Source organism: Capricornis sumatraensis, chromosome 4 (assembly GCF_032405125.1).
Source record: "Capricornis sumatraensis isolate serow.1 chromosome 4, serow.2, whole genome shotgun sequence".
In the NCBI taxonomy this organism is placed as follows: domain Eukaryota; kingdom Metazoa; phylum Chordata; class Mammalia; order Artiodactyla; family Bovidae; genus Capricornis; species Capricornis sumatraensis.
The window spans coordinates 145,741,303-145,810,065 of NC_091072.1; the positions used below are offsets into that span (position 1 = coordinate 145,741,303).

At 42.3% G+C, this 68,763-nt stretch overlaps 1 protein-coding gene across 1 annotated transcript; it reads left to right on the top strand.

Moving 5' to 3' along the window:
* The first annotated feature begins 615 nt into the window (after nucleotides 1-615).
* On the top strand, nucleotides 616-55,650 carry LOC138077652 (antigen WC1.1-like). The gene is made up of 20 exons (XM_068969759.1): nucleotides 616-688; nucleotides 4,484-4,804; nucleotides 14,128-14,436; nucleotides 14,530-14,847; nucleotides 19,148-19,240; nucleotides 19,317-19,631; nucleotides 20,737-21,051; nucleotides 26,617-26,931; nucleotides 31,233-31,541; nucleotides 31,635-31,943; nucleotides 39,266-39,358; nucleotides 39,435-39,749; nucleotides 40,869-41,183; nucleotides 49,674-49,715; nucleotides 49,804-50,118; nucleotides 50,368-50,400; nucleotides 50,947-51,084; nucleotides 51,472-51,561; nucleotides 52,429-52,566; nucleotides 55,505-55,650. Exons 1-20 carry the CDS (start codon nucleotides 616-618, stop codon nucleotides 55,648-55,650), a joined length of 4,302 nt encoding a protein of 1,433 aa, XP_068825860.1.
* The last annotated feature ends 13,113 nt before the right edge of the window (nucleotides 55,651-68,763 follow it).

The following is a 68,763-nucleotide window of genomic DNA, read 5'->3' on the forward strand; positions in this document are numbered from 1 at the left end:
TGAGTGACTTTACTTACTTACTTATGCACGTATTGATTTTCAATTTAAGATAATTCACTGAACTGAAAATTTATGCTTTCGACACTTTTTTGTAGGTATGCTATACATCAAATTAAAAAGCTAAAAACTTAAAAAAAAAAAAAAGACTTATTTTAGTTCTCTGCTTCCACCCTGAGCTCAGTGCCAGGGAAGATCAATACTTGATTCTACAAAAGTTATTCTCCATGGGTCAACAGATCCCACACGCAGTCCCTGTGAGATCTCACAGTCTTCAGATATTGACCAGAGTGATCAGGGGAGAGAAAGGCACTCATGATTTTTGATGAACCGTTTCTACCCAGTGGGACCCAGCTCTTAGGACTACAGAAGCAGGAGGTTAAAGGACCATGTTGCTCATATAAGGAGATGTTGAAGATTCAGAAGCTCATTGGTGTCTGAGCTTCAGAAAGTGGCTGATGCAGCCTCCGATAGTGCCTGAAATGGTGAGAGGTGTCGCTATTGGCTCTCAGGAGGGAGGGTGTAAGGGGTGGTCTATATAGACCCCGGTCGGCACCCTGACGCCTCCTCACAGGCTGATCCTGCAGCTGTTTGTGACCTTGAGGACGTGGGGTCAGGATGGCTCTGGGCAGACACCTCTCCCTGCGGGGACTCTGTGTCCTCCTCCTCGGCACCGTAGTGGGTGGTCAAGGTAAGAACCGCCCCTCTGTCCTGGGTCCACAGCAGGCAGGTGTGTGGAGTTCTGGAGCTGAGCCTCAGTGTTTCTGACCAAAAAAGAACCATGCTGATTTGAATACTGGTCCCTCTCCTATAGGGGGGTCCATTGGTCATAGCAGCAGATTTTACAGAGCACTGAGGTTTGGTCTGGACTGAGCTGGGTCAGCCTGAGTCCCCTCCACTGTCTCCCTTGTTTTCAGGGAGCTTCTAGGGTCCCAGTGGCTCCCAGTGTGTGGAAGGTCCAGTGTCTGACCCCAGCGGGGACTCTGAGCTGCTCCCACACGCTCCACGTGCCTGGTGTGTGAGCACTGCCCCTGGGTCCCGTGTTTCCTGTGTCTTCGCTCCTGTACGCTCTGTGATTGTGTGTGTGTGTGTGTGTATGTGTGCAGGTGAGGAGTGTGTGAGGGTGTGTGTGTGTGTGAGGGTATGAAGAGTGTGTGTGTGTGTGTGTGTGTGTGTGAGGGTGTGTATGTGTGAGGGTGTATGTGGGTGTGAAGAGTGTATGTGATTGTGGAGTGTGTGAGGAGTGTGCAAGTGATGTATTAAGTTGTGTGAGGAGTATGTGTGGGTGAGTGAGAAGTGTGTGAGGGTGTGTGAGGGTGTGTAAGACTGTGTGTGTGTGGGGGGAGTGTGTGAGCCTGTGTGTGTGTTGGGGGAGTGTGTGAGCCTCTGTGTGTGTGTGTGTGTGTGTGTGTGTGTGTGTGTGTGTGTGTGAGGGGAGGTGGAGCCTGTCTGTGTGAGAGGAACTGAGCTGCTGAGCAGGGACTGAGTCCGTTGGTCTGTGAAGTACACAGGGTGTCCACAGGGCTGGATGTCACGGCAGCTGCATGTAACTGGATCAGAGATAATCGTATACCGACCTGCCTCTCTCTGGCTCCTCTCCCCCATCTCTCAGGCTCCCCTCTGTTTGTTGCCATGTCTGCCTAGCACTGAGCTCTGTGAGAGGCTCTGCCTGCTGGCCTCACCTGTTCCCACCGGGTGTCTATTAGGGAGCAGAGAAGCCCGCATCCAGGAGAGGGGACCTCTTGTCTGTTCAGTTCAGTTCAGTTCAGTCGCTCACTGGTGTCTGACTCTGTGATCCCATGGACCACAGGACGCCAGGCCTCCCTGTCCATCGCCAACTCCTGGAGTCTACCTAAACTCATGTCCATTGAGTCGGTGATGCCATCCAACCATCTCATCCTCTGTCGTCCCCTTCTCCTCCCATCTTCTCTCTTTCCCAGCATCAGGGTCTTTTCAGACATGTCAGCTCTTCACATAAGGTGGCCAAAGTATTGGAGTTTCAGCTTCCACATCAGTCCTTCCAATGAACGACTTGTCCCTCTGTTTGTAAAGATCAGTTGATGTGCAGCCCCACGTGTATAAGTTCCCGAGTCCCTGTCCTGGTCCCCGTGACTCATTTCCTGATGTGCTGGGGGCCTGGGATGGTCCTTTCCCCTCCCAGGATCTGCTGTGACTCTGTAGAGAGCCCTTTCTCCGTGCCCTCTCCTGACCCTCCCTGGGAGCTGCTTTCCCCTGAGTGAGAGTGGAGCATGTTACGTATCCTTCTGTCGTTGTCTGCAAGGTTTCTTTGGATATATCCACTGATCTCCTTATGGGAGTCCTCTTGGGTGACAGAATTCTTTTCTACTCTTTAGACTTTTAGAATTCTCTCTTTCTCTTTGCATTTGAACAGTTTACTCTGTGAGTCTTGGAGAAGGTTGTTTTGGCTTGAAATTTGGGGGTGACTTATTAGCTTCTTGAACTTAGATGTCCAGATCTTTCCCCAGGTTTGGAAATTCGCAGCCTGTCTTCCTGTTTTAATTATTTACTTTTGGCTGTGCTAGCTCTCCTTGCTGCACGGGGGCTTTCTCTAGCTGTGGTGAGCAGGGGCTGCTCCTCGCTGCAGTGCACAGGCTTCTCACTGCAGGGGCTTCTCTTGGTGCAGAGCACAGGCTCTGGGTGCGCACGTTTCAGCAGCTGGGGCACGCTGGCGTAGCTGCTCTGTGGCATGTGGAGTCTTCGTGGACCAGGGATTGAACCCATGTCCCCTGCACTGGCAGGTGGATTCTTAACCACTATACCACCAAGGAAGTCCTCAGCCCTTAATTCTTTTCTCCTTCACTTCTTCTGCTGTGACTCCAGTCCATACATTTTTTTTTTTCTCTTTATGGTGTTCACTGGCTTTCTATATTCCTTTCATTCTCTTTTGGCTCCTCTATTTGGATGCTTTCAACTAATCTTTCTTCTAACACATTGATTCTTTTTTCTATTTCTTTCCCTTGGTCAAGTCTGTTGTTGAATCTCTGTGTTGAATTCTTCAGTTTACTCATTGTATTGTGCATGTTAAGTTGCCTCAGTCATGTCTGACTCTTTGTGACCCTATGGACTGTAGCCCACCAGGCTCCTCTGTCCACAGGATTCTCCAGGCAAGAATACTGAAGTGGGTTGCCATGCACTCCTCCAGGGGATCTTCCGGACCCAGGGATTGAACCCGAGTCTCTTACATTTCCTGAACTTGCAGACAGGTTCTTTACCACTAGTGCCACCTGGGAAGCCCATTCATTTATTATTCAGCTTCAAAATATCTGCTTGAAGAATTGAAGAAGTGAAAGTCACTCAGTCATGTTTGACTCTTTGTGACCCCATGGGTACACAGTCCATGGAATTCTCCAGGCCTTACTGGAGTGGGTAGTCTTTCCCTTCTCCAGGGAGTCTTCCCAACCCAAGGATCAAACCCAGGTCCTCAGCATTGCAAACTGATTCTTTACCAGCTGAGCCACAAGGGAAGACCAAAAGAACTGGAGTGGGGAGCCTATTCCTTCTCCAGCAGATATTCCTGCCCCAGGAATTGAACCGGGGTCTCCTGCATTGCAGGTGGATTCTTTACCAACTGAGCCATCAGAGAATCACAAAATATTTGGTTAGTTCTTTGTTTTTTCTTTTTCTTTTTTAATAGTCTTCTGATGCTGGCAAAGATTGAAGGTGGGAAGAGAAGGGGATGACCGAGGATGAGATGCTTGCATGACGAATGGATATGAGTCTGAGTAAACTCCAGGAGTTGGTGATGGATAGGGAGGCTGGGCGTACTGTAGTCCATGGGGTCTCAAAGAATCAGACACGACCTAGTGACTGAACTGAACTGAACTGAACACTGGTAATGTCTCCATCTATGATGTTCCTACTAATGAACTCCTTTTTATATGCAGAAACCAGAGTCATCTTATGACTTAATCGCTAAAGTGACATCTGATCACTTTTGTCAAATTCCGTTTGTTAGATGCATGTTACAGGTACGTTGGAGTGTGGAATTACACAAAGATATGAACACCAGGTGGCAGGAATAACTAGGACATTTTAGAGCCTGTTACCCCAGCTCTCTGTTCCTAGGCTGGATGAGATGCTCCCTATGGACAGGGAAGGAGAGGGAGGATTCCTCCCTGGATCCCGGGCCATGAGCTGTAACTGAGATGGGGAAGTTGGGCCCTAGTAGCCTTGGGCACATCTACAGGGAGGGCAGCATCCAGACTCTCTGAAGGCCTGTCCTCGGTGGTGTCCATGGAGCTGGTTCTACAGATTCCTAAGAAATACCTGGTGCCTCCCTTCCTGCTCCGTGTTCAGTGATGGCACATTGGGGGCTTAAAGTTGGCCACGCTGGGAATGCTTATACTACAGAGGTCAGGAAATACTATATCCCATGCACTGTTTTGCTCCTCAGAGAGCTAATGTTTTAAATATTGTACCACTCTAAGTCTCCTAAAATCTTTCCTGTTTTGTGTCTCTTTTGCAGTACTGGAGCTGAGGCTGAAGGATGGAGCCCACCGCTGTGAGGGGAGAGTGGAAGTGAAGCACCAGGGAGAATGGGGCACAGTGGCTGATGGCAGCTGGAGCTTGAAGGATGCATCTGTAGCGTGCAGACAGCTGGGGTGTGGAGTTGCCATTGGTATTCCTAAACAGGCTTATTTTGGGCCAGGACTTGGCCCCATTTGGCTTTTGTATACTTCATGTAAAGGGGTAGAGTCAACTGTCAGTGACTGTAAGCATTCTAATATTAAAGACTATCGTAATGATAGCTATATCCATGACTGGGATGCTGGAGTAGTCTGCTCAGGTAAGTCCTGTCTGGTCTGTGTGGGGATCTCTAGCAGGAAAACCCTCTGTCTTATCACCAGAATGACTCGAGATTATGGATACAGCCTTTAGAACATGCTTGGGTGAAGGGTCTTTGTGATGTGTTGTAGGAGGCAGAGGTGAGGTCAAAAGTTTCATACAGAGTCAGCTTCTGAATTTGACCTCTGTGACATAGTCTCAGCATGATAATTATTCTGTATTCTTTGACATAATGGTCAGTAGGGTGTGTCTACATTGTTTGAAGGGTGTGTCATAGGAGAGTTGTAGGCAACAAGGTTTATTATCCTCATTGGTCCTAAAAGTCAGAGTCACCACACTCCATCAGGTTGGTATGTGGGTGATGTGCCAATAGAACAGGCTCAACCAAGCAATGGTGACCCCAAAAGGGCATGTGAAGACCCATGGACAAGTGACCATACCCGAAGTCATGGTGCAGTTACACAGGAAAATGTGTGAGAGAAATTCAGTGGTACATTTAAATGTCCCTAGGTCAGTCAAGGAGGCCAGAAGGGGGACCTGTGGCAGGGAAAATCTCATCACACTGGTGTACCTGATGAATCGAGTGGGGAGCTCACACCACATTTGCAGGGATGTTGAGGGAGCAGGAAAATGCATTCTTGAAGTTTACAACACAGCAGCTGAAGCGCATCATGTATAAGAGGCAGTGAAGCTAGGAGTTCCTGGGGTTCTCAAGGCAAGAATACTGAAGTGGTTTGCCTTTCCTTTTCCATGGACCATGTCTTGTCAGAACTCTCCACTAAGACCCGTCTGTCTTGGGTGGCCCTACATGGCATGGCTCCTAGTTTCATTGAGTTAGACAAGGCTGTAGTCCATGAACTGTGAACTTCCAGATATCCAAGCTGGATTTAGAAAAGACAGAGGAACCCAAGGTCAAATTGTCAACATCCGTTTGATCACTGAAAATGCAAAAAACATTTACTTCTATTTTATTGACTATGCCAAAGCCTTTAACTGTGTGGATCACAGCAAACTGGAAAATTCTTCAAGATATGAGAATACCAGACCATCTGGCCTGCATCCTGTGAAATCTGTATGTAGGTCAAGAAGCAACAGTTAGAACTGGACATGGAACAAAAGACTGGTTCCAATTCGGGGAAGGAGTATGTCAAGGCTGTATATTGTCAACCTGCTTATTTAACTTCTATGCACAGTACATCATGAGAAATGTTGGACTAGATGAAGCACAAGTTGGAATCAAGATTGTCGGGAGAAATATCAATAACCTTAGATGCAGACTATATCACACTTATGGCCAAAGGCAAAGAACTAAAGAGCCTCTTGATGATAGTGAAAGAAGAGAGTGGAAAAGTTGGCTTAAAACTCAACATTCAGAAACTAAGATCATAGCATCTGGTCCCATCACTTCCTGGCAAATAGATGGGGAAACAGTGGAAATAGTAACGGACTGTTTATTTATTTATTTTTTTGGCTCCAAAATTACTGCAGATGGTGACTGCAGCCGTGAAATTAAAAGACACTTGTCCTTGGAAGAAAAGTTATCACCAACCTAGACAGCATATTAAAAAGCGAAGACATTTCTTTGCAAACAAAGACCAGTCTAGTCAAAGCTGTGGTTTTTCCAGTAGTCTTGTATGGATGTGAGCGTTGGACTATAAAGGAATCTGAGCACCGAAGAACTGATGATTTTGAACTGGTGTTGGAGAAGACTCTTTGAGAGTCCCTTGGACTGCAAGGAGATCCAACCAGTCCCTTCTAAGGGAAATCAGTCCTGAACATTCATTGGAAGGACTGATGCTGAAGCTGAAACTCCAGTACTTTGGCCACCTGATGTGAAGAACTGACTCATTGGAAAAGCCCCTGATGCTGGGAAAGATTGAAGGTGGGAGGAGAAAGAGATGACAGAGGATGAGGTGGTTGGATGGCATCACCAACTGAATGGACATGAGTTAGAGAAAACCCCAGAAGTTGGTGATAGTCAGGGAGGCCTGGGATGCTGCGGTCCATGGTTGCAAAGAGTTAGACATGACTGAGGAACTGAACTGAACTGAATTGAAGCTAAGAGGACCTGATGTGACTCCTAAGAATTACTCAGTGCTACCTAAGTGTGTTTGGCCTATGCCAAGGTGCATGCAGGAACTAGGCTGTGAGTGGGTGCTCACAGTATCTGACAGAGATGCTTCTAGTTGTTATCACAATTGCAGATTGCATGTCCAGGTTATTAATCACATCAGAACAACTGGACTGGAGGAAGATATTGTCAGTCATCACAGTGAATTCCCTAATACAGAAGGCTGGACTTAGGATAGTATCACCCCATCTAATGGGATGGTGGGACAGGGGAGCCCTGAAGACATCTGCAGTAGGTCCTTAACAGCCACAGCCAATCAGCTCTTGGGTGTTTATTACAGGAAGATCATTGGAAAAGTGATCTCTTCTAATCTCACCTTCAGCAGATCTTTGATGATTCTAGTTGATGCCCTTCAGGAAACAATTCTTTTCCTTTTTAAAAAGTACTTTATTGAGGTGTGTCTGACATACCAAACTGCTTGATAAGCATGCATTTGTGAAACCACTACAGCACTTATGTCATAAATCTATTCATCTCTTCAAAATGTTTTCTTCCATTCTCTTTATCATTCTTATTAAAAATAATTATTTTCAAGGTGAATTTGAATTTTAGTTAGAGACTTTTGTTTTAAACAAACCTGTTATCTGGCATCTCAAGTACCCTTCCTTATTGTCACAATGTCATAATCATGGTTCCAACTGAAGATAAATTTGTGGAAATGATACAGGTGTCTCTACCATATTTTGATAAATCAGCATCTGAGTGGAAATGGAGTGTGTGATGTTGAAAATTTAAATTAGAACTCCCAATGTTACCTTAAGAAAAATGATGTCTTGTTATTAATTCCAGTTAAGATGTACTTAGAAGTAGAGAATTGGAAGTGGTCTGGTATTTAACAAAGGTCTGTCTAGTAAAGGCTATGGTTTTCCAGTGGTCATGTATGGATGTGAGAGTTGGACTGTGAGGAAAGCAGAGTGCTGAAGAATTGATGCTTTTGAACTGTGGTGTTGGAGAAGACTCTTGAGAGTCCCTTGGACTGCAATGCGATCCAACCAGTCCATTCTAAAGGAGATCAGTCCTGGGTGTTCATTGGAAGGACTGATGCTAAAGCTGAAACTCCAATACTTTGGCCCGTCATGTGAAGAGTTGATTCATTGGAAAAGACTCTGATGCTGGGAGGGATTGGGGGCGAAAGGAGAAGGGGACGACAGAGGATGAGATGGCTGGATGGCATCACTGACTCGATGGACGTGAGTGTGGGTGAACTCCGGAAGTTGGTGGTGGACAGGGAGGCCTGGCGTGCTGTGACTCATGGGGTTGCAAAGAGTCAGACACGACTGAGTGACTGAACTGAACTGAACTGAGCTGAACTAATATTTAAACCCTGATTGTGGTTTGTACACCCTCACTACCATTGCTCTAACTTAGACTCTCACATTTTTATGAACGGTTCCAGGTTCCTTCTATTTCTCTTTTTGTCACTAGTTTCCTTGCCCCGGTCTGTCTTTTCTGCATTTTCAGACATATTTTAATGATGTGACGATAAGTCAAAGTGGTGGTGATGTAGCAGAAATAAGATTAGAATAGCATGTGTTTTCATTATCTTAATCAAAACTCTTGGAGTTTCTTCTGCTCAACCTTAGGAGTCAGGTATGGAAGAGAAATTTCAGCCTCAGTAGTGGATTGTTGGAAGTGAAGTACCATGTTTAGGAGAAATCTAGAGTGGAAACTATGACCAGAGGAGAATGTAGCGAAGCTTGCTTGAAATAATAAGGAGATTTCATGGAGTTCAGGTGGAAGATCTGGGAGGGAACACACAAATTTTGAAGGACTGTGGTGCAAGCGTTCCAGGTTGCTTCAGTCCTGTCCTACTCTTTGTGACCCCATGGACCAGGCACGAATACTGGAGTGGGTTGCCATTTCCTTCTCCAGGGGATCTTCCTCACCCAGGGATCAAACCTGGGTCTCCCGCATTGCAGGCAGAGTCTTGATTATCTTCTGAGCCACCAGGGACTACAGTACTGAAGTGCAGAATGGTGAGGGGATGAAGCTGCAAGGGCTGCAGGAGGGGAGGGTTGGAAAGATGTAGTCAACTCGTACATTCACCACAGCCTCTGTGTTACACTTCCTTCCTGCCCCCATTCCTTCCCTCCCTCTCTTCCTTTATCTGGCTGTGGGAGTCATTTCTGAGCTCTGTGGAAGTGCTAGTATTTGTAGCTGGCAGTTTTCTTAGTGGAAAATTGTTATAATATGGATTCTGTTTATTTAACAAATAAGTTTACTCATATTTTTCTCTTTTTTTTGGTATCAGATTTTGGTGAGTTGTGTTTCACAAGTAATGTGTTTTTAAGGACTTGGCCCATTTTACAACGAATTTTCAAATTAGTAACACTGGGTTATATCTCATATCTTTATATGTTGGGAAGATCTACAATGATATTCCTCCTTTTGTTACTGGTGCTGCTAATGTGTTCCCTCTTTTTTCTTAATTGGTTTGCTAGAAGATTATCCCTGTTAATGTTCTTTTTAAGAGAATCACTAATGGACTGTATTGATTTTCTTGGTGTATTTGCTTTCTTCTTAATTGATTTCTATGCTCAGTTTTCATTCCTCTTTTTCAGTTATGATTGTGGTTGCTTTTGTAGATTCTTGAGGTGGAGTCTTGGATCATTTCCTTCTGTTTCTATTTTTATTCTAACGTAATCATCAAGGAAGCATCAAGGTTCTAAGTTTTCCTCTAAGCATCACTTTATTTTTAACCCACCAGTTTCAATACTATATAATTTCTTTTGCATTTTATTATCATAAATGTTTCTTTTTCTCTGAATGAATTCTTTGTCTTATAGTCTGACTTTGTATGATATTAATTTAGATATTACATACAGTTTTCTCTGATTTGTGTTTGCATGGTATGTAATATTTACCTCTTTAGTATGTTTCTGTGTTTATATTTAAACACATATAAGTTTGTAGATAGTATATTGTTTGGTCTTATTTTATCTGGTCTGATTATCTTGTTTTTTTATTTGAAATACTTAAATTATTCACATTTAATGTAATTATTGACATAATTGGGTTTAAGTGTACTTGCCTGCTATTTGTCGGAGAAGGCAATGGCACCCCACTCCAGTACTCTTGCCTGGAAAATCCCATGGATGCAGGAGCCTGGTAGGCTGCAGTCCATGGGTAGCTAAGAGTCAGACACGACTGAGAAAATTCACTTTCACTTTTTGCTTTTATGCATTGGAGAAGGAAATGGCAACACACTCCAGTGTTCTTGCCTTGAGAATTCCAGGGACGGGGAGCCTGGTGGGCTGCCATCTATGGTGTTGCACAGATTCGGACACGACTGAGGTGACTTAGCAGCAGCAGCAGCATCAGCTGCTATATGTTATATCTTTGTTCTTATTTTAATTTTCGAGTATATTTTACCATTTTAATTTAAATACTGTATTGGTTTATTAATCGTATCATATTTTTAGGTGATTATAATGTTAAATTTTTTTAATTTTTAGAGTAATTTTATTTTTTGCTGGCTGGGTCTTCACTGCTGCATGGGCTTTTCTCTAGTTGTGGAGATCAGAGGCTCCCCTCTAGCTGCAGCATGAGGCTCTCATTGCGGTGGCCTCTCCTGCTGTGGAGCACAGGCTCTATGGGGCACAAGCTTCAGTAGGCGTGGCCCCTGGGCTCTGGAGCACAGGCTCACTAGTTGTGGTGCACGGGCTTAGTGGCTCTGTGGTATGTGGGATTTTCCTAGACCACGGATTGAACCCATGTCTCCTGCATTGTCAGGTGGAGCCTTCACCACTGACCCACCGGGAAAGCCCAATGTTGAATTATTAATCTTCAATTACATTTTACCTTGAAATGATATTATGTCACAACATCCAATGTCAGTCACTATACTTTTCTTCCACTTTTCTATTCTTGTCATTGGTGCTATCGTTGTCATACATTCTATTTATCAATTTATTATGAATCTTATAGTTTGTTGCTAATATTTTTGCCTTAAAAATTCTAATAGAGAATCAACATTTAGCACAGTCTCTAAGCTTTGAGAGGATCCATGTTTTCATCTGCTGTCATCTCCCTTTAGCTTGAAGAACTTCCTAAGGCAGTTTTGTGTAGTGTGTGTCTGGTGGCCTCCAATTCTATCATCTCTCATTTACCTGAAATAATTTTATTTTATTTTTTTAATATAAATTTACTTATTTTAATTGGAGGTTAATTACTTTGCAATATTGTATTGGTTTTGCCATACATCAACAAGAATCCACCACAGGTATATCATTTTAATTTTCATTCAGTTTTGGAAAGTATTTTCATAGCTGATTCAATTTTAGGGTAACAAATGCCCAATCCAAATACTTTAAATATGTTCTTACATTGTCATCTGATTTTCATTGCCTCCAACAAAAAGTCAGTAAATAATACTTATCCTTTTGTTCCCTGTATATAATGTGTCAAACTTCCCTGGCTGCTCTTAACATATTTTGTTCGTTTGCTTACCAATGAATTTCTTTAATTACATTGTTAAGTTTTCTGAGAATGGTTTCATTATCTTGTTTGGGGTTTGTTTAGCTTTTTGGATCAGTGGGTTTACAGTTTTCAACAACTTTGGGAAAATGTCATTTATCTTTTTTTAATGTTTTTCTGCACATCCCTTAATCTGAATCTCCAAATACACATATTTTATATATTTTTATATTTTCCTACATGCCACTGTGTTTCCATTCATATTTTTCTGCCTTTTTACTCTTTGGTTCAATTTAGATCGTCTCTACTGCTGTGTTGTACTTTCCAGTTCTTTTATTCTGCAATGCCCAGTCCCCTGTGTAATTAATCCAAATAATTGTTCATTCCAGTACTATATTTTTCAGTTTCAGAATTCTCATTGGTTTATTTTTCCTAGTTTTTCTCCCTGTTTATTTTTCTGCTTCATTAAGCATATTGGTATTAGGGTTTTAAGGAGCTCTTCAGCCAATTCAATTATTTCTGCAATTTCTGAAGCTGCTTTAAATGATTGTTTTTATAATATAAATTTATGTATTTTAATTGGAGGTTAATTACTTTACAGTATTGTATTGTATGAATCTGCCATGGGTATACTCATGTTCCCCATCCTGAACCCCCCTCCCTCCCCATACCATCCCTCTGGGTGGTCCCAGTGCACCAGCCCCGAGGATCCAGTATCATGCATCAAACCTGGACTGGTGATTCGTTTCTTGTATGATATTATACATGTTTCAATGTCATTCTCCCAAATCATCCCACCCTCGCCCTGTCCCACAGAGTCCAAAAGACTGTTCTATACATTGGTGTCTCTTTTGCTCTCTGATTGTTTTTAAAAAATGTGTTATGGGTTACATTTCTCTCTTTTGGAAATTCTAATAATTTTTTGGTTGGATGTTGAGCATCACTAAGCAGTCCTTTACCAGGAAGAACTTCAGAAGTAAATAATCAGAACACAGCCAGAAATCAGGGAATTGTCCTTGATGAATTAAATAAAGTATTTTTCATTGGGTTATCTTCACTCAGTTCATATGTGTTCCTTTGATGGCCAAATGATGAACTCTTATTTTGGTTTTCCTGCTTTAGTTTCAAAACTTCCTTGATCCCACCTTGCATGCCATATGCCCCACCTACACCCTACTTCTTCAGCAGTAGCTACCCTTTCTGATTTTCTTTTCCATCCATCTGTGTATTTTAAAATGGTGTTTGCTTGTCCGAAGTGGGAGGAATGAGAAAGGATAGCAGTTTAGGTGGTGGATGGGAGGAGCAGAGGGTGATGTAGTATGCTAACAACCTATTCAATGAGTGTTTCCCACAAATACTTGCATATTTATCCATACTGAGGCTTTTTCAACTTGGAACTCTCCAAATTATGGCTTGTTTGCTCATTTCCTCCTCCTTCTCCTTCTTCTTCCTTCTTTTTGGCAACATGCCATCTTCTTTTAGAACTGTAAAACATTCATGAAAGAAATTAAAGACAATATGATGAATGGAAAGTCATTGTGTTTCTGGCCTGCAAGAATTAGTATTGTTAAAATGCCTGTAGTTCTCAAAGTGATCTATAGACAATGCAATTCCTATCTAAATATCATTCTTTATAGAAATAGGAAAACAATCTTAAAATATGAGTGTGTGGTTTAATTTTTATATATTCATGAATTCCTGTTTTCTGATCATTATTGAATTTTAGTTCCATTCCATTATGGTCATGTAAGACACTTGGAATTATTTTAATATTTTTGAATTTGTTAAGGCTTATTTGTAACCTAGCCTGGAGACTATGCCATGTGTGCTTGAGAAGAATGCATATTTTTCTGTGGTTAGAATTAGTACAACGATAGTATTAAAATCTGCCGCGGCCAGCACAAGCAAGAGTCGCACCTGCAAAGGGAGAAAACGGAGCGTCCCCGCGTGGAAAAATAAGAGAGAGACAAAAGATGGGGTTGAGAGGATCAGACCCACTATGTCTGATGCCTTCCTTTATTAGGCCACGGTATTTATAGGGTAAAGTACGTGATTTAAGACATGTACAAGGTTATTTTTTAATCTCAAAATACAATCACCAGACCCCTACCATTGTGTACAGAATTCAATAAGATAATCTATCTTTTATGATACGTGTATAGGATAATCAATCTTCTAGGACATGTTGCAGGAACAAGACATCCTGGAGCAAGACGACCTGGAGCCTTAAGGGCTACAAGAATTCTTGAGGGTGGCGGGACAGGGAGCTTAGGACAACGCCTAAGGCTCTGCATACCTGCGGAGCAGCTCCCAGGACTTAACCCTTCACGGGCCGTCCCCCGCAAAAATCCATTATTATCAGCCCTTAGCATTTTCTATGAGTCATGTTTGAGAAGAAAAACCTTTAATAGGAGACAATGTGGAAACTCAGCTATCTGGTAAACTCCCACAGAGATCACACTCTCCCCCAGATTCTTTGGCAAATCCTAGAATTTCAGGAGAGATGGCTGGGACTCTCTCTCTATGCCTCTCTGAGTTTTCTTAACTCATTTCCCTTACCACTGAGGTCACCGAAGGAATTCATGCAATTTTTTGGCCATCCAAAAGTATCAGAAACCTGCTCATGAAAATTCAATTAGGACACTAACTGTCAAAGACTCTCTACATGCTCCACTCCTAAAACGAAAAACTTTCACTCCACTGCCTGTGACGTGTGGTTTCCAGTTGCCAAGTCAGTACCATGAACACTGACTGGTTTTGTTGTTGTTTCCTCTCAGGATTTGTGCGTCTGGCTGGAGGGGATGGACCCTGCTCAGGGCGAGTAGAAGTGTATTCTGGAGAAGCCTGGATCCCAGTGTCTGATGGAAACTTCACACTCCCCACTGCCCAGGTCATCTGTGCAGAGCTGGGGTGCGGCAAGGCTGTGTCTGTCCAGGAACATGAGCTCTGCAGAGAGTCCGATGGCCAGGTCTGGGCTGAAGAGTTTAGGTGTGAGGGGGAGGAGCCTGAGCTCTGGGTCTGCCCCAGAGTGTCCTGTCCAGGGGGCCCTTGTCACCACAGTGGAGCTGCTCAGGTTGTCTGTTCAGGTGAGATGCAGGTCAGGCCTTTCACCTCTGTGAACACCCTGCTCAGGTGAGAAAGTCATGTAATTTTGCTGAAACTCTGTCTTCTTCTACCAGCATACTCAGAAGTCCGGCTCATGGCCAACGGCTCCTCTCAGTGTGAGGGGCAGGTGGAGATGAACATTTCTGAACGATGGAGAGCGCTCTGTGCCTCCCACTGGAGTCTGGCCAATGCCAATGTTGTCTGTCGTCAGCTCGGCTGTGGAGTCGCCATCTCCACCCCTGGAGGACCACACTTGGTGGAAGGAGGTGATCTAATCCTAACAGCCCGATTTCACTGCTCGGGGGCAGAGTCCTTCCTGTGGAGTTGTCCTGTGACTGCCCTGGGTGGTCCTGACTGTTCCCATGGCAACACGGCCTCTGTGATCTGCTCAGGTAAGAGAGAGGGAGGGGCTACTGGTACTCAGGATGCTCCCGGAGTGAAATGTCTCCACGAGTAAAGAGTGAGGTTAAATGGGCTTCAAAGTCAGAAATTTCGTGGTGAAATATGGGTCTTCTCATTGTTCATTCATTTTCCAGGTCAGGGCAAGAAGTGTGAAGGGGAATAATATATTTTTAAGCAATATTGTTGCTCACATGTAATCATAGAAAACACTGTAGGAGCAGGAAGTGTAGACCTCAGTATGAAGCCCCGCCCAGAGCAGCAAGGAGAGTGTCCCAGCACCACAGTCACTGTCGTCCCCAGTATCTGTGTCCTCCCTGCTCAACAGGGAAAAAAGCGCTTACCTAGCTTCTACTAACATAGAGAGTTTCATCAATGTTTGAACTTTATGTAAAATGATGCCGTATGTTTCATCTTTTGTATCTAATTTTGTAGACTCAAAATTATGTTTTGGATTCACACATGATGTTGTATATTGTAGCACTTAATTTATTAGAGTAGAGTATGCTTTGAATGATCACATGGCCATGTACTGATCCATTCTACTGACAGTATAAATCTGAGTTATTTCCAGTTCTTGACTATTACAAATATGATATTACAACTTACCATGACAATGTCTCTGGATGCAAAGATGTGTTACTTATTTTCCATGTTACTTGTTTTCCACGGTTTTTATTTTCATTTTCTTAATGAAATGGTATCCTTTGATTAACTCATTTCTTATGTAAATATAACTTACCACATTTTTCTGTACATTTAATGTTTCTTATATTCTTTAAAGGAGAAGGAAATGGCAACCCACTCCAGTATTTTTGGCTGGAAGATCCCATGGACGGAGGAGCCTGGTAGGCTGCAGTCCATGGGGTGGTTAAGAGTCGGAGACTACTGAGTGACTTCACTTTCACTTTTCACTTTCATGCATTGGAGAAGGAAATGGCAACCCGCTCCAGTGTTCTTGCCTGGAGAATCCCAGGGACGGTGGAGCCTGATGGGCTGCTGTCTACTCGAAGATTGTAAAAACATTCTCTAAGAGTATCTTATGGAAATTTTATCATTTTTTCTTGCACAGTATTGTGCATTCCTTCCGGGATTGATATCTGTGTCAGATAAGGGTCAGGGTTCATATGGACATCCAACTGACTCAGAATCTTTTCCTGAAAAGACTCTTCCCCACTGCAGTGCTGCCTTCATCATAAGCAGAAGGACAATTATGTCTGTCTTATTTGAGACTGTCTATTCTGTCCCATGTTGTCATTTTTCTATCCTTGAACAAATACTGCATTTTCTTAATTATCATAACTTCGTAGTTGTTGTTCAATCGCTGTCACGTCTGACTCTTTGTGACCGCATGAACTACAGCACACCAGGCTTCTGTGTCCTTCACTATCTCCCTGAATTTCAAACTTTGTAGTAAGTCTGAATAATTTTAATTTACAGAGTTACTTTATATTAACTCCTCTAATATCGTTGCTTTTCTTACCAACTGTGCTGTTCATTTTTGGTTGCTTGTATTTTGTATGAATTTAGAAGTCAGCTTGTCATTTTCACCAAAAGAATAGCTTAAGGGTATCATTGAGATTAGATTTTAAAATTTGAGAGTAGACATAGAAATTTGAGGATGATTGATGTTGACAATGTTGAGTTTTTCAAATCTTTGACATAATACATCCCTCCATTCAGTTAGATCCTGAATTTCAGAGAATTTCCCCATCTTCTACTAGGATTTCTCCTAGGTATTTTATTTTTGATGTTATGAGTATTTTTGTGACAGAGTCCTGGCAATGAATTCTCTTTGACTTGCTTTCATCTTTTAATTCTTTCAGTTTTGATGTATGTTGAGACATAAAAATGTGGGGAAAACAATATAAAAATTCCTTTATGACCTTTACCTGGGTTTCTAATTGTTAGTATCAATACTTTGCTTTAATCTGTATGTGTGTGTGTCCTTCCTTCTCTGTTCCCCTTCTGTCCCATTTCTTCCTGAATATGTAAATTCTTTCTGAATTCAGTTGAAGACATGATGTTCCTTTATCCTTAGAACAGTTCTGGGAATTAATTTCCTTACAGAACTAGAGTTCAGTCAAGTCTTTAAATGAATTCAGCTCTAGATGACATCTAATTGCAGCTCTGAAAGACCCCACTGAAAGACTGCCAAACTGAGTTTTTTCCTGATTAATGACCCAAAGTGATAAGCAAAATTAAGTACATACTTTTTCCTTTAGCTACTAAGTTTTACCTTTTCATATTGATCAAATTGCCAACATCTGTTGGATCACAGAAAAAGCAAGAGAGTTCCAGAAAAACCTCTACTTTCGCTTCATTGACTATGCCAAAGGTTTTGACTTTGTGGGTCACAACAATCTGTGGAAAATTCTTAAAGAAATGGAAATACTAGACCACCTACCTGCCTCCTGATAAATCTGTGTGCAGGTCAAGAAGCAACAGTTAGAACTGGACATGGAACAACAGACTGTTTCCAAATTGGGAAAGGAGTATGTCAAGACTGTATATAGTCACCCTGCTTATTTAACTTATATGCAGAGTACATCAGGTGAAATGCTGGGCTGGATGAAGCACAAGCTGGAATCAAGATTGTTAGGAGAAATATCAATAATCTCAGATATGCTGATGGCACCACCCTTATGGCAGAAAGCGAACAGGAAGTGAAGAGCCTCTTGATGACAGTGAAAGAGGAGAGTGAAAGTGCTGGCTTAAAACTCAACATTCAAAGAACAAAGATCATGGTATCCGGTCCCAACATTTCATGGCAAATAGATGAGAAAACAATGGGTTCCTCAGACCATTTTCTTGGGTTCCAAAATAACTGCAGATGGTGACTGCAGCCATGAAATTAAATGATGCTTGCTCCTTGTAAGAAAAGCTATGACCAACCTAGACAGCATATTAAAAAGCAGACACATTACTTTGCTGACAAAGGTCCATCTAGTCAAAGCTGTGATTTTTCCAGTAGTTATGTATGGATATTAGAGTTGGACCATAAAGAAAGTTGAGCATCGAAGAACTGATGCTTTTGAAGTGTGGTGTTGGAGGATACTCTTGAGAGTCTCCTGGACTGCAAGGAGATCAAACCAGTGGATCCTAATGGAAATTAGTCCTGAATATTCACTGGAAGGACTGATACTGAAGCTGAATCTTTAATAGTTTGGCCACCTGATGAGAAGAGCTGACTCATTGGAAAAGACCCTGATGCTGGGAAAGATTAAGGGCAGGAGGAAAAGAGGATGACAGAGGATGAGATGGTTGGATGGCATCACCGACTTGATGGACATGAGTTTGAGCAAGCTCCAGAAGTTGGTGAAGAACAGGGAAGTCAGGCAAGCTGCAGTTAATTGGGTCACAAAGGGTTGGACATGACTGAGGGACTGAACTGAAGTGAACCAAGTGTTTTGGAAAAACTGCCATACAACAATATAATGAGAACTCTTGCTATGGGACCTGAATTAATTGAAGAATATCCTCTGATTTTGCATTTTGATGTTTCTACTTTATGCTGAGCTAATGTGCGGCTACACTTATTCTTTAGTTCTTAATTGAAGCTAACAAGTTTTTCAGCTCTAGAAGTATTTGGTTTTTGTTATCATTTCTCTGCAAAGATGCACTTTTTGTCAATTAATTCCATAAGCACTTTAACCGTGACTGTATATATTCTCGTCAGCTAACTCTAGCAGCTGAACACCCTGGGAAATTTTTTCTAATGTCTCCTTTTTCCTTTCCGTTTCTCCGAAGATCTATTTTATATAAGTGTTTGTTCTAAAGATACACATTGAAGAAATCCTTCAGAACGAATTTTGTTTTGCTTTTACTTAGGGATAGATTTGGGCTTCCCTGGTGGCTCAGATGGTAAAAATCTGCCTGCAGTGCAGAAGACCTTGGTTTGATCCCTGGGTTGGGAAGATCCCCTGGAGGAGGGCTTGGCAACCCACTCCAATATTCTTGCCTGAAAAATCCTATTGGCAGAGGATACTGGTGGGCTCTAGTCACGGGGTTACAAAGAGTCGGACATGACTGAGCGACTAAGCACAGCACAGGGATACATTTAGGGATGCAACTTACTTAACTCATTCTTACAGCAACAGTTGGGTTAAAACAGAAACTGTGGTACTGTCAGAAACAGAACTCTCCAGGGAGAAGGTGAACACTAGGAGTATGATAACTTTACTGCTGGGTCACACCTCTCATTTTAGGCTCCATCAGTAAGTCATTATTTTCCTTAATTCAGTTTCCTGTTCTTCAGCCCTTCCAGACTTCTGATCATTGTTGTTTCTTCAGGAAACCAGAGCCAGGTGCTGCCCCAGTGCAACGACTCTATGGCAGAACCAGCAGGCTCTGCGGCCTCAGAGGAGAGCGCCCCCTACTGCTCAGGTGAGGGTCCCACAGGACAGAAGACCCTTATCAACCTCGGGGTCACTGCCCTATTGTCCCATTTCTCTCTCCTCAGACAGCAGGCAGCTCCGCCTGGTGGACGGGGACGGTCCCTGCGCCGGGAGAGTGGAGATCCTTGACCAGGGCTCCTGGGGCACCATCTGTGATGACGGCTGGGACCTGGACGATGCCCGCGTGGTGTGCAGGCAGCTGGGCTGTGGAGAAGCCCTCAATGCCACGGGGTCTGCTCACTTCGGGGCAGGATCAGGGCCCATCTGGCTGGACGACCTGAACTGCACTGGAAACGAGTCCCACGTGTGGACGTGCCCTTCCCGGGGCTGGGGGCAGCACGACTGCAGACACAAGCAGGACGCGGGGGTCATCTGCTCAGGTCTGCGCTGCACACTGTCCACAGGCTGGTGGAGGGGTGGGGCCATGGAGGACGGGGGTCTGAGCCCCGAGGGAGAGATGCTGAAAGGACCAGAGGAAGAAGCTTACTCTCATGAATGCTGTCTTTCCAGCAGATGTGAAGACGAGGTGCTTTCACTGCCTCCTGCAGCAGCTGAGGTTCTGGTCCTTTCTTGTCAGCAGTGTTTCCTGGCAGAGCCGTTTCTTACAGTTTTTCTTGAAAGCAGGGCTCTCTCTCCAGTTACATACAAAAAATTTAAACCCGCGGTACTAGTTTCTGTTTGCTTCCCTAACAATTTACCAACTAGTGGTTTAAAACAGCGTATATTTATTTCCTTACTCTTCTCTAGCTTAGATGTCCAGCAGGGGTCTCACTGGGCTGGGATCAAGGCGTCAGCAGGGCCGCAACACTTTTGCGGCTCTAGGGGAGAATCTGTTTCTTGCCTTTTCAAACTTCTTGAAACCACCTACATTCCTTCCTTCACAGCAGCCTTCATCCATTATCAGACCAGCAATGCTGCAGGCCTCCAACCATTATCCAGAGTCACATCTCTCTAGCCGGAGCTAAGAAAAGTATTCCACCTTTAAGGATAGTGGGTCTAAGGATGTGATTAGACTGGGCTCATATTGTTAATACATCATCTCACCATCCCGAGGTCCTTACCTTAATCACATCAGTAAATCCCTCTTGTCAGGTATGGTAACATATTCATAGGTTGCAGAGATTGGGATGTGGACATTTTTGGATTAATGATTATCCCTATCTCCCTAATATGCACATCACATCCCTTTGACATACTCTTTAAAGAGTTCATCAGGAAGCAGGATTCAGCTGCCCCTCCCTGACTAGAACCCATGCAGTTTGGTCTTCCTCTCAGTTCATATCCACTACGCCATTGTAGTAGAAATAGAAAGACAGACACAAATGGACAAAGTCAATTAAAGGGAGGCCATGTCAGTCTTGTCATCTAGTGGGCATCTCTTGAACAAGGTCAGAGATGACTGTTCACCATTTCTAGAAGAAAGGAAAACCTAGAACATCCAGCAAAGTTTTCACTGTGTCCTGTCTCCTCCCCTTTCAACCTTAGAGTTCCTGGCCCTCAGGATGGTGAGCGAGGACCAGCAGTGTGCTGGGTGGCTGGAAGTTTTCTACAACGGGACCTGGGGCAGTGTCTGCCGCAGCCCCATGGAAGACATCACTGTGTCCGTGATCTGCAGACAGCTTGGCTGTGGGGACAGTGGAACCCTCAACTCTTCTGTTGGTCTTAGGGAAGATTCTAGACCCCAGTGGGTGGATGGAATCCGCTGTCGGAAAACAGACACCTCTCTCTGGCAGTGTCCTTCTGACCCCTGGAATTACACTTCATGCTCTCCCAAGGAGGAAGCCTATATCTCGTGTGAAGGTGACTTACTGTCTGTTTCTGTGTGTCTGTCCCAACCCTGCAGGATGCAGTGAGATTTGATATATATTTTTTAATTTTTATTTTTACTTTATTTTACTTTACAGAGATTTTTATATTTTAAAATCTAAGTGATGAGTTTAATTTAGGTCCACAAAATGATATAAAGTGAAAATGTTAGTTGCTCAGTTATGCTCTTTGTGACCACATGGACTGTAGCCTGCCAGGCTCCTCTGTGCATGGGATTCTCCAGGCAAGAATGCTGGAATGGGTTACCATTCCCTTCTCCAGGGGGTCATCCTGACCCAGGTATGAAATCAGGTCTCCTACACTGAAGTCAGATTCTTTACTGTCTGAGCCACCAGAGAAGCTTAAATGAGGTAAGAATGAAACTAATTTAATCCACATATTCCAACCTTGTTTGTTAAAATTTTTAATTGAGATGCAATTCTCATAACATTATATTAGTTCTAAGTGTAAAACAGTGTTAACGTATTTGTACATATTGGTAAATCACCACACATACAGTAATATCCATCACCACATGCAGTTACAATTTTTTTCTCTTATGATCCCACAAGTAAGAATTTGCATGCTGAAACTAAAACCCAGCACAACCAAATAAATACTTAATTTTAAAACAGAGTATTATTTTCTTCATAGCATCATGGTTTTTTATCCACATAAGGGCTTCCCTGGTAGGTCAACTGGTAAAGAATCTGCCTGCCATGCAGAAGACCCTGGTTTGATTCCTGAGTCTGGAAAATCCGCTGGAGAAGGATAGGCTACTCACTACAGTATTCTTGGGCTTTCCTTGTGACTCAGTTGGTTAAGAATCTGCCTGCAATGTGGCAGACCTGGGTTTGATCCCTGGCTTGGGAAGACTCCTTGGAGAAGAGAGTGGCTACCCACTCCAGTATTCTCGCCTGGAGAATTCCATGGACTCTATACTCCATGGGGTTGCAAAGAGTTGGACATGACTGAGTGACTTTCACAAACACTATATACAAAAATGTTATCTTCTTTCTTATATACTGTCTTAAGATATCTTTCATGATAATATTTTTTCTTTAGAATGTTTTAAAATTTCTTATTTATTCATAGGAAGTCTTTATAAACAAACATTACTTACTGTTTTTCTTAAATATTTTTGTAAGATTTTCCCCATATTTTACATATATTTTTAAGGTTGTATATGTGTATGGGTGGGTTATGTAGTCAAATCTGTAATGTTTTACTTTTTTTATGTCTGCCTTAGTGCAATGTTTCAAATGCCATTCTTCATCTCAAAATAACATTGAATCAAATTTTATTTTCTTCAAACAATTTTATAGTTCCACTAAAGAATATTCAAAAGCTAAAATCAAATTATTTATTTATCTGAATTGATTTTACTATGTGTGATGGTATAACATCATCACCAGGTAAGAACTGCATTTTAGATATGTGATATCTTAGCTCCATCACAAAATAAAAGCCCATGGTTTCATGAGTTCATGGATATGACATCAAAAGTACAGGCAACAAAGCAAAAATAGACGAGTGGGAATATACCAAACTAAAAAGCTTCCACAAACCAAATGAAAGATCCACAGAGTGAAAAAGCAAGCTAGAACAAATTATATAACATATTAATTTCCAAAAATAATAAGCAACTCCTATAACTTAAGAGAAAAAAAAAAAGACCCAACAAACTTAAAACCTAATAACTCAATTAAAAAATTGGCCACGGTCTTGGATAGAGATTTTCCTAAAGAAGACATACAAATGGCAATAGATATATAAAAAAATGCTTCACATTTTCAGTCATCAGGGAAATGTAAATTAAAACCACAAAGAGATATCATCTCACACATGTCAGAATGACTGTTTTTTTGTTTGTTTGTTTGTTTAAAGACACTTAGTGTTGGCAAGGCTGTGGAGAAATTGATACTTCATGTGTACTTATCCACATTAAATGTATAAATTGTACTAATAAAACTATGTAATCCAGGGGTTAAATCTCGGCTTTCACTGTCATGGGTCCAGGTTGAACCCTGACCTGGGAACTATGATCCCATGAGCAACAGCACAGCCAACCAACAAACAACAGCACAAAAACTATGACCAAAACATCTGTGTGATCTATACTGATGTCCCTGTTCATTCTTGGTATTGTTAGCTTCATTTTCTCTCTGCTCTGCATTAGTGTTGCTCAGTGTTCATCATTTTAATGAGCCACGTTTAAAGGGTTTTCTTCTGTGTTTTCTATCTCATGCTTACCTTCTTTTCTATTAATTTTTGTTCCTTTTTAATTAACCCCAACATTCTACATTCTTGACTTTCTCATCTAGTTTCCTAATTGGAAGCTTACTTTTTTTCACTTTCAGTCTTTCCTCTTTTCTAAATCTAGGGTATAAATTTCCCTTAGGTATTACTTGAGTTTCATTAGAAGAATTTATCATACCATTATTTTGTGTTTATTATCAGTATTTCACAATATTTTGTAAGTTTTAAATTTATTCCCAGACTCAGGTGGTTTTTGGAAGGATCTTGCTGAATTTCCCCAAATAGAGGTGGCTATAAATATTTTCTTATTAGTTCTTAATTTTATTCCACTGTGGTCAGAGTAAATATTCTGTATGAATTCAAAGAGTGAAAGATTTTGTCCTATTATGTGGTCATTTTGGCAAAAGTTCCGAGTGCATGTACAGTAATGTGAACTCTTGAGTTGTTGGGTGCATTGCTCTATGTGTTACTTAGTTAAACGTGCTGACTATGTTGTTGTACATCTACTGAATTCTTCTTTGTTTCTTGTATGTTTGGTCTGCATGCTACTGAAAAAGATCTGGTAATAATCCCCCATTTTGATTGTGATTTTGTCTATTTCTTTTTTTTTACTCTGTCAAGTATGTTTCAAAGTTATGTTCTGTTACCTTGAACTTTGTTGTCTAAAATATCTTTATTAAGGGTGCATCTCATTATAATCATGAAAATTCCCTCTTTAATTCAGTGTATCTTGGCTAAAAGTCTGCTTTCTGGGACATCGATATAGCTACTCCAGTTTGTTACAGTTAGTACATTTTTTCCATCATTTTACTTTCAACCTTTCTTTGCTTTCATAATATAAGGTGGGCAATTTGCAAGTAACATTTGTGTTAATTTTGTTTTATCTTAATGCATTCACTGTAAATGCAATTACTGATGTTGTTGTGTTGGCATCTGCCATTTGCTTTTAATTGATCCACATGCTTTATGATCCTTTTTGTCTCCTTTTTCCCCTCCTTTTGTATTAAATAAATCTCTTATTATTCCAGATTTTCCTTTTTCCTTTTGATTTTCAGCAGCTTTACTAGGAGTGGGGGTTTTCATACTCCTCCATTTATTTTTAAAAATATTCTCCATTGTTATATCTTCAGATATTATTTCTGCAGTTCTGTCTCTCTGTCTCTGTATCTCTTCTCCCTATCCTCCTCCTCTTTCTCATCTTTCATCTTTCACTTCAGTTCAGTTCAGTTCAGTCGATCAGTTGTGTCCGACTCATTGCGACCCCATGAATCACAGCACGGCAGGCCTCCCTGTCCATCACCAACTCCCGGAGTTCACTTAGATTCACATCCATCAACTCAGTGATGCCATCCAGCCGTCTCATCCTCTGTCGTCCCTTCTCCTCCGGCCCCCAATCCCTTCCAGCATCAGAGTGTTTTCCAATGAGTCAACTCTTCTCATGAGGTGGCTAAAGTACTGGAGTTTCAGCTTTAGCATCATTTCTTCCAAAGAAATCCCAGGGTTGATCTCCTTCAGAATGGACTGGTTGGATCTCCTTGCAGTCCAAAGGACTCTCAAGAGTCTTCTCCAACACCACAGTTCAAAAGCATCAATTCTTTGGCGCTCAGCCTTCTTCACAGTCCAACTCTCACATCCATACATGACCACAGGAACAACCATAGCCTTGACTAGATGGACCTTAGTTGGCAAAGTAATGTCTCTGCTTGTGAATATACTATCTAGGTTGTTCATAACTTTTCTTCCAAGGAGTAAGCATCTTTTAATTTCATGGCTGCAGTCACCGGACTCCTCTAAATCACTATACTCTAAGTTCTATAGAAAATTCTTTTAACTTATTCATTCACTTTTTAAACCTAGACATTTTATTTTAGGTTGGCAATAGTTCTGTAGACATTTTTATTTATTTATGATTATTTGTTATTTTTTTCATCTTTTTACTTGTTTATTCTCTTCGTTTCTCTTTTCCCCTAAATACATTGATTGTAGTTAAAATCCTTATCTGCTAAGTCCAGCATTTCTATCATGTGTGTCTCTGCATTCTCTTATCATTTTTCACTTTGGTCATTTGTCGTGTTATCCTAGCTTGTCAAATGTCATGTCACTTTTTATTGAGTGCTATAAATTATATATGAAAAAGTAAGATACTCCTGATACATTTTCTAACACCTTGAAGGATTTGCCCTTTGTTTTCCTAGGCAGGTAGGGGGAAGGGGTGTGTATCACCCAAACATCTAAATATAACTTAAAACTGAGCTTTAACAAGTATGGGTTGCAGTTTTGGTAGCACTCAGTCCACCTCTGATTTCTCTGTCCCTATGACATAGCCTTTCAGAGATTTCAGTTCAGAACCTAGATTCTTTGGTAGCTAAGTACTCAAAATAATGAAAAAGACTCTGCTTTCCAAGTCTTTTTATATAGTTCTCTAGCTTCCTGCCCATCACAGCTTATATACTGGGCAAATATTTGAGGAGAAAACCTGCTGTGTGAGAGAGGCTCTCAGGAGTCTAATTTTGTCTCTCCAGCACCAGGTAACCCCCAAATTATGCTGGCTTCCTGTCACAACAGTAGTCCTCTGCTTGTCCGAGCCCAGAATATGAATCATTAAATTATGCAATGAATTGGCAAATCCCCACAGAGAAAAAGAAGCTATAGATCCTGGACTAACATTGAAATAATCTCCACTCTTTAGAATTTTAGCATATTGAGTCCATGTTGTGTTATAAATGTCGAATACATTTACTGTTTCTTAGAAAACATTTTCCAGCTTTTCAAGTTGTACCTTAAAGACCCAGCAAGACACATTGGCCTGCTGTGAACTCCATTCTCCCTGGAAGTGGAAAATTTTAGGTTTAATTCTCTACTTCATTATCTACCTAAAGTGCAGCACTGATAGACATTATTTAACCTTTCTTTACCTACTTTTTTTTTTTAACCTTTTCTCCTACTTTTCAACCTTATTACTTCTCTTGCCACTGCTATAAGAAACCAACCCAGCTGCTGCCCCAGTGCAAAGCTGCTGCTGCTGCTGCTGCTGCCCAGTCGCTTCAGTAGTGTCTGACTCTTAGCGACCCCACGGACTGCAGCCTACCAGGCTCCTCTGTCCATGGGGTTGTCCAGGCAAGAGTACTGGAGTGGGTTGCCATTGCCTTCTGCACGGGTGCAAAGACTCTATATCAGAACTCGCAGGGTCTGTAGCCTCAGAGGAGAGCGCCTCCTACTGCTCAGGTGAGGGTCCCACAGGACAGACGACCCTTCTCATTCTCTAGGTCAACGCCCCGTGTCCCATTTCTCTTTCCTCAGGTAGCAGACAGCTCCGCCTAGCAGACGGGAGCGGTCCCTGCGCCGGGAGAGTGGAGATCCTTGACCAGGGTTCCTGGGGCACCATCTGTGGTTACAACTGGGACCTGGACGATGCCCGCGTGGTGTGCAGACAACTGGGCTGTGGAAAAGCCCTGGAAGACACTCTCTCTTCTTCCTTTGGGGCGGGATCAGGGCCCATTTGGCTGGGCAACGTGAAGTGCACAGGAAAGGAGTCCCACGTCTGGAGGTGCCCTTCCTCGGGCTGGGGGAAGCACGACTGCGATCATAGCCAGGATGCAGGAGTCGTCTGCTCAGGTCAGTTCATGACCCTGAGCTGGGAGGATGGAGACCTCCAAGAAAGCTGGAGTCTGCTCAGAGGGACAATAGGGGACGGGTGGGATGGATAGGACTGAGACAGCTACCCATCCTCCCTGAGTGCCCTGTAGCTGTGAGCTATGAGCTTCTTACACTTCCCTCTTACAAGCCTCTGCTATTCTGTTCTTCTCCAGTGTGCTTACCTGACACTAAAATAGCTTTATTTATTCTCCCAGTTAAAATAAATTCTCATAATTTTTTTTCATAATTCACTTTTTGCAAGAGTGAAACATTTGCTAACAGCCACATACACACTCCCTTTGCACAGGAAGGCTATGAGTGGGAGGGACAAAAAATGAGGATGTACTTTCCTGGGTGGAGTTGTTTCTGTACAGACAGTGTGAGACATTATTTTGCACTAGGCTAGTATGAGTGGAGTCTACTCCTACTATAGGAGGATATCATTTACATGTATAGAGGGTATCCCTACAGGGGTTATCATTTAACAGATCAGAGATTCTTATGGATTTGTGCCAGATTCAAGTTTTCTTTGCAAATTTAGACATAAATGTTCATAGTTCTTTGATGGTAGAGAATTGTTGATGGAATGCTCTGAGTCATATATTCTTCCATTGTTACTAGAAAAGTCTCTCTCTCAAATTTTTCCTTTAAAATATCTGTATAAATGCAAACTTTGGAGGAACACTTAGCCATGCACTGACAAGTCAAAGGTGGAGGTAATAAAACTTGAATTTCTGTGTTTGATGTTAAGAGATTATATAGTTTACATTTGATGACTTCAATGATATAAGAGAATTGCATTTGGGGGCTTATTTGGAGTAAGTGGACAAATATAATTTTTGAAGAAGGTGGAAAAGGTTTTTTAGTAGCTGGGAGGAAGGAGAATTGCAAAGGGAGCTGATGAAGGCAAGTGTGAGGTTCTCTGAGCAGCACTGAGGGGCCAGGTGTGGTGTGAAGGATGCTACGTGTGCTTAAGGACACAGGATGTGTACACAGCAAGATACCAGATAAGGATATGTCTTTACTATATTTAGTATCTTTATTCACATCAGCCTTCTATTTAATAATTTTCTTGTAATTATCACACACTGATTCTTCCATGTAAATTTTAAAATCAAGTAGAAAATAAAAAAGATATACTATATCTCAGAAGTCTCTATCCTGATATGTATAAGACTTTATTGAGTATTCACCATATATTTGAGTATTTCACATGTATCAGGGTATATAAAGCAGAATACAAGAAATACCTTTTTCTTGTTCTTTGTAAATTTTTAATCTCATAGAATTAATATAACAATATCAACAACCTCATATATGCAGATGACACCACCCTAATGGCAGGAAGTGAATAGGAACAGAGGAGAGCCTCTTGATGCAAGTGGAAGAGAAGAGTGAAAAAGCTGGCTTCAGACTCCACATTCAAAAAACTAATATCATGGCATCCAGTCCCATCACTTCATGGCAAAGAGATGAGGAAAAAATGGAAACAGCAACAGACTTTATTTTCTTGGGCTCCAAAATCACTGCAGACTGTGACTGCAGCCGTGAAATTAAAAGACACTTGCTCCTTGGAAGAAAAGCTTTGACAAACCTAGACAGCATATTAAAAAGCAGAGACATTACTTTGTGACAAATGTCCATATAGTCAAAGCTATGTTTTTTTTTCCAGTAGTTGTGTATGGATGTGAGGGTTAGATCATAGAGAAGGCTGAGCGCTGAAGAATTGATGTTTTTAAACTGTGGTGCTGAAAGACTCTGGAGAGTCCCTTGGACAGCAAGGTGATCAAATCAGTCAATCTTAAAGGAAATCAACCCTGAATAACTCATTGGAAGGATGTATGCTGGAGCTGAAGCTCCAATACTTTGGCCACATGATAAGAAGAAATGACTCATTGGAAAAGACCCTGAGGCTGGGAAAGATTGAAGACCAGAGAAGAAGGGGACGGCAGAGGATGAGTAGTTTGGATGGCATCACTGACTCAATGGACATGAGTTTGAGTAAACTCAGGGAGATAGTGAAGACAGGGAAGCCTGGAGTGCTGCCATCCATGGGGTCACAAAGAGTCGGACACAACTGAGTGACTGAGCAACAAAAACAGCCAGTTAAATAAAAATGCTTTAATTAGAATGTGTAGCCTGTGACCAAACTCCCAGCCAGAGGAGGCTGGGGGTCCTGACCTGGGCCTCTCTGGGGAGATGGAAGTGGATAAATAATAAGAGGCAAGCAGATCATCCTCTCCCTCATCATTCATTCTTGTATCAGTGGTCAAGCAAATCCTTCGATTCTTTGATTTCTGTGGTGTCCTTTCTGTTCTCTCCTGCTCTCTCTAGTAGATTTTTATTCTGTTACATCCTTCTTTTTGAGACTTCAAAGTTCACATACTTATGCACTCAGAGTCCTTGACCAGGACAGATTCCACCATTACATACATAACCATGAGCACACTCAGAAACCAGGCAAATTATTTTAAAAATTATTCTTTATGATGTGCAGGGTTTTTTCCCCACTGGATTACCTTTTCTCTGTCCAAATATGGTCCCTGAAGGATGAAATCATGATCACGAGTCTTTTCCTTGGTCTCTCTCTTACTCTATTCACTCCCCGTTTAACCTACCACTCACCCCACCTCACTCCCTACACAAGTTCTTCCCTTTTGGAGTGTCCTTTCCATCTATTTGCAGCTCTTAAGATCATTTCTTCTTTTCTGCATTGGGGGAATTGGGAAAGGGTAGCAGTGTTAGGTGGCAAATGGGAGAAGCACAGGGGATAAAAGGTGTTAAAATCTTGTGGAACAAGTATTTGGTTTCCAAATCTATGTTTCATCAATATTGAGGCTTTTGCAATTTAGAAATCTCTAAAATATATAGGACTTGTTTGCTCTCTGCTATCTTCCTCTCACTCTCTTTTTTTTGTAGCTTGCTGGCTTCTATCTCAGAAATTCAAATAGGAAAGGAATATGCAGTTGGCATATACATAGGGTTCTGTTCAGTTCAGTTTAGTCGCTCAGTCGTGTCCGATCTTTGCGACCCCATGAATCGCAGCACGCCAGGCCTCCGTGTCCATCACCAACTCCCGGAATTCACCCAAACTCACGTTCATCCAGTCGTGATGCCATCCAGCCATCTCATCCTCGGTCATCCCCTTCTCCTCCTGACCCCAATCCCTCCCAGCATCAGAGTCTTTTCCAATGAGTCAACTCTTCGCATGAGGTGGCCAAAGTACTGGAGTTTCAGCTTTAGCATCATTCCTTCCAAAGAACACCCAGGACTGATCTCCTTTAGAATGGACTGGCTGGATCTCCTTGCAGTCCAAGCGACTCTCAAGAGTCTTCTCCAATACCAACGCTCAAAAGCATCAGTTCTTCTGTGTATTCTTTCCACCTCTTCTTAATATCTTCTGCTTCTGTTAGGTCCATACCATTTCTGTCCTTTATCAAGCCCATCTTTGCATGAAATGTTCCTGTGTTACCTCTAATTTTCTTGAAGAGATCTCGAGTCTTTCCCATTCTGTTGTTTTCCTCTGAATACATTAAATTATCATCACTCCTTAACATTTGCTAAGAATCTCATATTTAGGATGAAGTAATCAACTAACTCAGTTCTCTTGCATAATCCTACTGAGACTTCACTTTCTCCCAGGTGTGTTCATAAATCCTAGGTTTTTAAGAAAGATGGCTAGGATCATTCCCTCCCTCTCCTATGACTCTCTGAGCTTTCATCATTTCCAAACTTACCTGTGAACAACTTCTTTCACAGTTAGGTTACCTAATTGTGACCTAATGCCTGCACTCAGATCCAGCCCGCATGATGTTCCCACCCCCAGTGACTTGAATATTGGCTCAGAGAAAACTGCCCAAAATTCTAGCCCCAGAAATTACAGGATGACCTTCTAAACTTCTCTGGCTCTTAGGCCTCTAACCTCTCGAATCCTATGATCTTTTTTCACTCTCAGTTAGTTCAGCTCTGCACTCAAGTTTGAATGTTTACCACTTGGCAGTGTCTTGGGGCCTTGAAGTTTCCAGGCCCCCAGATAAGAATTGACATTCCTAACCAATATATATTCTCAGGATCCAGCCATTCCAAACTGACCCTGCAATCCTTCTGGATATCTCTTCAGAAACTTGCCCATGAAAATGCTGTTTGACAATGACAGTCAAATTCTCTCTTCTTATCCCCTCTTATTCCATTTTCCCACCATTGCCTGTGAGATGTTGTTTCCAATTGTCAAGCCAGGTTCATGAACACTCACTGGGTTTGTTGTTCTTTGTTTCTCTTAGGATTTGTGCGTCTGGCTGGAGGGGATGGACCCTGCTCAGGGCGAGTAGAAGTGTATTCTGGAGAAGCCTGGATCCCAGTATCTGACGGAAACTTCACACTCCCCACTGCCCAGGTCATCTGTGCAGAGCTGGGGTGTGGCAAGGCTGTGTCTGTCCTGGGACAAGTACCCTTTAGAGAGTCCGATGGCCGGGTCTGGGCTGAAGAGTTCAGGTGTGAGGGGGAGGAGCCTGAGCTCCGGGTCTGCCCCAGAGTGCCCTGTCCATGGGGCACTTGTCACCACAGTGGAGCTGTTCAGGTTGTCTGTTCAGGTGAGATGCACGTCAGGATTTAGCCTCTGTGTACACTCGCTTCAAGCTAAACAAGAAATACAATTTTTCTGAAATCCTGTCTGTTTCTATCAGTGTACACAGATGTCCGGCTCTTGACAAATGGCTCCTCTCAGTGTGAGGGGCAGGTGGAGATAAACATTTCTGGACGATGGAGAGCGCTCTGTGCCTCCCACTGGAGTCTGGCCAGTGCCAATGTTGTCTGTCGTCAGCTCGGCTGTGGAGTCGCCATCTCCACCCCAAACGGAGCAGAAGGAAGTGATCAACTCTGGAAAGCCCGATTTCACTGCTCAGGGACTGAGTCCTTCCTGTGGAAATGCCCTGTGACTGCCCTGGGTGTTCCTGACTGTTCCCATGGCAACACGGCCTCTGTGATCTGCTCAGGTAAGAGAAGGAAGAACTACTATACTTAGGATGCTCTTGGAGTGAAATTTCCCCAGAGCAGAGAGTAAGGGAAAACAGGCTTAAAAAGAAAGATATTCTGTGAAATGTTTAATCTTGTTACTGAACTTGGGTTTCACCTGCTCATTACTCAAGAATCCAACACTGAGACACAAGTGTGGGGTAAAACTAAAGACAGCTTTGTTGAGGAAACCAGCAGTTCTGGGGAGACAGAGGACTAATGTACCAAAGAACCAGCTCCTCCTTGCTGATCCCTGAATGTTTTTAAATGGGAATATCAAGAGTTCACAGGCGGAATCAGGGACAGGCTACCTGTAGAATAGCACAGCTAGCTCCGACAATCATCTTGAAATAGGTCTGATAAGTGTCACCTTTATTGTTTGAATTACAGTTAATCATCAGTTCTAGTGTTGGTCTGTTCCCATATCCCTGAGGTTGATCTTGGAATTGGGTAAGATAAAGATTACGAACTTCCCTGTTGGCGCAGATGGTAAAGAACCTGCCTGCAATGCAAGAGTCTCGGGTTTGATCCCTGGGTTGGGAAGATCCCCTGGAGAAGGAAATAGCACCCCACTAGTCTGGTCATCATGTAATTGATTGCTACCACTGTTTGGGATTTCCGTATCTGCAAAATAGCTCAAAAGATATGGCTCAGAATGTTATCTATAGCCCATGAGAAGGAACTAAAGGTCCTTGAATTTGTTTAGGGCTAAACTATTATTATTTTGTCTTATTTGACTGTTTTCCTTTGTTTTTGATTTTTTTTTTCATTTCTGTGATCAAATTTATTCTTTAGCTAGGTTTTTCTACAAACAGAGGCAGGTGGAGGACATGAGGGTGGTCTGTCCTGAGAAGGCTCTGTAAGGTCCTGCTCCATAGCATTCTCATGGTTCACTCATTTTTTCAGGAGAAAGAAGTGCTAAGAAATGCTAAGAAGTGGTATGTCAGGGAAAGAAACACCTAGATGAATAGTATTTTTTATGAAACAATATTATTTAAGGATAATAATAGAGAACAAAGTACAAACAGTAAGTGTATACCTAGGACATGTTCCCAACCCAGATCTACAAAGAGAACATTCACAGCACCACAGAATCACTATTGCCTCCCAATAGCCGTGTCCTCCTCCTCTCCAGGGAAAACTGCCTACCTAAGACTTGTACTGCCATAGAATATTTTGTCAGTTTTTGAACTTTATGTAAAACCATAGAGTATGTTTTCTTTTGTGTTTATTTCTTTGACTCCAAACTGTGTTGAGATTCACTCATGATGTTGTTTATGGCAACATTTCATTCATTTTTATTATTATAGAGTGTGCCTTTGGATGATCACATGACCATGCATTGACCCATTCAACTAATGGCAGAGATTTGAGTTTATTTCCAGTTCTTGACTATTACAAATACAATGGTGCAAATTATCATGATGATGACTTTGGCAAAAGTATTTATTATGATTTTTGTGTGCTTTGTTTTTGGTCTTATATTTTTATTTTCTTGATGGTATGCTGTACTTCAAAGAGCCAAGTTACTCATCTCAGGTTTGACTCATCAACTTCTTTCTGTCCACGTAGTGCTCTTTCAGTCAGTCAGTTCTGTTCAATCACTCAGCCATGTCTGACTCTTTGCAACCCCATGGACTGCAGCATGCCAAGCTTTCCTGTCCTTCACCATCTCCTGGATTTTGGTCAAGCTCATATCCATTGAGTCAGTGAAGCCATCAAGTCATCTGATTCTCTGTCGTCTCCTTCTCCTCCTGCCTTCAATCTTTCTCAGCTTCAGGGTCTTTTCCAATGAGTCAGTTCTTCCCATCATGTAGCCAAAGTATTGGAGCTTCAGCTTCAGCATCAGTTCTTCCAATGAATATTCAGGACTGATTTCCTTTAGGATTGACTGGTTGGACCTCCTTGCCATCCAAGGGACTGTCAAGAGTCTTCTCCAACACCACAATTCAAAAGCATCAATTATTCAGCATTCAGCTTTCTTTATGGTCCAACTCTCACATCCATACATGATTACTGGAAAAATCATAGCTTTGACTAGCTGGCCCTTTGTCAGTAACGTCTCTGCTTTTTGATATGTTGACTAGATTGGTCATAGCTTTTCTTCCAAGCATCAAGCATCTTTTAATTTCATGGCTGTAGACATAATCTGTAGTGATTTTGGAGCCCAAGAAAATAAAGTCTGTCCGTTTCCCCATCTTTTTGCCATAAAGTGATGGGACCAGAGGCCATGATATTAGTTCTTTGAATGTTGAGTTTTAAGCCAACAGTTTCACTCTCCTCTTTTAGTTTCATCAAGAGGCTCTTTAATATCTGCTCACTTTCTGCCGTAAGGGTGGTGTCATCTGCATATCTGAGCTTATTGATATTTCTCCCAGCAATCTTGACTCCAGTTTGTGCTTCATCCAGCCCAGCACTTCGCATGATGTACTCTGCATATAAGTTAAATAAGCAGAGTGACAATATACAGGCTTGACGTACTTCTGTCTCAGTTTTGAACTAGTCCCCTGATCCAGTCCCTAGAACACCTTATATTCCTCTAATGAACTTTGTCTACTCCAAAATTATAAAAACGTTCTCTGAGAGTATCTCACAGAAGTGTAATTACTTTTTTTTTTTTGCATATAATTGTACTTTGCTTCTAGGATTGACATCTGTGTAGGATAAGAGTCAAGTGTCCTGTTTTCATATGGGTATCCAGTTGACCCAAAATCTTTTTCTGAACAGACTATTCCCCACTGCAGTGCCACCTGTGTGATAAGCGAAAGGGCACATATGTCTGAACGCATTGTTTAGACTCTCTGTTCTGTTCCACTGTATCCTTTGTCTCTCCTTGCCCCTGTACCACATTTCCTTAATTATTGTAATTTTATAGTAAGTCTTGAACCTTCCCTGGTGTCTCAGAGAGTAAAGAATTTGCCTGCAAGGTGGGAGACCTGGGTTTGATCCCTGGGTTGGGAAGATCCCCTGGAGAAGGGCATGGCAACCCACTCCAGTATTCTTGCCTGGAGAATCCTCGTGGAGAGAGGAGCCTGGTGGGCTATAGTCTATGGGGTCACAAAGAGTTGGACAGGACTGAGTGACTAAGCACACATAGTAAGTCTGGGTAACTTCAATTTAAAGAAGCTGTGTTGTTGTTTTTCTTGCCAACTACTTTGGTCAGTCTTGGTTTTTGTATTTGGTACATATTATTGAGCTGAAGCTCCAATACTTTGGCCACCTCATGCAAAGAGCTGACTCACTAGAAAAGACCCTGATGCTAGGAAAGACTGAAGGCAGGAGGAGAAGGGGATGACAGAGGATGAGATGGTTGGATGGCATCACTGACTCAAAGGACATGAGTTTGAGCAAGCTCCAGGAGTTGGTGATGGACAGGGAAGCCTGGTGTGCTGCAGTCCTTGGGGTCACAAAGAGTCAGACACGACTAAGTGACTGAAGAGCAATGTAAATTTTAAATCAGCTTGCCATATTTCAGACATACAAAAGCACAAGTGAATTTGATTGAGGTCAGATTTAATCTGTATATAAATTTGAGAATGACTGACTTTGACAACACTGACTTTCCCAATTCACTGACAAAATATATCCCTTCATTCAGTTAGGTCTTGATTTTCTCTCAGATGTTTTGCACACCTTTAACTAGGTTTTCTCCTAGGCATTTTACGGGTTTGATGTTATTAGTATTTCCTTTAGTGAAGGTTTTCTAGGAATGAATTCTCTCTGAACTTTACCTGGATTCCCCAAATGTTAGATTAGTATTTTGCTTTAATCCTTCTTCCTTTCTTTTCTCTCTCTCTCTTGCTCTAGCTTTCCCTTTCTCTCCTTATTTGTCCCTCTCCTGCCCTCTTTTTCCCTGAGTATGTAAAATCTTTCTGGATTAGGTTGCAGACATGATGCTCCTTTATCCCTCCCTCCCAACAACAACAAAAATACTTCTGGGAATTTCCTTACATAACCACAGTTCAGTTAAACCTTTAGAGATGTCAGTCCCTGATGACATCTAAATGCAACCACATGAGAAACCCCAAAGATGGAACTGCTAAGTTGAGTCTTTCCCAACTTACTGACCCAGGAAATCATGAGCAAAATTAAAAATTAAATTCCTTCAACTACTAAGTTTGGGGGGAACTTTTGTTATATAGCATTGTTAACCAGGCACTTACCATAGGACCAGCATTTCTAAATAGAGGAATATTTATCCTCTGATTTTCCATTTTACTATTTCTACTTTATGTTGATCTAATGTGCTGATACACTCATTCTCTAGTTCTTAATTTCAGCTGTATAATTTTCTTTTTTCTTTTTTTTTTTACAGGCAGTTTTCTTTTATTCTGTAAGTTTGTCTGTATTTTTGAAACTTTAATCCTATGCATACCCCACTATTATTAGAGAAAAATAATAAACACTATTTTCATTTGTTTTTGTTATCATTTCTCTGCCAAGATGCACATCGTGTTAATTCTTTGTGCACTTTAATCATGGCTATTTAAATTCTCTGTCAGACTATAAAACTCTTAGAGGAAAACATAGGCAGAACATTCTTTGACATAAGTTGCAACAAGATCTTTTTTGATCAAATTCCTAAAGAAAATAACAACAAAACAAAAAAATAGGATCTAATTAAACTTAGAAGCTTTCACATATCAAAGGAAATCATAAACAAAACAGACAACTCTCAGAATGGGAGACAATATTTGCAAATGAAGTAATTAACAGGGGTTAATCTTCAAAATACATAAACAACTCAATCAACAAACCAAACAATCCAATGAAGAAATGGGAAAAAGACCTAAACAGACATTTTTTTCCAGACATACAGATGGCTAACAAATACATCACTAATAATTAGAGAGATGCAAGTCAAAACTACAGGCAGGTAACACTTCACACTAGTTAGAATGTCTGGCATTTAAAAAATCCACAAATAAATGCTGGAGAGGATGTGCAGAAAAGGGAATCCTCCTATAAATGAGTATGTAAATTGGTACAACTACTGTGGGTTGCCATGCCATCCTCCAGGGAACATTCCAATCCAAGGATCAAAGCCAGGTCTCCCACATTGCAGGCGGATTCTTTACTGTCTGAGCCACCACTTAGAAGCCCTACACTATTGATACTAAGTATAAAATAGATATTGCTTGGAGAATCCCATAGACATGGAGGCTGATGGGCTACAATCCATAGTGTCACAGAGTCAGACACGACTGAAGTGTCTTAGCATGCATGCACACAGAAATAGATAAATAATAACATTTTTATAGCACAGGGAACTCTACTCAGTGTTCTGTGGTGACCTAGTTTAGTTCAGTTCAGTTCAGTTCAGTCACTCAGTCGTGTCCGACTCTTTGCTACCCCATGAATTGCAGCACGCCAGGCCTCCCTGTCCATTACCAACTCCCGGAGTTCACTCAGAGTCGCGTCCATAAAGTCAGTGATGCCATCCAGCCATCTCATCTTCTGTCGTCCCCTTCTTCTCCTGCCCCACAATCCCTTCCAGCATCAAAGTCGCTTCCAATGAGTCAACTCTTCACATGAGGTGGCCAAAGTACTGGAGTTTCAGCTTCTACATCATTCTTTCGAAAGAAATCCCAGGGTTGATCTCCTTCAGAATGGAAAGGTTGGATCTCCTTGCAGTCCAAGGGACTCTCAAGAGTCTTCTCCAACACCACAGTTCAAAAGCATCAATTCTTGGGCGCTCAGCCTCCTTCACAGTCCAACTCTCACATCCATACATGACCACAGGAAAAATCATAGCCTTGACTAGACAGACCTTAGTTGGCAAAGTAATGTCTCTGCTTTTGAATATACTATCTAGGTTGGTCATAACTTTTCTTCCAAGGAGTAAGCGTCTTTTAATTTCATGGCTGCACTCACCATCTGCAGTGATTTTGGAGCCCCCCAAAATAAAGTCTGACTCTGTTTCTACTGTTTTCCCATCTATTTCCCATGAAGTGATGGGACCGGATGCCATGATCTTCATTTTCTGAATGTTGAGCTTTAAGCCAACTTTTTAACTGTCTTTTACTTTCATCAAGAGGCTTTTTAGTTCTTCTTCACTTTCTGCCATAAGAGTGGTATCATCTGCATATCTGAGGTTATTGATATTTCTCCCAGCAATCTTGATTTCAGCTTGTGTTTCTTCCATCCAGCATTTCTCATGATGTACTCTGCATAGAAGTTAAATAAGCAGGGTGACAATATACAGCCTGGACAGCCTGGACATACTCCCTTTTCTATTTGGAACCAGTCTGTGGTTCCATGTCCGGTTCTAACTGTTGCTTCCTGACCTGCATACAGATTTCTCAAGAGGCAGGTCAGGTGTTCTGATATTCCCATCTCTTTCAGAATTTTCCACAAATAGGAGGTAAATCCAAGAAAGAGGGGATATGTGTTTTTGTGTGTGTATATATATATAAATAGATATAGTTGTTGTTGTTTAGTACTGAGTTGTGTCTGACTCTTTTGTGACCTCATGGACTGCCATGCTCCTTTGTCCATAGGAATTCTTAGGCAAGAATACTGGAGTGGATTGCCGTTTCTTTCTCCAAAGGCTCTTCCCAACCCAGGGATGGAACCCGACTCTCCTGTTTGGCAGGCAGATTCTTTACCACTGAGTCACCTGGGAAGCCCATATGTATATGTATAACTTACTAAATTTGCTGTACAGCAGAAGCTACCATAACATTGTAAAGCAATTATACTCAAATAAACACTAATACAATTGAATAAAATAAATTCTCTGTCAGGTAACTTTAAGAGCCAAATTCCCTGGGAAATTTTTTAATGTTTCTTTTTGCTCTGCTTTTCCATGAGATCTCTTTTATATCCGTATTATTAAAACCACAAACATTGTAGATAAATAATTGCACAACTCCTTCAGAAATGCTTTTGTTTTGCTTCTTCTATTTAGGGGTGGATTAAGGACAGAATAACTTGTTTAACTCATTCTTAGGGCAAAGCTTGGCTTAAAACAGGAATCGTGCCATTGTCAGGACCAGGGCTCTTCCTGGAGAAAGGGAACACTAAGATTATGGTAACTTTACCAGTACGTTTCAGCTTTCATCTCAGTTCCATCACTAGGTCACTATTTTTTTTTTTTTTCTTTTGAACTTTCTACTTTGTACTGGGGAATAGCCGATTAACAATGTTGTTATAGTTTCAGGTGAAGAGCCAAGGACTCGGCCATACATATACATGGATCCATTTCCCCCCAAACTTCCCTCCCCTCCTAAAAATTATTTAATTTAACTGACTTTCCTGTTCTTTAACCCTCCCAACCTTCTAATCATCGCTGTTTCTTCAGGAAACCAGACCCAAGTGCTGCCCCAGTGCGACCACTTTGTGTCAGAACCAGCAGGATCTGCGGCCTCAGAGGAGAGCGCCCCCTACTGCTCAGGTGAGGGTCCCACGGAACAGAAGACCCTTCTCATTCCTCAGGTCACCGCCCCATTGTCCCATTTCTCTCTCCTCAGACAGCAGGCAGCTCCGCCTGGTGGACGGGGGCGGTCCCTGCGCCGGGAGAGTGGAGATCCTTGACCAGGGCTCCTGGGGCACCATCTGTGATGACGGCTGGGACCTGGACGATGCCCGCGTGGTGTGCAGGCAGCTGGGCTGTGGAGAAGCCCTCAATGCCACGGGGTCTGCTCACTTTGGGGCAGGATCAGGGCCCATCTGGCTGGACGACCTGAACTGTGCTGGAAATGAGTCCCAGGTGTGGAGGTGCCCTTCCCAGGGCTGGGGGCAGCACGACTGCAGACACAAGGAGGACGCGGGGGTCATCTGCTCAGGTCAGCACTCCACACTGTCCACAGGCTGGAGGAGGGGTGGGGCCCTGGAGGACGGGGGTCTGAGCCCTGAGGGAGAGATGTTGAAAGGACCAGACAAGGAGGCTTCCTCCCGTGGAGCCTGTCTTTCCAGCAGGCGTGAAGACCAGGTGCTTTCACTGCCTCCTGCAGCAGCTAAGGTTCTGGTCCTTTCTTCTCAGCAGTGTTTCCTGGAAGAGCCTTTTCTCACAGTTTTTCTTGAAATCAGGGCTCACCCTTCTGGTGCATAGAGTAGAGAAGTCTTAAAGCCATTGTGCTAGTTTTTGTTTGTTCTGTAACAAATTGCTACATTGCTAGTGGTTTAAAACAACATATTTATTTCCTTACACTTCTCTAGCTTAGCTGTCCAGCAGGGATCTCACTGGACTGTGATAAAAGTTTCAGTAGGGCCACGTCACTTCTGATCCTCTGGGAAAGAATCTGTTTCCTGTCTTTTCAAGCTTCTAGAAGCCGCCTGCCTGCCTTCACTCATAACCCCCTTCTGTTCATCATCAGACCAGCAACGCTCCCCCTCTCTGACCATTATCCATGCTCACATCTCCCTCTAACAAGAATGAGGAAAAGGTTCCACTTTAAAGGATAGTGAGTCTAAGAATGTGATTAGACTGTGCTCAGGTGGTTAATCCGCCATATTTCAGGTGACTCTTACCATCCCAAGGACCATACTGTAATCATATATGTAAAGTCCCTTTTGTTAGATAAGGAAACACAGACACAGCTTCCATGTAGACATCTGTGGGTCCATTATTCTATCTGCCTCCACACTGTCCACATCACATCCCTTTCATACCCTCTCTTAGATGTTTTGTCAGGAAGCAGGAGTCAGCTCCCTCTCCCTGCAGGTGTCCAGGTTGGTCTTCCTTTCAGTTCATATCCACCACATCATGGTGGTAGAAATATTTAGAAAGACGGTCAGAAATGGACAAAGTCAGGTGAAGAGGAGACAAGTTTCACTCTGGTCATCTAATGGATTTGCTTCCTCAGCCTGGTCACAGATGAATGTTCACAATTTTGGGGAGAGAGGAAGACCCAGAGCACTGAGTGGGGTGCTCACTGTGTCCTGTCTCCTCCTTTTGATCTCAGAGTTCCTGGCCCTCAGGATGGTCGGCAAGGACGAGCAGTGTGCTGGGTGGCTGGAAGTTTTCTACAACGGGACCTGGGGCAGTGTCTGCCGCAGCCCCATGGATGATGTCACCGTGTCCATCATCTGCAGTCAACTTGGCTGTGGGGACAGCGGAAGTCTCAACACCTCTGTTGGTCTCAGGGAAGGTTCTAGACCCCAGTGGGTAGATTTAATTCAGTGTCGGAAAACTGATACCTCCCTCTGGCAGTGTCCTTCTGGCCCGTGGAAATTCAGTTCATGCTCTCCAAAGGAGGAAGCCTACATCTCATGTGCAGGTGACTTATGTCTGTTTCTGCGTCTTTCCCAACACTGTAGGATGTTATTAGTGAGATTTGATATTTTAAAATCTAAGTGATGGGTTTAAGTTGAGTTCATAACATGAAGTTTGGATGGAGCTCATTTTATCTACATGTTCCAAACTTGCTTTCTTAAAATTTTAATTGATATAATTAATACAACATTATATTTTTAGCTGTGTACAACATAATGCTTATATGTTTGTGTGTACTGATAAATGATCACTACAGTAAGTTAGTTATGTCTCTATATATGGATCCATATATATACAGATCCTATACATGGATCCATATATATAGTTAAATATTTTTCTTACATGATGAGAATGTTTAAGATGTATTTTCTTGCCATCTTTCAAATAGACAATACAGTATTCACTATAGTCACCGTGCTGTATGTTGTATCTCTTCACCTATTAATTTTATAGTTCAAATTTATACCTTTTGATTACCTTTGCCTGCACAAAATCCCCCACCTCTGGCAGCCACCAACTACTCAGCATCTCTGAACTTGCTTTTTGTTTTAATATTACACATATAAATGAGATTACATGGTATTTTTCTTTCTCTGTCTGATTTGTTTCACTTAACCTAATGCCCTCAAGGTCCATCCATGTTGTTGCAACTGGCAAGATTTTCCTCTTTTTTATGGGTGAATATAAGTCTATATTACATTTTCTTTATCCATTCATCAGTGAAGACTTACATTGTTTGACTCATATATATTGCTATAAAATACTAAAAGGTAATACTGTTAAAGTGCTGCAGTCAATACATCAGCACATTTGAAAGATTCATCAGTGGCCACAGGACTGGAGAAGGTCAGTTTTCATTTCAATCTCAAAGAAGGGCAATGCTAATGAATGGTCAAACTACCTCACAATTGTGCTCACTTCACATGCTAGCAAGGTTATGCTCAAAGTCTTTCAAGCTAGGCTTCAGCAGTAAGTGACCTGAGAACTTCTGAGATGTACAAGTTTGGTTTAGAAAAGGCAGAGAATCCAGAGATCAAATTGCCAACACCTGTTGGATCATAGAGTAAGCCATAGAATTCCAGAAAAACATCTGCTCCATTGACTACATAAAGCCTTTGACCATGTGGATCACAATGAACTGTGAAAAATTCTTAAAGAGATGAGAATGCCAGAGCACCTTACCTGCCTCCTGAGAAACCTGTATGCAGATCAAAAAGCAGCAGTTGGAACTGGACATGAAACAACCGACTGGTTCTACATTGGGAAAAGAGTTCGTGAAGGCTGTATATTGTCACCCTGTTTATTTAACTTATATGCAGAGAACATCATAGGAAATGCCAGGCTGGATGAATCACAAGCTGGAATCAAGATTGCTGTGAGAAATATCAACAACCTCAGATACACAGATGCTACCACTCTAATGGCAGAAAGCAAAGTGGAACTAAAGAGCCTGTCATTGAGGATGAAAGAGGAGAGTGAAAAAGCTGGCTTACAGCTCAACATTCAACATTCTAAAAACTAAGATCATCAGCACTTCGTGGCAAATAAAATGGAAGAAAGTGGAAACAGTGACAGATTTTCTTTTCTTGGACTCCCAAATTACTGCTGACGGTGACTGCAGCCGTGAGATTAAAAGAGGCTTGCTCCTCTGTGACAAACCTAGACAAGGTATTAAAAAGAGACATCACTTTGCTGACAAAGGTCCATATGGTCAAAGCTATATTTTTTCCAGTAGTCGTCTCTAGACGTGAGAGCCAGGTTATAGAAGAAGCTAAAAAGAGTTGATTCTTTTGAATTGTGGTTCTTGGATGCCACAGTTGCATTGAGAGTCTTTTTGACAGCAAGGAGATCAAACCAATCAATCCTAAAGGAAATCAACCCTGAATATTCATTTCAAGGACTGATGCTGAAGCTGAAGCTCCAATACTTTGGCCACCTGCTGAGAAGAGCTGACTCATTGGAAAAGACCCTGATGCTGGGAAATATTGAAGGCAAACGAAGAAGGAGGGCCACAGAGGATAAGATAGATAGCATCACTAGTTCAGTGGACATGAATTGGAGCAAACTTTGGGAGTTAGTGAAGGACAGAGGAGCCTGGCATGCTGCAGTCCATGGGGTTGCAAAGAGTCAGACACAACCTAGCAACTGAACATATGTTGATGAAGTGAACATTGGGTTTTCAAATTAGTGTTTTTGTTTCCTTCAGATAAATACTCCAAAGTGAAGTTCCTAAATCATATGGCAGTTCTATTTTTAATTTTTGATACACCTCAATATTGTTTCCATAGGGGCTGCATCAACTTACATTCCCTCTAACTGTGCAAAAGCTTTCCAGTCTCTTCACATTCTCCTCAACTCCTGTTATTTCTTCTTTTTGATAAAAGCCTTTCTAGAGGATATGAGGTGATATCTCATTGTGATTTTGATTTGTATTTTCTGATGATTAATAGGGTTGAGCACGTTTTCCTGTACCTATTGGCAAGTTGTATGTATTCTTTAAAAAAAAAAAAATGTCCGTTCAGGTTCTCTTCCCATTAAAAAAATATCAGATTGTTTGCTTTTTGCTACTGAGTTGTATGAGTTCTTTCTGTATTTTGGATAATAATCCTTACCAGAATATAATATACAAATATTTTCTCCAATTCCATAGGTTGCTTTTTCACTTTGTTGATGGTTTCCTTAATTGGGCAGAAGCTTTTTAACCTTATGTCATCACATCTGCTTGTTTTTACTCTTGTTCCCTTTGCTTTTGGTGTCAAATCCAAATCATCACAAAGACTGGTGTCAAGGATTTTATTTTCTGTGTTTTCCTGTAGAAATTTTATGGCTTTAGGACTTGTGATCAAGTCTTTAATCTATTTTGAGTTAATTTTTGTGAAGGGTGTAAGATAGTGGTTCAGTTTCATGTTTTGCATGTGGCTGTCCAGTTTTCCCAATGCTATTTCCTGAAAAAAACTGTCCTTTTCCCACTGTATATTCTTGGCTTCTTTGTCAAAAATTAATTGACCATAGAAATGGTGGGTTTATTTATGGACTCTCTATTCTGTTCCATTGATCTCTGGGTTCATTTTTATGCCAATGACATACTGTTTTGATTAATATAGCTTTGTAATATAGTTTGAAACCAGGAAGCAAGACACCTCTAACTTTGTTATTCATTCTCAAGATTGCTTTGGTATTGAGCATCTTTTGTGGTTCCATGCAAATTTTAGGATTGTTTCTTCTATATCTGTGAAAATTTCCATTGGAATTTTGGTAAGGATTGCAGTGAATCTGTAGATTGCTTTGGGTAGTATGGGCATGTTAATAATATTAGATCTTCCAATCCATGAGCACAGAATATTTTTCCATTTATTTGAGTCATCTTCAGTATCTTTCATCAATGTGTTTATAGTTTTCAGTGTACAGATATTTTACCTCCTTGGTTAAATTTATTCCTAGATATTTTATTCATTTTCATGCAAATGTAAATAGAATTGTTTTCTCAGTTTCTCTTATAGCAGTTTGTTGTTAGTGTAAAGAAATGCATATGATTTTTATATACAGATTTTTCATTCTACAACTTTACTGAGTGTATTGGTTCTCATATTTTTGCTGAAGTCTTTAGTGTTTTCTACATATAATATCATGTAAAGGGGTTTCTTTCCTCATGACTCTGATGGTAGAGAATCTGTCTGCAATGCAAGAGACCTGGGTTCAGTCCCTGGGTCAGGAAGATCCCCTGGAGGAAGGAATGGCAACCCACTCCAGTATTCTTGCCTGGAGAATCCCAGTGGACAGAGGAGCCTGGCAGGCTGCAGTCCTTGGGGTTGTAAAGAGTCAGACACGACTAAGTGACTAACACTTTCACTTTTCAATCTGCAAATAGTGTCAGTTTTGCCTCTTCCTTTCAGATGTGGATATCTTGATTTTCTTTTTCTTGCCTGATGGATCTGGATAGGACTACCAAAACTAAGTTGAATAAAAGTGGTGAGAGTAGACATTTTTGTCTTGTGTCTGATTTCAGAGGAAAAGCTTTTGTTTTTTTACAGTCAAGTATGATGTTAGCTGTGTACTTTTCATATGGCCTTAATTATGTTGAGATGCAATCCTTCTATCCCTACTTTGTAAAAGAATTTTTACTGTAAGTGGATGTTGAATTTGTCAAACACTTTTTCTGCATCCTTGGAGGATATGATTTTTACCTTCATTGTATTTATTTGGTGTATCACATTGATTAATTTGTGAATGTTGAACTATCCTTGTATCCTTGGAGCAAATATCACTTGATCATCATGTATGATTCTTTTAGTGTATTGTCAAATTCAGTTTTCTAATGTTTTGTGGACAATTTTTGCACCTGTATTTATCAGAGTATTAGCCCGTAATTTTCTTTTCTCATGGTGTCCTTATCTGGCTTTGATATCAGACTAATGTTGGCTTCAGAAAATGAATTTGGAAGTGTTCTTTTCTTCTGTTTTTCGAAGAGTTTGAGAAGGCTCCACCACTAAATACTGTTACATTGGGAAGTGAGATTTCAGCAATAAATTTTGAATGAAATAAATAAATGTTGGCGAGGGTGACAAATAGTCAAACTATAGCACCTTATTCCTTCAACATTTCTCCCTCTGTTTGTCTTTCTTCTTCCCTCCCCCTCCACATACACACACACACACACACACACATACACACACACACACACACCCCATTCAGGTACACCTTGAATGGTATGCTGGATGTTGCCTGAAACCCATAGCTAAGAGAATGTGGGATCAGATACTTCAAAAGCAGAGGCTCACTCCCTTCCTTGCATCTCTTTGCTCATCTCTTTGTCTTTTTCATTTGGAGGCCAAAGAGACATTAAACTATGAGACCTTTTATTGTTGATGTTTTTCTTACAATAAAACCCTGTGAATTGAGAGGTGGTAAAGTCTTTGACCATGAAAATGAGCAACCTGCTCACAGAGGTCCTGCCATCGTTTTCTCAGAGGTTCTCTGCATAGAGTGGGTAGGAGTTTTGATAGGATGATCTGCAAAGAATATAGAAATATTGATACTTTATGACAGGTACTATTTACCCTTCTGTTTTTTTTTTAATATTTATTTCTGTCAGATTCAATTCTTTTATATATATTTTCAGTCTTTTGTTTATTATTTCTGCATCTTCTCAATACAAATTTTTCTCACTAGGCTTTTTTTCACTATTGCAAAAATTTCTGGCTTACTCAGTGTGTACATATATGTATCCATATATCTTCTCAGAATTCTACTAAGTCTTTCCTGTATATTTCCTTTTTAAAAGATTCCTAACCAACACTACGGGCTTTTCTGGTGGCTCAGACAGCAAAGAAACTGCCTGCAGTGCGGGAGACCTGGGCTTGATCCCTGGGTAGGGAAGATCCAGTGGAGAAGTGAATAGCAATCCACTCCAGTATGTTTGTCTGGAAAATCCTATGGACAGAGGAGCCTGGTGGGCTGCAGTCCATAGGGTCACAAAGAGTTGGAGATGACTTTATTTTTAATTAAAAATAAATTTAGAAAAGAGACTTTCCTTTTACAACAGTAGTCTTCACTTGCCCACTTGTCACACTGAATAATAGGTAAGAGTAGTTTATAATCTGTCTAACAATTTTCCACTAAAATATGTACATGATATTTTGAATATACATTGACTCTGTGCTTCTGGCCTGATTAATTTTAATATGAACTATTATCATAGACTGTTACCATTAATTTATATTTGGATTACTATTTCACTGATTAGTATGAATTTAAAAAAAGAAATTTTATTTCACTGAATTTTATTTGTCTGTTCATTCATAATAAATATTTATCAAGCCTCTATCTAGGTATTTAGAAGTGGTTTTCCATAGATATTGTTGAATGAGTGCATACAATGTGCAGGCACTGTCCTAATAGCAGAAACATGGTGCATATAAGATATACAAGGTCCTTCTTCTAATGGACCTTTCTCTCAGAGGAGTGTGTGTACATTCGTAGATGTCTGTGTTTATATTTGCTGTGGCGTGTGAAGACTGATAAACAAGTAAATATTTAAAGTAATTTCAGCTGGTGATCAGATGCAGTGAATGTTTCAGCCCAGGAGATAATGAGCCTGTATTTTCACATGTCATTTGCACTGAGTCATGCTCCTGCTGCTAAGTTGCTTCAGTCGTGTCCGACTCTGTGCGACCCCATAGACAGCAGCCCACTAGGCTCCTCTGTCTCTGGGATTCTCCAGGCAAGAACACTGGAGTGGGTTGCCATTTCGTTCTCCAATGCATGAAAGTGAAAAGCGAAAGTGAAGTCGCTCAGTGTGCCCGACTCTTAGCGACCCCATGGACTACCTACCAGGCTCCTCCGTCCATGGGATTTTCCAGGCAAGAGTACTGGAGTGGGGTGCCATGGACCTTAGATAATCTTATGTGGGGACAGGAACACCCTCAGGTGTTCCTGATCCACTGTTTCCCTGTTGTTTGTGAGAGGGTAACAGGCAGGAAGGCCAGGGGTCTCAAATAGAGGAAATAGCCTCCAGGTGTCAGACATTTTTATCTCTCTTAAGCGGCAGGAGGAAACAAAGTAGCAATATTTTTTCCTTCTCTATACAAATTTTTTTTTTTTATTAAATTTTAAAATCTTTAATTCTTACATGTGTTCCCAAACATGAAACCCCCTCCCACCTCCCTCCCCATAACATCTCTGTGGGTGATCCCCATGCACCAGCCCCAAGCATGCTGTATCCTGCGTCAGACATAGACTGGCGATTCAATTCTTACATGATAGTATACATGATAGAATGCCATTCTCCCAAATCATCCCGCCCTCTCCCTCTCTCTCTGAGTCCAAAAGTCCGTTATACACAGCTGTGTCTTTTTTCCTGTCTTGCATACAGGGTCGTCATTGCCATCTTTCTAAATTCCATATATATGTGTTAGTATACTGTATTGGTGTTTTTCTTTCTGGCTTACTTCACTCTGTATAATCGGCTCCAGTTTCATCCATCTCATCAGAACTGATTCAAATGAATTCTTTTTAATGGCTGAGTAATACTCCATCGTGTATATGTACCAAAGCTTCCTTATCCATTCATCTGCTGATGGACATCTAGGTTGTTTCCATGTCCTGGCTATTATAAACAGTGCTGCGATGAACATTGGGGTACATGTGTCTCTTTCAATTCTGGTTTCCTTGGTGTGTATGCCCAGCAGTGGGATTGCTGGGTCATAAGGTAGTTCTATTTGCAATTTTTTAAGGAATCTCCACACTGTTCTCCATAGTGGCTGTACTAGTTTGCATTCCCACCAACAGTGTAGGAGGGTTCCCTTTTCTCCACACCCTCTCCAGCATTTGTTGCTTGCAGATTTTTGGATCGCAGCCATTCTGACTGGTGTGAAGTGGTACCTCATTGTGGTTTTGATTTGCATTTCTCTGATAATGAGTGATGTTGAGCATCTTTTCATGTGTTTGTTAGCCATCCGTATGTCTTCTTTGGAGAAATGTCTATTTAGTTCTTTGGCCCATTTTTTGATTGGGTCGTTTATTTTTCTGGAATTGAGCTGCATAAGTTGCTTGTATATTTTTGAGATTAGTTGTTTGTCAGTTGCTTCATTTGCTATTATTTTCTCCCATTCAGAAGGCTGTCTTTTCACCTTGCTTATAGTTTCCTTTGTTGTGCAGAAGCTTTTGATTTTAATTAGATCCCATTTGTTTATTTTTGCTTTTATTTCCAGAATTCTGGGAGGTGGATCATAGAGGATCCTGCTGTGATTTATGTCTGAGAGTGTTTTGCCTATATTCTCCTCTAGGAGTTTTATAGTTTCTGGTCTTACATTTAGATCTTTAATCCATTTTGAGTTTATTTTTGTGTGCGGTGTTAGAAAGTGATCTATACAAATTTAAAAGGAGGTTTCTCTTAAAATTCTGTGTTGTTATAATGCCACCTGGTTTCACCTGAAGTTAACAAATGCCTTTTTCTTATGGAAATGTTTATCTTAGGCTATGCTAATGTACTATGTATACACCCCAAACTCTGTCTTCAAGTCGGTTCCGCCTTTTGGGCTCAGAACCTATTTGATAAACCAGTACGTTATACTCCAATAAGGTTCCTCTTATCTATGTAAATGAAACTATTTGTATGGTGATCTGCCCTTCTTCAAGATTCAAGTTAATCATTTTATGGCCCAAGATGAACCATTTGGAGCCAAGATTATCCCAAAATACATCCTATGGGTGAGGGGCCTGGTGCCATTCCAAGTTTTGAGACATTCCTTTCTTTCATTAACAGACTGCTGATAACTATATAACATCTAGCTAAAGACTAGCAGGGGGGTATTCTTTCTGCCCCCTTCTGATGTCTATGGCAGAAGCTTTCTCTATCTCCTTTATACTTTAATAAAACTTTATTACACAAAAGCTCTGAGCGATCAAGCCTCGTCTTTGGCCCCGGATTGAATTCTTCTCCTCCAGGGGCCAAGAATCCCGGCGTCGTAATTCAACAACAAACTTTCATTTGCAGGAAGAAGACCTAAGAGCTGTCCAACTGCTGACCCCTGCACAGGTACGTGAGCCCCGCCCCCTCCCCTGTGGCTCCCAGGGGCTCCTTCCTCCCACCAGGGCAGTCACAGGAGGGGCTGCTGCCTTTTCAGACAGGGAGAAGCTCCGGCTCAGGGGAGGAGACAGCGAGTGCTCAGGGCGGGTGGAGGTCTGGCACAGCGGCTCCTGGGGCACCGTGTGCGATGATTCCTGGAGCCTGGCAGAGGCCGAGGTGGTGTGTCAGCAGCTGGGCTGTGGCCAGGCCCTGGAAGCCGTGCAGGCTGCGACATTCGGCCCTGGAAATGGGAGCATCTGGCTGGATGAGGTGCGGTGCGGGGGCCAGGAGTCCTCCCTGTGGGACTGTGCTGCGGAGCCCTGGGGGCAGAGCGACTGCAAGCACGAGGAGGACGCTGGTGTGAGGTGCTCTGGTGAGTGAGGAGCTTGGGGTCAACCCTGGGTGAGCTGGGGCAGCGTGGGGGCAGTGGGCTGGGCCGGGCGTGGTAGGGAGTTTGTGTTCAGACATCCCGGGTGCTGGGGCTCTGATCTAGGACGGGGGAGCTGGGAGGACTGGACACTGATGTTGTAGAGACTGAGGGGTGATTTCAGACTCAGGAGGGAAAAGATTTGCCTGCATTCTTGCCAATTCTCCCTCCCCACACTACTGTTTTTCTCTTTAGGTGTAAGGACATCATTGCCCACGACTACAGCAGGTACTGTGATCCATCCACCTGCAGGGGAGAATACTCAAATACTGGGGACCTGTCCTGCGGGCTCTCTGACAGCTCAGAAGAGGAAAGAGTCTGAGGAGCCGTGGCTGTTGGGGAGCAGCCAGGGCATTACACTGGGGCAATCCCCTGCCTTGATGTCCAGGGTCAAATGTTCTCATGCCCGGGGCCAACAACGTATGGTTCCCATGTTGTAGAATCTAAGGAACTCCCACCTGCCCTTGAGTGTTGCTCCTCATCAGTGAGGTGTAGATCCCTGGATGTTTGATGCTCTGTCTCCTGAAGCCCAAGGAGAGGGGATGAGCTGGGTCCTCAGAGGCTGTCTCTGCAGGGCAGCTCCCTGACAATCCTCAGCTCTGCCTCGGGGCCACACTGGCCAGAGTGGAGTTGACTTGTCTCAGGACGAGACCCCAGGGAGCCCTGACACTGTCTGATTCTGAGACGCCATTGTCCGGAGCTCCTGAAAATGCTGACACAGGAGATTTTTCTGTGCCCAAGACTATCTCCAGCCGTTTTTCCTGTTCTCCTTAGGGACAAGAACAACCTCAAATTCTCTCCCTGGCATCTTCTCCCTGCCTGGGGTCCTCTGCCTCATCCTGGGAGCCCTTCTCTTCCTGGTCCTCATCATCCTGGTGACTCAGCTGCTCAGATGGAGAGCAGAGCGCAGAGGTGGGCTGCAGGGGGAACTGGGGACCAGGGAGAGTGTGTGGAGGCAGGAGATGGGGCAGGTGTGAGGAGGGAACCTGGGCCAGGTACTGTTCTGAGTCTGCAGACTCCATGTGCTCCGTGCTGAGCTCTAAGGGCTGAGTAGACAGAGGATCTTAGGACTGGGGTGTGAACTCTCATGAGTCATGGCCTCTCATGTGAGAACAGACAGAGTTGGCGCTGAGCTGTAATCAGGGTCAAACGAGGGGAGAAGGTGCTGACATGGTGCACGGGGTAGGAGACGATGCTGAGGTCCTGGCAGCCCCCATGTGAGCACCAGGGAGATGAAGGTGGGCTGGCTGGATCAGGGTATCTGGGGAAGCTTCTCTGACCTGCTGGGTGATCTCTCAGCCTTATCTAGCTATGAAGATGCTCTTGCTGAAGCCGTGTATGAGGAGCTCGATTACCTTCTGACACAGAAGGAAGGTCTGGGCAGCCCAGGTGAGTGTCTCTGTCTGCCCTCCTGGGATCTCTGGTTATCACCACCCCCTGGCTGTGCACATCTTCTCAGCATCTGCAGACCCCATGTGTGCACCAGGCTCACAGAGACGGCTCCTCCAGAGAGGCAGGATGGCCTCTCAGAGCCCCATGATCTCCCAGCCTCTGTCTACACTGCAGGAGCCAGACCTGTCCCTTCTCAGCCTTAACACAGGTCCCGTGGGTGTGGGGAGGGTCATTCTGTGTGATTTGTGATGTTTGTCTCCGCATGAGGCTTTCCCGTCAGATTCTCACTGACTAAACTGCCGTATTACACCAGAGATGGTGAGGACAACAGTGACTCCAGGTCCACTCCAGGAAAGAGAGGTGGACCTGCCTCAGCTGGGCTTTGGGGAGGAGAGTTTCCCTCAGAGGAGGTTTAAGGGGAATAGTTTTCCTTTGAGGGACCAGAAGTATCCCTTGTGTCCAGATGGTGTTCGTCCTTCTCCTTCTCTGGCTGTTCTGTGATGTCGCACATCGGGGCTGGTCTCTCTGTGTCCAGAATCACCACAGGCACAGAATGTTTTTTAAAAATAACATCTGTAAAGTGCAGTTTGTCAACGTCCTTTAGCAGTGCTCAAGGGTAAAAGAGTTGCTTTGAGATATGTAGTTTCCACCAGAAAATATTAATTATGTAAAATCATGTTTTGGCTTATGGACACATCAAAATGAAACATGGTCTTAGAGAAAAAAGTCTTTTGAAACAAGGAGTGACCAGTGACTCTATTCAGAAACTCAGAAACCTGGGTCAGAAGGTATATTAGGTATTCCCCAGAACAACACACTTACTGCGGTTTCATACACTCCCTTGTCTGCTCTTGGAACCCCCAGATCAGAGGACTGATGTCCCTGCTGAAAATTATGATGATGTTGAAGAAGTACCAGTGCCTGGAACTCCTTCTGCCTCTCAGGGGAGCGAGGAGGAAGTGCCCCCAGAGAAGGAGGATGGGGTGAGGTCCTCTCAGACCGGTGAGTGGGGTCAGTTGATCTCCAGCAATCTTTCTATTGGAAAGAGTGAATTTGTGCTCTTCAATGCCCAGCCTCCCTAGAGATTCAAAATATAGCTAATCTCATACATTTGGTAGCATCATCTTGGTAGCATATGCCATATTTAATGCTTTCAGACTCCTTCCGAGGAGTGAGGAATCACTCTGCTTTTGGCATTTACGTCTCTAAAATGTGACATAAACTTATCACTTTATATGTGATATACTTGCATGAAAATTTATAGATTAGGGAATTTCCTGGTGGTCCAGAGGTTACGATTCTGCACTTTCACTGCTCGGGCCTAGGTTCAACCCTGGTCAAGGAACTAAGATCCCGCAAGCATTGTGTCATGGCCGAAAGAGAAACTTATTGATTAATTGAGCATATTTAAAAGAAAGCTAAGTGCTGAAGAATTGATGCTTTTGAACTGTAGTGTTGGAGAAGACTCTTCAGAGACCCTTGGATGGCAAGGAAATCAATCTTGAATAGTCATTGGTAGGACTGAGCTGAAATAGAAGCTCCAATACCTTGGCCAACTGATGTGAAGAACTGACTCCTTAGAAAAGATCCTGATGCTGGGAAAGACTGAAGGCAGGAGGAGAAGGAGATGACAGAGGATGAGATGGCTGGATGGCATCACCAACTCGATGGATATGAGTTTGAGGAAGCTCTAGGAGTTGGTGATAGACAGGAAAGCCTGTTGTGCTGCAGTCCATGGAGTCACAGAGAGTCAGGCATGACTGAGTGAACTGAACTGGACCAAATTCAAAGGTGGAACAAGTGTTTTAATAATATCTTTGCACTGTCGCATACATGAAGGCAAACCATTCAATATCACAGTAATCCAGGTCTAAGCCGAATTAGTAATGCTGAAGAAGCTGAAGTTGCCGTTCTATGAAGACCTACATGACCTTTTAGAACTATCACCTAAAAAAGATGTCCTTTTCATTATAAGGGACTGGAATGCAAAAGTAGGAAGTCAATAGATACCTGGAGTAACAGCCAAATTTGGCCATGGAGTACAAAATGAGGCAAGGCAAAGGCTTATAGTGTTTTGCCAAGAGAATGCACTGATCATAACAAACACCCTCTTCCAAGAACACAAGAGAGGACTCTACATGTGGACATCATCAGATGGTCAGTGCCAAAATCATATTGATTATATTCTTTACAGCCAAAGATGGAGACCGTCTATACAGTCAGGAAAAACAAGACCGGGAGCTGACTGTGGCTCAGATCATGAACTCCTTATTGCCAAATTCAGACTTAAATTGAAGAAAGTAGAGAAACCCACTAGACCATTCAGGTATGACCTAAATCAAATTCCTTATGATTATACAGTAGAAGTGAAATAGATTCAGGGCATTAGGTCTGATGCGGAGAGTGCCTGATGAATTATGGACGGAGGTTCGTGGCATTGTACAAGAGGCAGGGATCAAGACCATCGCCAAGAAAAAGAAATGCAAAAAGGCAACATGGCCTCCTCAGAGGCCTTCTCAGACATGAGGAGGCCTTACAAATATCTGCGAAAACAGGAGAAGTGAAACCAAAGGAGAAAAGGAAAGATATATCCATTTGAATATAGAGTTCCAAAGAATAGGAAGGAGAGATAAGAAAGCCTTCCTCACTGATCAGTGCAAAGAAACAGAGGGAAACAATGGAATGGGAAAGACTAGAGATCTCATCAAGAAAGTTACAGATACCAAGGGAATATTGCAGGCCAAGATGGGTAAAATAAAGGACAGAAATACTATGGACCTAACAGAAGCAGAAGATATTAAGAGGAGGTGGCAAGAATACACAGAAGAACTGTACAAAAAAATCTTCATGACCCAGATAATCATGAAGGTGTGATCACTAACGTAGAGCCAGGTATCCTGGAGTGTGAAGTCAAGTGGGCCTTAGGAAGCATCACTATGAACAAAGCTAGTGGAGGTGATGGAATACCAGTTGAGTTCTTTCAAATCCTAAAAGATGACGCTGTGAACGTGCTGCACTCAATATGCCAGCACATTTGGAAAACTTAGCAGTGGACATGGGACTGGAAAAGGTCAGTTTTCATTCCAGTCCCAAAGAAAGGCAATGCCAAAGAATGCTCAGACTACCACACAATTGCACTCATCTCACAAGCTAGCAAGGTAATCCTCAAAATTCTCCAAGCCAGGCTTCAGCAATATGTGAACCTGATGTTCAAGCTGGCTTTAGAAAAGGCAGAGGAACCAGAGATCAAATTGTCAACATCTGCTGGATCATCAAAAAAGCCAGAGAGTTCCAGAGAAACACCTATTTCTGCTTTATTAACTATGCCAAAGCCTTTGCCTGTGTGGATCACAATAAACTGATATTTCAGTAGCTGTGAGAAGACACTCATTGTCTAGAAAAGAGTATTTCTCCATCTGAGGGCCTGTGTAGTTTCTGGGGAGGTGCTATCTGTGGCTGCACCTGTGATACTATTAGTGGACAATTGGGAACAGAAGTCAAGTCAACTAAGAGCAGACTTGGGTTGTGAGTGAGGAATTCAGATTTTTCCTGTTTCCAGTCTCCCTCTTATTGTGAATTTGCATCTATCACCTGTGAAAGGAGAACAATTTAGATGCCTTTTTATGATTCTTCCCATTGCTGGGCATCTCATTGGTATTGTGTTGCCTGGAAGCAGGTCTTCCAGAGCTCCTGAGCACAGGTCTCCTGTGATGCAGGATTTCCATATGCACGGAGGCCCAGGAGACCACATGAACTGGATCTGAGAGCACTGCTGGGATCCATCCTCACTGGGACTCATGTGAAATAGCCTGAGTCTCCCTCCCCACACCTGGGTCCAAGGGATGCTTTGTCATAAGCACTTGCTTGACTACCTTCCACCAGGGGGTTCTGTCCCATCCTTGTGTCTCAGTTCTAATCAAACTTCTCTTTTCTATTTCAGGCTCTTGTCTGAACTTCTCCAGAGATACTGCTGATCCTGGAGAAGGAGAAGAGAGCCTCTGGCTGCTCCAGGGGAAGAAAGGGGACGCTAGGTATGATGATGTTGAACTCAGTGCCCTGGGAACATCCCCAGTGACTTTCTCGTGATGCTGTATCAAATATGAGATGAATCCTCAGATATTCTAATTGCCTGTATTTCAATAGAGTAGTGCTGACCTGTAATTGTGTCATATGAAAATTGCTCAAAATGAAATATTCTGAATAAATTAACTTTTTGCTGTGCTGTTAATTTAGCAAGTTCCATGTCAAATGCTTTTAGAGGATTGGCCCTCAAATGCCATCTTCCTCAAAGGAAATGCAAGATGAGTGAGCTGACCTGCTTTCTCACCTGTCTTAGGGCTAATGCGGGTATGCTCACAAGTGCTCCAGGTCACCCTTATTTAGAAAAGGATGTAAACTTGGTCTACATTCACACACCCCTTCCTAACAAGATGAACTCATGGGAAAAAATAAAAAACAGTTCTAAACATCTCTGGGTTTGTAGCTTGTTGTTGAACACCAGACTGGGTGTGAGCTTCAAAGTGGAAGGTTGGCTGGTGGGAAAGAATGGATACAGCTTTGCTTATACTGCCTCAATATTCACAGGCCAATTAAAAATCTAACTGTACATAACTACCTCTTCCTTTTTCATCTCTCATTTATTCCTTTAGTGTATACAGACATGCTGGGGTCCAGCCCCGGTGGATCCAGGGTGATTCGAAGGTGGGGACGGAGTCGGCATCTTTGGAAAAATACATATTTAATCACAGATATAGAGAGATTAGAAATGGATAGTGTAGTAGGAAGATTAGCAGAGAAAAAAAGGCTGAATAACTTGGATTACATGGAATAGCATCCATGCTCCAGATGGGAATTCAGCCAGAAAAACGGGAGCAAGAAAGAAGCAACATGGGGGAATCAGTCTTTCTGGAAACTGATCTGATTTCTTTATTTTTGGGTTTGCTTATATACCTTTTGTTACACATAGGGATGAATACAGAGTCACGCGGGAGTTGGCAGTCCTGACCTTTATCAAAATCAGGTGCTTCACATAAATGTATAAAAAAGGTACATCATCTTCTGGCCATGAGTGAGACCTGCTGACATTTTATGATCCTTTCTTTCTGATAACCAAAAAACTTATTTCTTCCAAGGGTGTTTTTTCTTAAACCAGGCACCACCCTCCAAATAAAGTTACATTCCTATAGGGTGAGGGTGTAGTGAGTTACAATCAAGAAAGGAATTTATTTAACCCAAGGTTAATATGATTAGTCTTAAAGGTTAATACTTATTTCTCCTATATGCTTAAAGGTTAATACTTATTTCTTCCTATATGCTAGTTATATTCATTGTAAGTGTAGAGAACATGGAGATTTAGCAGCAAACATCAGCCCAACAAATGAAAATCCTTTCACCAATGCTCCCCTTAAGATCTATTTAGTCTTAAGATATGATAAAGTTACATTTTTACATAGCAAGGGCACAGTGATTTATAACAAAGTACAGCGATCTATTACAAAAGAGAAAATCCATTAATTCAAAAGGTCTAGTATTGCTAACATCAAAAACTACTGTATTTCCTTTTCTATATTCCAAATACACTGATTAATATATTCCCAGGTGCCTAAGGATATGGAGGCCTGGCAGCAATCATTGACTCAACAAGAAGAAAAAGCCCTATGCTAATTAAGACTCTCCAAATACTCCAAAACTCTCTGTGCTGTTTATGGTTGAGAGGTAGTAAACAATCATGTGGCAGGAGTATGGATAATCCTGTCACACAAGCTAGTCTGTCAGCAGAGAGGTTTGACCTGAGATATCCTGGTCCCACCCAGAGCAGGGAATTAGCAGCAATTATTGACACAACAAATGAAAAAACCCTTCACCAATATAATTCCTAACCAACCCATTATACTAATAATTTCTAATTCCCCAAAAGAATTTGCCTTTAGTAAGTCTAAAACATCTCATGCCTCTCAGATTGGGAGGCTGTAAACAATCACATGTGGCTGGACGAACCTATACAGGTGGGCTAGATAACCTTCAGAGGAGTCTGTAAGCTGAAACACTCTTGTCACGCCCAGGAATTTTTATTGGCTTGGAGCTGCACATTTACTCCTTCTCCGAGAGAAATGGTTATGGGGGAGAGCCCCCCGTAAAGTCAGAGGTGTAGGTGAGAGCATAAAACAGACTCTGGTTTGGGGGTTAGATGCTCGGGAACAGGGGGTTTCCTGAGGCTTGATCATGCCTTTGCATATGCCAAGCCTCTTTCCTCATGACCTTTGCTATGGGCGGAGTTCCTCATGCTGGCCCCCTGCACAGACACCTCTTTGCTTGTCTCCCATGTCTTTTTGATTATCCAAACCTTCTAAATCCATTCCTTCTTCTCCATCTCTTCCTACTATTTCTTCAGGATGCTGCTATTTCTTGTCTCTCCAAGGATCTCTCCTTCTAAGAGGATTATATCAGTTCATATACATCTTCACGTTGATGGAAGGCAACTTGGTGCTCACCCACGCCCTGTATTCAGGTGGGACAAGAGGGCAAGAAAGTGGAGACCTAGGCAGAGGGGATCTGGAAGAATGGATGTAGATAGAAAGATCAGGAACATTTGGCTATTTATGTTTCAGAGATATGGATGGAGGCATCTGACATGACTGATCTCTTAGAGGAAGAATTTCAGACCAAGGGGCTTCTTCGAAAACATCTATTTTTTCAGATGTTTCAAGAGTGTTTCAAGATTGCTTTAATCTGGTTACTACTGAAAATGTAATTGTGATCCTGCTGTGACTCCTCAGGGTAGAGAGAGCTGTCATGAAGAAGTGGCAAAGTAAAAATTACGTTTACACAGCACTACCCCCGCAACCCCCCTGCACCCCCACCCCCCCGGCCAATTCCATTGTGGACATGTGGAGAAGCTGCTGAACTAATATAAAACCTGAGAGTGCTGGCCTGGTTGTGAGCTGGACCCACCCAGTTTCTTGGTTGATGACTCTGGATGGTTTCTAGGGCTCCACCCTCCACTCACGCTTGCACTCTTCATAGTTCTAGGCTGTGCTTGGGGATGGGAAGATGCCCAGGGCTTCTTCCAGGGCAGCTCACATGGCTATTCACTTGGGAAGTGATGAAATAGATGACATATGATGAAATAAGGCACACATGCAAGAAGCTCAGTGAACTCCAAGAAAACACAGATGAACAATTAAATTCAAGAAGACAACATATGAAGAAAATAAGATTTAAAAAATTATCATCATCATTATTATTGTTTTTAATTTTTGGTTGCACTGAGTCTTTGTTGCTGCACATGGGCTTTCTCTAAATGCAGCAAGCACGTTTCTCTATGTGAGGGCTTCTCTTATTGTGAACAGGTTCTAGGCACCCAGGCTTCAAGGGTTGCACCATCACCTCCAATTTGTGAGTTGCGGGTCCTAGAGCTCAGTTCAGTAATTGTTGAGCTAGGGTGTTACTTCACAGAATAAATTCAGATTTTTTTAAACAGAGATAGAAATCATAAAAAAGGAAGTAAACAGGGAGTTTGCTCATGGTTTTGTGGTTAGAATTCGATGCACTTGCTGCTGCGGTCTGGATTCAATGCCAGTAGGGGAACTGAGATCCCTCAAGCTTTGCAGTGAGACAAAGAGAATAATAGAAGGAACAAAACAGGAAGATGAACCAAACAGAAATTCAGATGCTTAAGATTCAGTTCAGGTCAGTGGTTCAGTCGTGTCTGACTCTGCGACCCCATGGACTGCAGCACGCCAGGCTTCCCTGTCCAACACCAACTCCTAGAGCTTGCCCAAACTCATGTCCATTGAGTCAGTGATGCCATCATCCAACCGTTTCATCCCCTGTCGTCCCCTTCTCCTCCTGTCCTCAATATTTCATAGCATTAGGGTCTTTCCTAATGAGTCAGTTCTTCACATTAGGTTGTCAAAATATTGGAGTTTCAGCTTCAGCATCAGTCCTTCCAATGAATACTCTGGGGTGATTTCCTTTAGGATGGACTGGTTGGATCAGTTGCTTAAGGCTACAGTGAATGAAATGCAGCAAAACGAAAAATGCTACCTAGAGCATCAACAACAGCAGAAGACCCGGTAGAAGGCAGAAGGCAGGACCATTGAGATTACCCAGCCAGGGGACAAAGGAAAAGAGGAATGACCAAGTGTGGAAGAACCTGTGTGAACTGTGGGGCAACATTCACAGAAACAACCTGCACATTATTGGAGTCCCGGAAGGAGAAGAGAGGGAGAAAGGGACAGAGATTGTACTTCAAGAAATAATACCAGAAAAGTCCCAAATCTGATGAGATTTAGACATCCAAGTTCATGTAGCTAATAGGTCACTCCTCAGAGGTCATTCAAAATGATCATCCCCAAGACACATTACTTGTAATCAAGACAAAGAGAGAATTCTCTAAGCAGCAAGAGAAAAGTAAATGCTCACAAAAGAGAAATTCCCTTAAAAATATAAGTGGACTTCTGAGTAGAAACCTGACAGTCCAGGAGAGAAAGGATGATATATTCAATCTTATGAAAACAACAACAACAAAAAAACCTACCAACCAAGAATAATTTTCTCAGGAAGGTTGTTTTTCACAAATGAAGACGATATAGACTTTCCCGATATAAAGTCAAATCATGAATATCCTGTTGAGGAAAATAACATTTGATGGAATTCATCAACATTAGGCTTGTCTTACAAGATTGCCGAGGGGAATTCTTCAAACTAAATGAAGGATGCTGATTTTTATATGAAAGAAGTAGAAATATGCAACAGACTTGTAAATGTAAGTGCTGAACCCAATTCCGCACACTCTAACGCTGAAATATGGTAGTGTGCTAACCAGTCAGCTTTCGTCTAAAGAAAGTATTAAAATAGCTATAGAGAAGATTATTTTATTAGTGGATACACAATATAGAGAGAGGTAAATTGACATCAAAAACAAAATGCGTAGAAGAGGATAAAAAGGTAGAGCTTTTGCATGTCATTGGAATTAACTTGATATCAGTGTAGTATATACTGTTGTCCCTCTAAGATGTTTTATGTGAGCCATGTGGCAACAAAAATGTAAAAGCCTACAGTAGATTCACAAAAAGTAACAAGAAGGGACTCAAAGAGCAACATTATCCAAAATTATCAGTTCTCAGCTCTAACTGTTGTGCAGAACAGTTGAGTTGTCCTGGTCTCCACATCATCTTTGAAGATCAGCCCAAGACGACTCTCCTTCAAAAAGTGAAAGACTAATTAAGCTGTCTGTTATTTTAAGGCAAAGAAATCTTTTGGCCCCTCATCTCCTTTCTTAGGTCATATCGATGGTGCAGCTGTACTTTTTTAATCGCAAATTTTCTTCCTGTGATATTGCTGTGTGATTTTAATGAAAAAACTGCCAATGATAAACCATATGAATATCCTGTCTCCTCAGATGTGTTTGATTAAGACTTATTAAGAAGCCACATGTAGGTACTTTGTGGTTTCTCTTCTGTATCCTCAGAGATAGAGATTTGCAGTGTTCGTTGTGACATATTTGTTGGTGATAAGCTGCTTGTTTGTGAAAATCAAATCTTGCCTTGCTAATTGCAAGAAACATATGCCTTTAAAACAAAAATATTAGCTAAATGATGTTCTCAGAAACATTTCTTTATATTTAAGACAATTTCTCTTCAACATTTAGTACAGTGCCACTCAGCCATTCAGTAAACATTAGCTGAGCCTCTATTAAGTTATACAGAGAGGGGAAATACAGAGCATATACACAGGCACAGGCCTCACTCCAATCCTGGGCCTTGGCAAGGCCTCAGACAATGCCTTCAGACTGCAAGGACCTTGGTTAGCATGTGCAGATTGGGAAGCATTCGATGACAAGGAAAAGAGATCTGTTCACAGAGTCTTTGATGTTAAAGGAGGAACACATTTTGCTCTATTTCCAGTGTTCTTAGGCTGGTCTGCAGGCAGGACTCAGCTGCACCAAAGCTCCACATGTGACAGAGCCTCTGTTCATAGACTTTGAGTCTGAGCAATCACTCAGGCTTTGAACTCTGAGTGCCACCCCAGAGGCACTAACCTTAGGTCTCAGTGGTTTAAGAATCACCACCCACAAGAGCTCAATAGCTCTGCAGTTGGTAGTTACATCAGCTTTGAGGAGAGGTGGATTAATCATGAAGTTAATGAAGCGTGTTCTTCAGAGCCTCTCCTTGCACCAGCCCCTTCCAAGTCCCGAGGGGGCCCTAGGGCTGTAGTTGAAACAGAGAGGACTCTATGATCCTTGCCCCTCACCGTGTCTTCTGCCTGCCTTTTGCCTGTGGAAAACTTTAGTCAAAGAATATGTTTAATTGGAGAAGCGAGAAACGTGGAAACAAAGGAAAACATTCAAAGGAAACTAAATAATAATAATGTAGTCATTAAGCACAGTAAGGACCTTTAGTTCTTTCTCAAGGGTTATGGATGATATTCTGAGCCATGTCCTGGGAGCTTCTTATAGATACAGAACACCAGGTGGAGCAGTGACTACATGATGACCACACTGTACCCAGGACTTGAGCATCCAGTCCTGAGAACTGACCACAAGACATAGGAACAAGTACACCAAAGCACTAAAGATTAACTGTGGATGTTTAGGATGGCATCACCGACTCAATGGACATGAGTTTGAGCAAGTTGCAGGAGCTGGTGATGGACAGGGAAGCCTGGTGTGCTGTAGTCCATGGGGTAGCAAAGAGTCAGACATGACTGAGCGACTGAACTGAATTGAAAGTAACCAAGATGACACTCGTCAGACCACTCATGACCAATGTGAAGATGACTGAACTATTTCTGCATGTAACCCCCCTCCCACTTTGTCTATAAACTCTCACCGCCTGCTTGTCATGGGGGGTGAACGTTGGCCTTTGAACAGATGTCTGCCACTGCTCCTGCCAGTTGCCGGCATATGAAATAAAGCAAACTTTCTTTTCCACCAACCTGACCTGTTTACTTGCTTTTAAGCAGTGAGCAGCCAGACCCCACACACATACCTTTCGGTAACATGATCACAAAGAGATAGGCTTTGAATGTGCCATTTTCTTCAGTTGAGGGGAAGAAAATTCAGCAAAATTATTTCTTACCCAAAGGTGAAGAAATTAATTAACTACATAGAGCACTGCATCCAGGAATGAGATTTGTTCAGGAAATCAAGAAGAAACTGAAGAGGTTTAGAAAGTACATGCTGCCTTTTCATTAGTACAGGACTGGTGGAAAGTAAAAACATGATGAGCTGACTAACTCGAGCAAAGGAGAGCTGTTTAAGGATGAAGGTCGAGATGCTAAGAGACACATTTGGGAACGTGAGCCTGACTGTCAGCACAGAGTGATGAAAAGGGAACAGGAGATGCACCAGGGGTGGGCACTCTTAAACAGGACTTAGATCTAGTTGTTGGTCAACCAGAAATGGTGACTGAGAACCAACCAGGCCAAGAGAGGATGCAAGCTGACCACCTGAGGGAGTAGCTTGGGATGAGGACACAGAGGAAGAGGAGATCCGGGAAAGCACCTGACTCATGTGACAGCCTCTGTCTTTTTTCAAGTCTTCCTTCCCCTTTGGATCTGTCAGAATAGACTCCGTTCTGCTACTGGAACAACTGACCCCCAAATCGCAGAGGCAACACACACATGCATACACACATGCATCACCAACCTACACATGCACCGTGGTCAGCGAGGCAGCATCAGCTGGCGTGTGCACCACTGGGAACACACAGCTTCTGGGGCAGAAAAGAGAGAGGCTAGGGAGTCACACGGGGTTTTCATGTCTCCACTCGGAAGAGACACATGTGGCACCACCCACATTTCATTGGCCAGAATGAGTCACTGGGAGCTAGAAAAACAGCTATTTGATGAGTATTATTGTCAATGCCACATCCTTGGTAGCAATGCTGTCAGTTTTTTTCTTGCCTTGGTGACGTTTCTGAGCTACAGCTTTGTGCAGAAATTAAATGTGATTGGACCCTCCCCAGAGTGAGATTTGAAGAAAGCGTTTTCTATCTGCTTCCTTGGTCTGGTGTGTCTCTGACTCCTTACTCCACTTCAGTCTGTGCCTAGTGGGATTAGTCAGATTCGTGTCTCCCCTATCCCTTTCCCACTCAGTATCATTAACTCAGGGTGATTTTCAGCATTTGTTCATGCATTCATTTCTTTATTTATCCACTATTTGTTAAGCTCTTTCTTTTTTTATTTTTTAAAATATAAATTTATTTATTTTAATTGGAGGTTAATTACTTTACAATGTTGTATTGGTTTTGCCATACATCAACATGAATCTGGTAATGATAACCCTGTTAAGAACTTTCTATGTATCTTTATTTGACTTTAAAGAGATATTGAAGAGTAAGACACAATACTTGCTCTCAAGAAGCGCCCACTTTAAAGACAGTGGGCAAGATTTTATAGATTAAATAGGCACAGTGGTAATTTTGAGCTGGGGAAATTAGAGTGCATTTAAAAATGAGAAGATTTATGAGTTTTCTTTCTGTAGTGGGCTTAAAAATATGCCTTCTAGAATTCAAATATACATAAATGTAATATACTCTTTTTATCACTGATTTCATCCTGTGCACTAGCAAGGGATGTTTGTGTGGACTGAAAGTTCCATAAAGTTAACACAGACTCTCCCATTTAAAATTTGTCCCTCAACTTAGCTCGGGTTCATTGTAATAATTGTTTTGTCATTTCTAGTTCAAGCTCCCTGCTCAGACTGATTTTTCTCTATTTACGGAGGCACCTTCTTGTCTCTCCTCCCACAGATGGTGTCTGGGGTGGGAGGGCTTCTTTCCTTCCAATAGCAGCAGGGAAGGCCCCTTTGTCTGCATGCTCTCCACTTAGAATCTGCTTGTCTTTGATTTATTAGCTTTGATCTGCTCTTGTCTCTGGTATCTGATGTTGCACTATGGAGGAATGAATGAGGCCAATTCAGTGCCACACTCTTTGATGTTTCTGGTTATAGACTGTAAAGGGCTGAACAGAGGTGATGGGCTGGACATCACGAGCTCATAACCTTGCTTTCCTTCATGCCTTGGTGATGAAGTGGTCTTTGGTAAAGGAGTCTTTACGAACCTTAGTCCCATCCATGCAAGGAACACAGATGGTGAGGCAGGTCTCCAATGCTTTGGTATAACAACTCTGTTAATAATTTTCTGTTAGAGTTGTATGCCTCTTTTTTAATTAAAAAATATTTAGTATTTTAGTCACTCTGATTGGTCCTGAGGAAATTTTCCTCAAGCAAGCAGGTTTAATTATTAACTTTCCTAGCAAAGAGATTACTGAACCTCTGAAACCACCATATTCTCATGGTGATTTGGGAATAATAATGCTACATGTTGTATTGCTTTACAATCCATAAGGACAAATAGTTAGCCTAAGTAAAAGAAGATTTTTTCTGCTTTTTACTTCTGCACTTCTAATTCAAACGGAAGCTGTTCACATTTTTTATAACAAAATTGCTTCCTGTTACAGTTGTGTGTGGTTTGAATTGAGAATGTGCCAAATGATAAATTCATAAACATCCTGACCACTTGGCCGTATCTGATTAAGACAGAACAGGAGGCTTCATGGTCCTCACCTGTCAGTGTGCTGTCTTCTTTATCTCCAGATAGAGAGAGAAATTTGCAGCGTTTATGCATGTTTAGAGCTGCTTCTCTCAGCACCGCTCTTGTGCTGGGGCTAGGTTGTTTCTAGTTATTGCAATTTACTGCATTCATTGTAGAAAGGTGTTGGAGTGAACCACATATAGCTCATACCATTTAACAGTATGGAAATATCATTCAAACCAATGATGCAGCTTGCACTGTGCTGTTACATCCTCACAGCAAGTTAAATTATTTCTCAAAAGATTTCTTTTTGATTGAAATGATTTCTGTAAAATATCAGGCTGACATTCATTCATTCAGGTACACAAAAGACATCATTTAGGATTTTTAATTAGCCAGGCATTGGGGATATGAAGGTGAATTAGATGCAAAATGTTTATTTTTTATTTTTTATTTTATTTTATTTTTATTTTTCTACTTTACAACTTATGTACACCCATAGTGGATTCATGCTGAATTAGATGCAAAATGTTTTGCCAAGTACATTTGCGTTTATAAAGTAAAATGATTAAGTAAACCATTTAATTCACAAAAGCTCACCAATGGTAAGATTGAGGTTCTTGAGCAGTTGCATGGGGCACAGAGAGAAGGGGTGATGTGTAGAAGACGCATAACTCTGATTGGCACCAATCACCATCACAGCCTATAGCTCCTGGGAGAGTTCCAAGAGCCACAGTCAAGGCTCCAGGTAACAGAATTGACTTCCTGCTCTAGAGCCCTGGGATTCCTGTGACGAGATGGTGGGAGATCCCTAACTGCTTCTTTACTACTGTGTGTGTGTGTGTGTGTGTGTTAGTCACTCACTAATGACTAACTCTTTGCGACTCCATGGACTGTAGCCCTTCCAGGCTTCTCTGTCCATGGGATTTCCCAGGCAAGAATACTGAAGTGGGTTGCCATTTCCTTCTCCAGAGGATCTCCTGACCCAGGGATCGAACTCAGATCTTCTGCACTGCAGGCAGATTCTTTACCATGTGAGTCATCAGGAAGGCAAGTTAACAGTAGTACATAATACCACTACTATGTACTACTGTTATTGTCTGGAAAATTCCATGGACAGAGGAACCTGGTGGGCTACAGTCCATGGGGTCGCGAAGAGTCGGCCATGACTGAGCAAGTCAGCATCAGCACACGTATTACTGTTAACTAGTGTTGTAATATCACATGCTAATGCCAACTCACTTAATCCTCACCAAAACTCAGTCATCTAGGCATGATCACAACCCTCCTTTTACTAATCAGAGAGTGTAAGAACCCTGTTCAAGGCCACACATGGCATGCAGCTAAACTGTGAGTCAAGACCAGGCAGTCTGGCTCCCGAGTCTGTTCTCCTGACCCCTGCCTTCCGCTCTCTCAAGTTCACTGTGGACACAGCTGGGTTAGTGTCCTCTCTAAAACTTTCCTTCTCAAATCTTTGATGAGATTGGACATTGAGATTTTCTTATGTGTCAGAGAAGAAGTAAATTCTTCCAAGGGTGAGTTGGTCCATGTTGACCCTGCCGCCCCATCTCTGGGGTAGAGGGTGCTGCCTGGGGACAGCCTGCCAGCCCTGAGTTAGCCCCTCCTTTCCAGCCCATCCTTCCCTATAACAGAGTCTGGAACCCTCAACAGTGTCTTACCTGTGAGATCTCAATCCTAAGGTGAGTGAGACTGTATGTACCTGGTTCACTAAATGCATCTGTGTGTCATCACATGGGAGGGATGACTGGACCCTAAAAAGCATGTCCTGTGTTCTAGGTGTCTGTCTGGTGGTTTCTGGTGATGGTGTGGAGTCCATAACAGGGTAAGGAGTGATGACTTTGGGCCCAGAGGGAGGAGAGCATCAATTCCAAGTGACTGAGCAGATCTTGGTCCTTCTCCAGCCCCTGACTTTAAATTTTGGTTGTGATATTTATAATCAGTTTTTATCATTAATGAGTTAAAGGTCCAGATATAGAAGGAGATGGGGCTCAGGTACAGTCACGGAGTTTGAGAGTGAGAGGACCAGATGACAAGGAAGTGAATCTTGTATAAATAATGGGTAAATATTAGCATATTTAGAGGAGGAAAGCTTGTATTCAATTGTCTTTTCTCCTGAGTCTCAAGAAGGAAGGACGGGTATTACAGGACAGAGAAGCTGTGTCTGCAGACCAGGATGAGGGTCCTTCTGGTGGGGGCTATGGCAGGGCTGATAAATGGCAAGCAGCTGCCCTGGGTGTTGTCCAGGCTGAGACATTAAGGTGGGCATGTGTGTGTGGCTCATGAAGCTGTCTCTGAGCTCCAGTGGGGACTCTGGGGCCTGTGTGTCACAGATGCTTCCTTCCACGTCTGTGCTGAAAAGACAGAGTCAGGATGAGGGGGTCTCAGGCTGGGCTTGTTTGGACCACAGGGCTGCATCATGGGAATCTTGAGCCTGAGGGGGCATGAGAAATGGGGGCAACACATTAGTGACCTTGAATTTTGATGGGGGAGCTCTCTCTTGCATCCCTTGTGGTCCTTCTCAGTTGTATATTCATCAGGATTACTTTCTGGGAAGCATCTGAGAGCTTCTCTGATCAGTGGAAACAGAACAAGGCAGCAATGGCTGTACTGGACATCAGTCCCTTCTGCTTGTATCTGTCCCCTCAACCCACCTGGGATTCCATTCTTGCCGCCACCTTTCTTCTTAAAGGCAGAACAGAGGAGATGGGGTCACTGATGGTTCCAGGAAGCATGAACCCCTTTTATTCTCTGCTTCACTCGCCCCTTCTTTCCCCATCACATGCAGCTGTCATGTAGAAGAAGACTTTCTATTTCCCCTTCTGTCTGGAGCTGTTCCCTTAAATTACATTTTGCATTGTCTTTAGTTATGGTTTATAATACAAATATATTCTGAATCTTATCAAACCATACTCTCAGCTTATGAGGGGGATAAATGTGAAGCTTAGAAAACTTTAGTCTTTCTAAACTTTAATTTTCTTGTTGTTGTTTAGTTCCTTAGCTGTGTCTGACTCTTTTCAATGCAATGGACTGCGTTGGACACGAAAGGATCACCAGGCCCTTCTGTCCACAGACTTCTCTAGGCAAGAGCACTGGAGTGGGTTGCCATTTCCTTATCCAGGGGATCTTCCTGACCCAGGGATCAAATCCACATCTCTTGCTTTGCAGGCAGATTCTTTACTGCTGAGCCATCAGGGAAGCTCCACACTTTCTTCTAGAGATCTCTGCTACAATTTTGGAAGACTAGAGTTGAATGATGATTCCTCCTCTCTTTGTTTCCTTTAATAGCAATCTTTCTCTCCATAAACATTTTTTGGTGACTAGCTGAAAGATACTTCACATAAAATGAAATGCAATAAAGGGAAAGGGATTTAACATGTCTGAACGTCCCTATAGGGAACCCGCCTGCCAATGCAGGAGACACAGCTGACACGGTTTTGATCCTTGAGTCAGAAAGATCCCTTTAGAAGGAATCCCACTCCGGTACTCTTGCCTGGGAAATCCGTTGGACAGAGGAGGCTGGTGAGCTACAGTGCAGGGGTTGCAAAGAGTCAGACATGACTGAGCACGCAGGCACGGGCTCCAGGACCCAGCCTCCAGATCACTCTAAGAAGGGGGAAAACCCTGCAATCTCATCCTCCCA

Excerpts from the sequence above, each read along its gene's own strand:
- LOC138077652 (XM_068969759.1), top strand. The coding sequence starts at position 616 with ATGGCTCTGGGCAGACACCTCTCCCTGCGGGGACTCTGTGTCCTCCTC. Across the intron at positions 14,437-14,529 it reads TGCTCAGGTTGTCTGTTCAG|CATACTCAGAAGTCCGGCTC; the intron begins GTGAGATGCAGG and ends TTCTTCTACCAG. Across the intron at positions 31,944-39,265 it reads GGCCTCTGTGATCTGCTCAG|GAAACCAGACCCAAGTGCTG; the intron begins GTAAGAGAAGGA and ends CTGTTTCTTCAG.